The sequence below is a fragment of the Erpetoichthys calabaricus genome, chromosome 3 (assembly GCF_900747795.2).
Source record: "Erpetoichthys calabaricus chromosome 3, fErpCal1.3, whole genome shotgun sequence".
Taxonomy (NCBI): domain Eukaryota; kingdom Metazoa; phylum Chordata; class Cladistia; order Polypteriformes; family Polypteridae; genus Erpetoichthys; species Erpetoichthys calabaricus.
In genome coordinates, this window is record NC_041396.2 from 220,801,223 (window position 1) to 220,873,311 (window position 72,089).

The following is a 72,089-nucleotide window of genomic DNA, read 5'->3' on the forward strand; positions in this document are numbered from 1 at the left end:
CAAAATTGTGGGTAAATCGTTTTATTTCAAGCATATGATGCTCGTTTGAACTCACCTGTGGCAAGAAACAGGTGCTGGCAATATAGCAATCACACCTGAAGCCAGTTAAAATGGAGAAAAGTTGACTCAACCTTTCTGTTGTGTGTCTGAGTGTCCCACACTAAGCATGGAGAACAGAAAGAAGAGCAGAGAATTGTCTGAGGACTTGAGAACAAAAATTGTGGAAAAATATCAACAATCTCAAGGCTACAAGTCCATCTCCAGAGATCTTCATGTTCCTTTGTCCACTGTGCGCAACATAATCAAGAAGTTCACAACACATAGCACTGTAGCTAATCTCCCTGGATGTGGATGGAAGAGAAAACTTCATAAAAGACTGCAACGAAGGATAGTCCGAATGGTGGATAAACAACCCCAATCAACTTCAAAACATATTCAAGCTGTTCTGCAGACTCAGGGTGCAACAGTGTCAGCTCGAACTCTCCCTCGACATCTGAACGAAATGAAACGCTATGGCAAGAGAGCAAGGAGGACCCCACTGCTGACACAGAAACATAAAAAAGCCAGACTGGAGTTTGCCAAAATGTACTTGAGGAAGCCAAAATCCTACTGTGCGAACGTCTTGTGGACAGATGAGACCAAGGTAGAGCTTTTTGGTAAAGCTCATCATTCTACTGTTTACAGAAAACAGAATGAGGCCTACGAAGAAAAGAACACAGTACCTACAGTCAAATATGGTGGAGGTTCTAAGATGTTTTGGGAATGTTTAGCTGCCTCTGGCACTGGATGCCTTGACTGTGTGCAAGGCCTCATGAAATCTGAAGACTACCAAAAGATATTGGGGCGCAATGTAGGGCCCAATGTCAGAAAGCTGGGTCTGCGTCAGAGGTCATGGGTGTTCCAGCAGGACAATGACCCCAAACATACCTCTAAAAGCACCCAGAAATGGTTGAAGACAAAGCGCTAGAGAGTTCTGAAGTGGCCAGCAATGAGTCCAGATCTAAATCTGATTGAACACTTATGGAGAGATCTCAAAATTGCTGTAGGGAGAAGGCGCCGTTCAAATCTGAGAGACCTTGAGCAGTTTGCAAAAGAAGAGTGGTCAGAAATTCCAGTTGAGAGGTGTAACAAGCTTGTTGATGGTTATAGTAAGCGCTTGATTTCAGTTATTTTTCCAAAGGGCATGCAACCAAATATTAAGTTGAGGGTGCCAATAATTTTGTCCAGCTCGATTTTTGAGTTTTGTGTGAAATTATGTCAGATTTGGCATTTTTTCTCTGTATTTTGGGTTGTTCCAATACACATAACGGAAATAAACGTGTATACCAAAACATTTGTAATTGCAAAAATTCCAGGGGTGCCAATAATTTCGGCCATGACTGTAGGTTGATGATGGCAAATTGGTCCTGAGGTCTGTACATGTGGGTGTGTGTTCACTCTGCGATGGACTGGCGTCCTGTCCAGGGATTCCTAACTTGTCCTCAGTGCTTGCTGGAATAGACCTCAGCTTCCCTGTGGCCCTGCCCTGGATATATAAGTTTAGAAAAAGAATGGATGGATGGAAAGTAAGAGCATTTTATTCACATCATCAATCAGACATTTTTGTTTATTAAATATTTTGTCATGATGGTGTGTATGATGTAATTGATGTTTACTCAGACCACCTCTCTGCTGTCTGTATAGCCTGGATATTCAGGACATTCAGTAGTAAGTTTTTTCCATCAAAAAATAGTTATTTCTCCTCTTCCACTCCAGATGAGCTTAGTTTTACTCCACTCTGGTCATGGACTCACCTGACTGAGGAGGTCAAGCTTCATTTATAACCTGACCTGGAAGTTCATCCGGTATGTCAGAAACCTTCCCTAGAAGAACTTATGGGTCAGTGAAGTTGCTGCCCAATGTTAAGATTTGGAGTGTTTTTAAGCCTTTACAAGTAATCATTTATTTATTTGTCTTTTTAAATGTGAAACAATTTTGGAAATCAATGGGTGCTTGTAGAATAGCATGTCCATGGCTCAGTAATTAGTGTCCAATTTTAAATAAATAAATAAATGCATAATTTAATGGCCAACTCAATCTCCGTGGTTGGTGAGGTAATTGGGGCGAGACGCACCTGCACATGAGGGTGCATTCTGACTTGATTGCTTCATCGTCTTTCTGCAGTGCATGATTGAGACACTGCACCAATGGAGGTGTTTAAGAGGGAGCTAGCATGAAGAAAAGGACAAGAAAAGAAAGAAAGGAGGTTAAAGGAGGGAGAGAGTAAGGCAGGAGTGAGTGAGAGCTGGTGTAAGACAGGAGGAAGCAGACGTACGGGAAAGTGAGCCCCAGGAAGCAGCGTGTGGCTAGTGCATAGGAGGGGGCTGAGTGACCATGTAGCAGGAGTGGTTAGTGTGCTCAAGGTGTGCTCTCACTGGGAGGAGCGATCAATCGGCAGCAGTGTGACTGGAGCAGCGCTTGCCGGCTCCCTGTGGAATGCCATGGGAATGGTGGCGGGGACTCAGACCCGGATAAAAGGTTGTCTGTGCCTGTTGGATGGACATCTCTCCATGGTGTTGGGCCCGATCAGGGTAAGATGGAGAGAGGTCAGTTTTAAAAGGAAGGCACCAGGGCTCAGACTCATAAAGGGCAGTTTCCTACCTGTGTTTTTAACCTCCACATGGGCACAGTTCATTTTAAAGGATTATTTATTAAACTTTTTTGCACTGCACTATTTATTTGAACACTGTTTTTTGGATTTTAATCAGAGCACTAGCACTTTGCACCACCCCCTTGCTCTGTTTGTGTGTTGTGTCCTCATCCACTGGCTTATCTCTTGGGTATGTTATTGGCCATAGCGGGTTCAAGGGGCTCCCTTGAGCAGCTGGAAGTGTGGAGCTGACCCACGCCATCACAGTGCCACTATTATGCCATTTTGTCATTTCTATGGTGGTTACTAGAGGGTGAGGCCCCTGTGATTTCATGTGACATCAAGCTTATAAAACATGGTGGTGTGTCAGGCACTTTATCTTGATGTTAGGACAAATTACAGAACTTTGTGTTTATTTTGCTGTTTTTCTTGACTTTTTCGCTCCAGACTTTTGCTTTGTTTCTTAACGGCTGTCATTTTGGCTTGTGGTTTTGATACTTTGATAATTTAAGGCCAACTACCACTAAGAAATAATGTTGCAAAGTATATCCACCAAGGGATACTGACGCTTGTTAATACCTAAAGACCCTCCCAGGTGACATCACTAACAGCAGCTCCTGTGAGAATGAGAACATGACAGCATGAGGTCAACTTAGCATCCAGCAAATAAATAAAACACAACAGTAATGAAAAACAAGACCCTTGATTTTAAAATGTAAATAAAAAGCAATGTCAGAAATTAAATTCTCACACATAAAACCCCAAATATGACAAACCCATATGTATGAAATTAGTTCAATACTACTTTATGGACATTACAGCTGACATGTCCACAACATTGCTATTGCTACAACTGCATTTTTAATGAAGCCCTGTGGGAGTCCAAATCAAAATGATGCCAGAAGTATGCCAGTGTCTTGTGTGTATAATGCTAGGGATAAATAAAAAAGAATAGGAAAGAAGAACTGTAGTCATTTAAACAAGCCAAAATCAAAATCGGGAGTTCGAAACTATGTTTTTGTATAACCCTAAACATGAATCAAGAATTAAAGTTAAGAAGATGTGCCAAGAAAAGACAGTGTTTTGAAATGCTAAAATGTTTGGGGTTATCTGTTTTCATAAAGACCAGGAAATAGCAAAGACCTTTTATCTTGCCACTAAGATGACACCACTCACTGGGCAATTCCAAGTTGTAAGAAAATAAATATGGTGATAAGTCATAATAATATTATTTGAATAATGCCATCAAAACAAGAAACTAACACTGTATTCCAAATCTCCATGATCAAAAACCCACACAAGATGAGAAAAAGGTAAGAAAAAAGTCAAGAAAAGATCAAGAAAAATGAACACATTGACTGACATAGTGACAATAGGTAAATTTGTTCTTGATTTTATTGTAAAATCAGGATGTTATTTTAATATACTAAATAAACACATTTTGTTATTGAACAAAACTCACAATAAAAATGTATTTTCTTTAAAAAAATCTATTCACGTTAACTCATAGTTGGCAGCCAACATCTTAAATGAGAAATGCTATCATAACTGTGTGCTGGAGTAACATATTGCCATGCTAGGCAATAATTCCATTGTCTATCTGTTATACTGATTTCCCATCCAGGAATGGAAATATTAATCACTATTTATCAGCCATTTTCTTTCAGTTCTTGTGTTCGCACTTTAAAAAAAAAAAAACATTTTGTTTTCCTTGAGACCCCACCTTCCTTTTACTTTTCCCAGTCTTTTGAACACACCTTGGCACATCTGAGTCCTAACCTGCACTCAGCTTTGATAATAGCCCATGGCCATGGAGCTGTCATGATGTTGTGTCATTGGAAATACAGAAGGAGTTTTGTATCAACTATAGGTAAAAAGTGCCATAAATAACAAAAGGATGTTTCGCCAGGCGGCACGGTGGCGCAGTGATAGCGCTGCTGCCTCACAGTTAGGAGACCCGGGTTCGCTTCCCGGGTCCACCCTGCGTGGAGTTTGCATGTTCTCCCCGTGTCTGAGTGGGTTTCCTCCCACATTCCAAAGACATGCAGGTTAGGTGGATTGGCGATTCTAAATTGGCCCTAGTGTGTGCTTGGTGTGTGGGTGTGTTTGTGTGTGTCCTGCGGTGGGTTGGCACCCTGCCCGGGATTGGTTCCTGCCTTGTGCCCTGTGTTGGCTGGGATTGGCTCCAGCAGACCCCCGTGACCCTGTGTTCGGATTCAGCGGGTTGGAAAATGGATGGATGGATGGATGTTTCGCCAGTGGAGGTTTAGCAGGCCTTGTATTCATAGTGCTTGAAAGCAGAGCATGCGTCTTTAAACAAGCATTATAGAAATTATAGAAATTTAAAGATGATTTCTGACCCTCATCACAGCAATGCCTATTTCCCACTAGTAAACGTGCCAAGTTATTGTCAAAGGTGTTAAAATGATACCATATCTCAGGATGGCAACATGCCAGAAGAATTTTTTTTCCTCCTTCTTGTTTGTTTCTCTTCTGGTTAATTTCAGGTAAAGTGGAATGAAAACATGAAGTATGACAGAATAGAAGACACCACTGTACCCTATATAATTGTTTGTAGTAATGAAGCATTATACATTGCTGTACTGACCTCAGCATGGCCTTATACTTAAATCTCTATTACAGTATCTAACATGCTTAATCCAGTTCATTTTAAACATGAGAAAACTTTTAAGAAATGCATGTGTATGTGACAAATAAAAGTTGCTGGCTGTGCTTGTTTGACAAGTACTTTAGCCTAATGCCTACAATTTTGGATATACAACTGGAAACAAAATCGGTTTGATCACAGGCTCCTGACTGACTGTGCGAACCTGAGGAAGTCGCTCAAACTGATGGTGTTACAATTCTTAAATAAATCTAAACAACTGTGGTATAAGGGGTAGCACAATGGAGTTTGCATGTTCTCCCCGTGTCTGCATGGTTTTCCTCCAGGTGCTCCAGTTTCATGCAGGTTAGGTGGACTGGCGATCCTAAATTGACCCCTTTGTGTGTGTTTGTCCTGTGATGGAATGGTGGCCTGTCCAGGGTTTGTTCCTTACCTTGTGCCCTATGCTCGCTGGGACTGGCTTCAACAGACCCCCGTGACCCTGTTCAGGACTAAGGGGGGTTAGAAAATGACTGAGTGACTGACTGAATTGTTGTGTAATGGTTAATGGTCCTAGTCTGTATGGAGTTTTTAGGTTATCCCCATGTCTTGTTTTTAACAAAGTCTTCAAAGACATTACATTATGTGTTTCAGCCACTTTATATTAACCTTATATTAGTGAGTGTGGCTGTGCGTGATTAGGCATTACAATGGGATGGCAGCCCATCTTAGATTAACTGGATTAAATGCAGTAATAGACTGATAAATGTATGGTTATAAACAATTGTGCTATGGAAAGTAGTTATATTAAAGTCATATGATTTCTCAATAGTCAAAATAAGGCTCCAAATTATTTTAAATATTGTACTTGGTACATTATAGCCCAAGCATAATATTGACCATTTTGTAAAATACAACAGATTTAAGAAAAGCATGCTTCTCATAAAATGGAAAGCAGTGTATTTTATTAGTTTCAGTTTTGGAATAGTGTTATTGGTTTGTTCTTTTAAATCACTTACGATTAAAGTGCAAGAGTGCTGTTATAAAGAAATAAATATCTTCCATTAGGCTGAATGGAGTCCTACACACTGATTTCTATCAGACTTATCAATAGTTAAGTCTAAGTTACTTTAATAAAGTGTTTTTTATGACAAATAAGCAGACAAGAATGTACAGGTTTAGTGAAATAAAAAATAAATCCTTTGAACAAAAACCACAGATTCCTTTTTTTAAACAATTTGTCTTGCCAAGTGTCAAGTTACAGGATTTTTTTTTTTGTCTTCTGGAGGCTTTGCTGTCAGTATAAAATAGCTGATGTACACAAGGAAGACAGAGATGTCAAACTTGCAGCCAGCAGGTAGTCCTACAGTCACGATGCATTTACTAACAGTCTCTCTGTTTATTTGTTGGTTGAGTTTTTCCAGTGCTTGCCAAACTGCAATAAATTACAAAGGAGCCCAGCAAGCAGGAGACATAATGATTTTAGTAATAATGCCTGCACATCAGGTAGTAAGGAGTACAGAAACGGACGAACCAGGATCAGTGTGGTGTGAGAGGTAAGTTTTCTGTGTCTTCTACAACCTTATTGATAACTCACAGTTTATGTGAAGAGAACTTTAAAGTCTGAGTACAATGCAATGTGAATTTACAAGTCAGAACAGTGAAAACGATGAAGATCAAGATAAAGTTTTAAGTTGTAAGATCCTACTGATAATGACAAATTTCTGTAAGGAAGTACATTATATGTTCAGAGCCAAAATCTATATACTGTATTCCCTGATTTCATTTAAAAAATTTAAAATACTGTGTTGAGGTGGCTAGTCACTACAAGGTACTGAACACTTGTTGCTTTTATTAGTTACCATTTAGAGAATCTGGGATTTGATCTGAGGGGCCACAAATGCTACCTGAAATGCGCAGTCATACTGAACGTCACATTGTTAATGGTTGATATTGTGTGTCAGTTTTTTCAGTCTCTGTACTACATTATTATTCTTTTGTCATTTATCATGTTTTGTTTTTTTTGGGCTGATATTTTAAATTGTGTGTGTCTTAATGGTGAGCATTGCTGGTTCACTTAAATTCCAATCCTGGGACTGTTTGTCTTGAGTTTATGTGTTTTCCTTGCATTTCTGTGTGTTTCCTCAAGGTGTTCCTCTTTCCGCTCACAGATATTCATAGATGTTAATTATCAGCCTAATTTTTAGATGGAGCAATTGTGTGTGCCAGTATTGTTCCTGCTTTGCCCATCATGTTGCCAGTCTAAGCTGGGGCTCTCCATTATGCTGTAAATGAATTTACTGTTATTCACATTGTCACTGTAGTCCAACTAAATTTTAATTCTCATTATAGAATGTGGAATACTTACAAGGTTGGTTGTTTGTAGACCACCCTCATCCTCCTGGACATCCCTAAATATTTGATGAGCATATACAGTACAAACTAAAGAAAAATACAGTACTGTGGTTTGGTTCTGTGTCAGTAACTACTGAAGTCTAAAGTTCCCAGTCACACGAATGTCTCATTCCATCAGAGTAGGTTGTATTAGAAGTAGTGGCACAAAGTGCCACAGCAGAATACAGAGAAGAGAACTAGAAGACAAGTGGGTCAGTAGCCTGTTATAATTATTATCAAGGTTTTAATGCAACTTGACACAATGATTTAATTGTACCAATGACCATTTGACGGGGGTTCCAGTGAACTGAAATGTGAGGATGGTGGTTGTGTGTTAGGGCTTTAAATAATAAAAAAGTTCATTCATACCCAGAGAGTAACTCAGATGGAATCATGCCATGGAAAGCAAAATTAAGGATTCCCTGAAAAGGAAAATTAATTTTATAGTTTTGAAAACTATGCTACATACACTTTGTTGGACACTACCTTATTAAAAATTGTATGCTATAGTGGCCTTTAAATCGGAGGCTTGCCATCTTACATTAAAAAGAACATCAGTCAAATCTATGAAATAATAATAATAATAATGTTACACTGAATCCAAAACAATTAACTAGTGCATTTCTAGTGACCTGCGGTGGGTTGGCACCCTGCCCAGGATTGGTTCCTGCCTTGTGCCCTGTGTTGGCTGGGATTGGCTCCAGCAGACCCCCGTGACCCTGTGTTCGGATTCAGCGGGTTAGAAAATGGATGGATGGATTTCTAGTGACCTATGACTTCATACTTATATGTTTGAATATCTGCTCATTCTGTTGTTCAATGCAGACAAATGAAATGGACTAAATCTTCACTTCAGGACAATAAGGCCAGTAAATTAATTAATTACAGAGGCTTACAGATCCCTTCCCTTAAACTCAATTAACTATGTCTATCCTTTCATTGTCAGTATTTGATTTGTCCAATTCAGGCTTTTGAAGGCCATTGTGTAATCCAGCATCACTGGTCACAATGCAGAAACCAACTCAGGACAAAGTGACCAGTCGATTTCAAAGAGGATGTGAAGACTCTTCACAGACAGGGACTAGTACACAGGTTGTCCTTGCAACCCTGAGGCAGCAGTCCTGACTTCTACACTGCCATGCAACCCTACAGTTACTACACCCTGAAGAATAGTGCTCCTCACTTTCTCTTTTTTCTCTTCATTAGATAACCATGAATACTTTTTTTTTATTATTTAACTGCATTTGACAAGCTGGGTGCACCATTATGTAAACAACGACTCATTTGGATGCAACTTATATTGGAAAAAAGAATGACTGAGAATGAATGGAATGGCTGAACAGTGATATGCTGGAAAACAGTCCTACCTGAAGTATGCCATGAAATTAGGCTATTGGTTTACGTTTAAGTTAAAGTATCTATAAAATAAGTTAAAGTAAAGTTTTAGAAGGTCTCCAGGGTTTTACTGAATTTTCTTTCCACAAGAGATTTAATTTGCAAAAACAAAACATTCTCCAAAAGGAAAACAATACTGTGCAGTCTGTTTTATTATATATAGCACAAGCACGTGGGTGTGTTTGTGTGTGTCCTGCGGTGGGTTGGCACCCTGCCCAGGATTGTTTCCTGCCTTGTGCCCTGTGTTGGCTGGGATTGGCTCCAGCAGACCCCCGTGACCCTGTGTTCGGATTCAGCGGGTTGGAAAATGGATGGATGGATGGATTTTATTGTATATAATTTATAATTGATAAATATTAGTGAAAATTATTACAAAATACTTTACAGTTAATAAAAACAATTATAGTGAAAGAAAAAAATTGTGCCTATAATAAACAGATTGTACTTTAATTATACATACAGCACCCAAAAAACAGAATGTTACAACACTAAATCAAAAAATTATGTCAGAGGTAACAACCACATCATAAATTCAATGAAATTGTGGGTACTAGTGCACTGACTTGTGGAACATTCACAGCAGGAGTCTTGTAATCGAATCAGATAAAAAAGTATAAATGGATGAAACAAACTGAAACAAGCAAAATATATTCAAGAGAGTGCAAAAATTCAGATTTACCATATTGCTAGCAGATAACACCTAGCAAAAGCACGGCAAAATATTATAATGCTTTAGAACTTTTTACATCACAAATTGGTAACAGTAATATTAACAGCTCTGAGTGGACTTAATACTGGCAAAGTAGTAGTTATTGCCCTCCTTCACAGTTCTACATATTGAATTCTAGCTTCTGAGTGAATTTTACACATTATCCACAATGACTTCTTCTAATTAGAACACATTTCTTCCACTATATAAAGACATGCATGTTAAATTCATAGGCTACTCTAAACTAGTAAAGTGTGACTGAAAGTGAATCTGTTCATGAACTTCATTAGAATAAACAGGTACAGAAAATGTAGGGATAAATACATCTATGCTAAAAATGTTGTTCACTGACATACACAATTATTTATATGTTTTATCTATCTATCTATCTATCTATCTATCTATCTATCTATCTATCTATCTATCTATCTATCTATCTATCTATCTATCTATCTATCTATCTATCTAATTGCATTTCTTCTGCCTATCTACTTTTTATGGGCAACTGTAGGTGATTTTTTAAATTAAATATATATAAAAGAGCAACCAATAATGATAAATAGGTATACTATGAAATCCTAGCCGCCTTCTGTATTTCTCTCAGAATTCATAAAGATAAATTTCACTCCAATAAGATAAAGTAGAACGATTTGCTCTTTCACATTTCACTATGACAAATACAGTCAATGGCCTTCAAAATCTTGAACTGGACAAATCAAATACAGACTATGAAAGTATAACGCATTTAAAAGTAAACCTCTAATATACTGTACCTGTAACTGAGCAGTTCCAGCCACGTCTTACTGTCACTTTGAAGCCAGTGATTGTCAGCAGCAGGTCTCTTATTCAGGACCAGAAGTTCTTATGCCTTTTTGTGAGATTGTTGTTTATTTTACCCACTAAAACAACTACTTTGTGTTAAGTTTTACTTTCCCCTTGGGTACATATAAAGTATATCTGTCTATCTATAATGCTAATGGAAGGAGACAACTTAATTCAAGACCATGTTGTGTTTTTTTTTTCTTCCAGGTTTGATGTTCGTGCTTTTGTATGGATACAATCAGTGATCCATGCCATCAATAGAATAAACTCATTACCGACATTATTGCCAGGAGTTAAACTTGGATATGAAATACATGACTCATGTTCTGATGTGTCAATGGCATTAAGAAATGTAATGAAATTTGTTCTAATGAGCAATTCATCTGATTACTGCAGTTCTATGCAATGTGATTATGTAGAAAACAACTCATATGTGAAAATTGTTCTTGGTGATATGTATTCAGAAATTTCTATGGCTATTGCTCGACTACTGAAAGTATTTCTCTTCCCACAGGTAATGTATTTATGTTTGAACTGTGTGTACTTTTTATAATTAATGGCCAAAACTGGTTGTGATTAAAATTAAATCATAATAGACAGTCAATTTAAAATGCCATGTCTTTGGCAAGCAGAGATGGAATGCTTTTATTAGTCAGTGACATTTTGTATTACATCCTGTGACTGATGTTTAAGGCTAAGTTTGTCTGCACTCTACTTACATTGTTATTTAACTAGCATTATCTACAATGGTTTAGTTTTTATTAGACGCTAAATCAAACTGGCTGTTCTCCAAGGTTACATGTGTCTTTGCTAATCTGATACTCCAAAAATATTTTCAAAGGGCGGATCATCTGACAACAGTAGACTTACTTGTTATAAAGAGATGTGTTCCTTATGACAGCATCCTTGACAGGAGTGAAATATTAAAATGTCAGAAGTAAACACTATGTTAATTGGTTGGCAAAGAAGAAAAAGGTTAAGCCAATGCACTAGATGTTCTGATTGAACAAAATTAGGTAAAATGTAAAAATATAGCAAGGGCATCATCTTCACCAAAAAAAAATAGTTCTAGGTCTATGAAAACACATTCCTGGTTATTAAACGCTTTAGTCATTTTCCTCTGATAATGATACTTGATACGTGTTAAAAGCTCAGGAATAAAAGACTATTTTAAGATATGTAATTAATTTTCTCCCTTTGTGGATTTCTATCTATAAATATGCAACCAGTATCACAGACCTTCACTTCATTTTATCTTTCTCTGTATATCTACCCTATATATATAAAATCCTAAGCCTAACCCTAAAAGTGCACGTTATGTGACATTTTTATGTGACTTTTTTATCACGCTTTAAATTGGGCTTATTTTAAAACCTACATATATTTGTTTGGTATCATTCTTTTCAGAATTTATCGAACCTTAATGTGATGTTGTTAGATGTTCAGATTCTTATTCCATTTTTAAATTATAAACTAAAAAATATCAAGAACTCACGTCCCGCGAGATGAGACTTTGTGCCAAGAGATTTAACCACGCCCGGGGCTGGAAATAAAAGACAAAGAGTAGGACAGCTGCTGTACAGGCTTTTTAAATGTTTGAAGTGCTGTGTGAGATGCAGATCACACGGTATGGCAGTAGCAGCAGCAGCAAGCCAGTAGCTGATCGAGCAAAGAGAAGGTAAAAAAAAAAACCTGTATTTATTTCCTATTGTATCACCATTTAAGAGGGGGCTTCAGAGGAGTGACCTCGTCTCCTTGGGGTGCATTCAGCCCCCCTCTTCAAAACGTGAGCGGCAGAGACATGAAGTGGCTGGTGTGTAGCGCAGGCTGGGAGTGGGGTTGGCGAGCAAAGCAAGCAGGAGGCGAACCCCCCAGTATATATATATATACTCAATTGCAGCACTGTTTTTATCTGTGAATTGAGATCTGTTTGTCTATGCATATATATATATATATATATATATATATATATATATATGATATATATATATATATATATATATACTGGTCACAAACGAAGTGTTGGTGCACCTACCAGGTCACCCCTTTTAAAATTTACACAGTCCTTAAACAAAAGCCAGTGCTCAATGGCATGTTCAACAAAGCAAAATGAAAAAAAAGATTAACTAAAAATTTAAAACGAAGGATCTTCAGTCTTTTTCAGGTGCTTCAATTTACAGGTAGCAGCTTCAGTCATCAGTCTGCTGTCTCCCGAGTGAGATGCACCATGCTGGGAGTGTCTCATTTTTATAGCAGAGGGACCGCAGGGGGAAAAGGGAGATGTTATTATCAGTTATTATGCCCCTTCATGTCCTAGAGTGGTAGTGCTTATGTCAGATGCACATGCGTGACAATATATATATATTTCATTATTTACTAAGTGCTCAGGATAATTTTCTTTTTTTAAATTTATATTTCATGGCATCGTTTTCCGATGCTATCCAATCCTGCCTTCATGCCCGATAAATGTAAATAAACTAACAATATGCTCTTTCTACATGACTCACTTTCATTGGTCACACAATGATGTTCAGATATTTTAAAATGTTGCTCTATTTTTATCAAAGTATCCCAAAATTACATCTCAACATTCCACTGTCACCAGCAGGCATTGTCTTCATCTGTCTGTTTTGGTAACAGTCTCATGAGGTGTTATTGTTCTCCAGTCATTGTGAATCACCTTCTTGTTTTTCACAGAGAAGAGAGTAACCGAATTGATTTTTTGACTAAAATACTGCATCTGCAAAAACAATATGATGAATCCTAATGTGCAATCTACAATAACTTCTTCAGTGCACCTGTTTTAATCAACAGTTGAACGACTGACTGCAACCCTTCTGATGTTATGTGAGTTGTGGCCCATTAATGATTTACTTGGGACCAATTCTCACTCTGCATAAATAAATACAAATGCTGCCAACCACCTTTAAATTGTATTTCCTAAAGTAAGCAGTCAGTTACATAAAAAATGTAAATGCACCTAATGAAATTGCTACTCAGAACAAGGCCAATTTTGGTTCAAAGCTTTTCTAGCTTAATGGAAATTATATGTATTTATATTATAATAACCAATTTGGTTACTGATAAGAACAATATTATCATTCTTGGTGAGCTAACTATATCAGCAGTGCAGTGTGAAAATATAGAAACAGAAATTTGCTTGTGTTTTGTGCCAATACTTTCAACGATTTAACATTACATAGTCAGTTATATATTCAAATTCCAAGGTGTTTTCTCATTTCATTAGTATGACTTTATCTCCACATTATTTTGGTAAGCAATGCAAATTGCTTCTGTACAGGTTGTCTCAAAAATGAACACATACTTTGAATGATTATACATCAAAGAGGCATTTAGGATTTATATTTCAAGCTACAGAAGACAAATATAGAATCATTTTAAGTTGTTCTGGCCCAGGCACTCCTGATAGCACAGACCAATGGATTTGCAGAAATTACAAATTTCATTTAGTATTTAGTCACATTCTCTTTCATTTACTGCTGTCAATTGATAGATTGTTGCTGGTTTTAGGGAATAAACCTTATCCTTGACATGACCCCATTAAAAAAAGTCCATTGCTGTGAGGTCTGATAACACAGGGGCTATACAGTGCTACCTCTTCACCCAGTCCATCTTTCACATCATTATGGTAGTCGGGAGGTGCACCATGTTGCTGGAAATAAAACTGCTCTTCATCCCCAAAAATGTGGGATGTGTGGCATAATGGATTCCTGCAGCAAATTCAAATAAACAACACCAGTTACAGTGTTGTCTTATTAAACACTGAATTTATAATTATTCAATGCGTGAATACATTTTCGGGACACCCTGTATTCATAACTGACATGTGTGTTTTAAGTTTAATCAAATGATCTGACAGTCTACCAACCTGTTCAAGGTTTGTTCCCGCCTTGCTCCTTATGTTGCTGGAATATACTAAACAGGATTAAAATGTTCATGTATTGAGTATATAACAGAAGTATCAAAATAACATTTTTCTGAAGTAAATTTCAATTGATGTTAAGTGTTACAGTCACCTTTAACTTGCAGAGGCTGCATATGCTAGTGCAGGTCATAAGGCTTACTGCATACCTTGTTTCTTAATAGTAAATTTCGAATATTAAAAGAAGCGAAATATTTTGATTTTGTTTAGATGCAACAATTAGTAATACAAAACACTATCAGTGTTAAAATATGCTAACGTTCTCTTACTTATTTTTATAGATTAGTCCTGGTTCTACAAATGGAGAACTTAGTGATAAAACAAGATATCCCACCTTTTTCCGTGTGGTTCCAAGTGATGAATATCAAGCAAATGCTTTGGTCAGAATGGTTAAAGCATTTCATTTTGTTAGTGTTGGAGTAATTTCCAGCAACTCTGACTATGGTAAATATGGGCGTAGCAAGTTTATCTCCTTAGCAACAGAGAACAACATTTGTATCCCTTTCACAGAATCTGTATCTGATTCAGAAAATGAACAAACTGAAAGTGAAATACATAACATAGTTGACACTATTAAGAACTCTCATGTAGAAGCAGTTCTGGTGTTTGCTATGGAATCAACTGTGAAAAATATATTTGCTGAAGTCATGAAGCAAAACCTGACTAACAACACCTGGATTGCCAGTGAAGCCTGGTCCACTTCATCACTGATCTCTAGAATGGACAACATAACTACTGTTGGCCAAATATTTGGTTTATCTCTGAAGAAAGGCATACTTCCTGGTTTTCAGGAATACCTTGGAAATATACTTGAAAATCCTGATCCTGACAATTGCTTTTTAGAAGAATATATTGCATTACAGCATTCATGTTTTGGAAAAGGATCTTCAGATTTTCTAAGCAATGCAAAAAAATGCCAATTTCAAAATTACACAAACGACTGCAGTAAGATACAACTTCTGAAAGATTTTCAAGAACCACTTACAAGTCAAATTGACTTTGAAGTAACATACAGCATATACTTAGCTGTAACAGCAATCGCTCAAGCTCTCCATGAACTTCTGAACTGTGATACAGAAGCTTGTGACCAAAATTTCAATTTTGCTCCATGGCAGGTATGTAAAAACCTATCCATTACATTCCACATTCTAAAGTCAACTGAATCAATTACTAATGGAACAGAGTGATTTGTAGAGTTGTAAACAACTAAATATAAGCAAAAGGCAAGAAAACAAATAGGCCGTTGGTGGCGCTAGATCATAAATCAGGCACTTAAGCAGCAATCCTTTTTCTTTGGGTCTAAGAGGGAGCTCTGTCCTTCTGAGAATTCAGGTTATGAGTGAAACTCTTCCTTCCTGGGATGGTCTCTTTTATATGCTTCAGCCTGGAAGGGGCAGGACTTATGGGAGTGATGGGGGCGTGGTCAGTCCATCCCCTAGGCCCTCTTGTCTGAATTTCAGAGGGAATAGACAAAACAGTTAGTAACAGCATTCCCTCTTGCCTCTGGTTGGTACCACATTCCTGGTCAGATACTGCAAGTTAGACCTCAGATGGCCATTGATGACACATTGAATAAAGTTGTTAATTCTAAAGAAGAATAAAAGGATGTTTGAGGCATAAAATATGACTTCCAAACAGATAAATTTCGAGTAGTGTTTAAAATTAAAAAAAAAGCAAATATAAAGTAAAAAAATAATCCAAAGGAAATGTTCTCATACAAGATGAGCATCACTGATTGAAAAAATGTCTGCATTTGTATATTGCATTTGCTGTATGATGAATTTTATTAAAGATGCTTAGTATATTGTAAGATCTTAAAGAGCCTCAGCTAATTTACACTATTCCCCAGTCTACCTCATTTGTGGTGTGATATTTCACTGAAGGAGGCATGGTGATGCAGTGGTTATCACTGCTGTGCTCACGGCAATAGAACCCAGAAGTACAATTTTAGCACAGGTTCTGTTTGAGTGAGTTTTTTCTTAGGAAGTCGCAGTCTTCTTACCATATCCAAAAGATGTTTGTGCTTGGTTAATTTTCTGGATTTCTCTCATGGATGTATGTGCATAGCTTGCAACCCTTACAATTTCAACCTTATGCCCTGTACTCCAAGAACTAACTTTGGCATTCGTGGCCCCTGAACTACATTAAGTGGGTTTGAAAATTGATGGATATTTAATTGAGTTAATCTACTTTTCATTTACAATGTGAGGTTTAACAAGGACACTAGCTGCCATTGTGTTCCATGCATCAAATTATTGATATTAATAATAACTGAACATTCAGAATCAACCTATTTCTATTGTGAAAAGTAATTAATTGAAAACGAAACCCAGTAATCTTACATTTTAATAGATAAATGAGTAAGATAATAAATTCTGTTTTTCCACTAATGGTAGGATCAGAAACAAGCAAGATGGCCTGATCTCAGGTGTTTTTTTTTTCATTAGGAACTGCAAAGAAACGTAAGTGACACATAAAAAAGACTTTTGTGGTAAGGTAGTTGCACCTACTAATGGTGTAACTGGTGGACTGGCGTCACTTAATTGGCACCAGTGAATTTGTGTAGTGAGGAAGCACATCCGGCTCAGGCAGAACCTCCATCTGACAGGAGAGCCTCCTGCAAACAGCACCTAATAGCAGCCCCCAAGGACTCCACCAGGACTGTCCTCCAGAACTACATCTTCCATTTAGCCCTGCGGAAGTCCTAATGGAAGTTATGCCAGAGGGGTGCTGCCACCTACTGGAATGGGGGAATGCATGGCCACAGGACTCAGTCACCCTCATCCATTCATTATATCCTCCCAACTGGAAAAGGGGACACCAACTATCCCACCTGTTTACTGAGTTTTAAGCCTAACCCATTTCTATAAGGGTGTCCTTCCTCACACATTTACAAAGTTCCAAATGAATATGGCTTATCGTTATGAAGTAGGAGTTTTTAAGCATTAAATTCCAATAAAGTACAGCAAAATATCCCCACAAATGGAAAGGTCCTTCAGCCTTCGGCTCAAATCAAAAAGGGGCAAACGAAAACTCTTTTATAGGGTTGAGGGCAGTCCCCTGACTGAGATGGATAGGTGGTCCTGCTTCTTGAGGAACCACCCACAAAATACAAGTAACATAAGAGAACCAGCAGAGATGCATAGAAATGAAACACACAAAACTAATTGAAAACACAGAATGCAAAAAACTAACATAAATAGCACTATTAGCAGTAATAAAAGAACTAGAAATGAACAAAAAGTTATAACAAAGGAAATTAAACTCAAGCCAGGGGAGATAACCTGGCTGAAACATAACTGTTGTGATTTATATACCGTAAATGTTGAAAAGGACAGATATACAATAGGAACATCCTGACAAAAAAGAGATTAAAGGGTAACCTAGAAAGAAATAGACAATAACTTATCAATATGCTAGAAACTAAGCAGCCTAGATAGTTGCAAAAATGCCTGACCCTTCTTATAGAAACAAAGTTAGGCTATGGAGTGCTGAGAGAAGGACCTCTAGGCCAAAAGGAGAGAATATATGGACACAGGCTGGAGTAATAGTCACTGGGTTGCCTCTTTAAGAGGTGAAAGCATTGCCCATGGTCCTCCTAAGTGAATTGAAGGGTCTCGGGGAAGTGACACCGGGAGTGTTTAAAGCTCTATTAAGCCGGTGTTTCTGTTGCAAAAGCAGGGTGTTTCCTGACTTTGAAAGGGATTCTGCATGTAACTGGATGGACCTAAAAGCTGTCACTCTTATTGAGTCTAGAATGGGGCTCAACTAGAGGCAGGAAGAGAGTCTGTTTTAGGGGGAACGATGTAGAAGATAAGATAAGCAGGTAAGCAATCTCAATAAGCACTCAACTCTTATTAAGTCAGGCCAAGTGGAACGACAATATTTGTTGCTTTGCCTTTTTTATTCTATAAGGAGTATTCACTCTTCGTTCTTCTCTCTCATGTGTTAAGTTCTTTAGAACAAATTCCACATTTCCTCTGCAGGGTTTTGGTCATTCTTGCTAGAATGCTCTTTACAATACAATATGTAATTATTACAATATGAAGTTGCTGATTGTCTATTCTGGGAATATTTGATGCAAGTCTTGAACCAACTCTGAATGGGACACCAGTTCATCACTGGGGACATTTACCCACATATCAACTTACACATAAGGGACCAATCTTGAGTTGCAATTTTAATTTAATAACCTTACATGCATGTCTTTGGGTTGTGAGAGGAAACCAGAGGAAACACAGAAAAAGCCATGTAGACTCCACACAGAATGCAAAAGGGATGCAATTTGAACCCTGGCGGCACTGTGGTCAAATTCTGCTCTATTTGTTTTCATCTGGAAAGACAAGTTTCATTATTGCACAATATTCCACTCTGAAGGAAATGGCAAAACAATTCATTAAATATATTATAAAAGTAAAAAAGGGAAAAGTAATTTCTTTAATGCTTTTTAAAAAATTGGTACATAGATACCTGTACTGATTTCAAAATTATAAATTGTCTCTCAGATTTATAACAACATAAAAGTACAAAAGACTAGAACATTCACTGTATTTACTGATGATATTACTAGTTGAAAACATGGAAACTGGTGTTTGGTGCAATGTATTTTTAAGTTCAAATGATCCATCCATGAAATATTATTTTTTCCAGCTCTTGAAAATCTTGAAAAAAGTGAATTTTACAGTTGATGGAAAAATCTATTCTTTTAATGATGAAGGTGACATCAACAGTGGATATGACATAAAGTGGTGGAAAGCAAATGAGAAGGAAATCAAAATAATTGACATTGGAGAATACAGCACATCTGACAACAAAATAAGTCAACACCAACCGTTTGTCAGCATTTACAATAAGGTACTTGTCACTAGATATATTAATCTTGATAAGAAAGTAGTTTGTAAAATGTAAGAATGGCATGATAGTAGATTTTTAAAATTTTCATATGGAGGCAAATCTAGTGTCTTTGGATTTATATTTGGGATAAACAATAAATAATAGTTTAAAATATCAATGCATAATTTAAATTAAATCTTTGTATATCATGTTAATAAGAAATGATGACTTTTACAAGTCAATAATTCTTTCGAAATTCTTAATGATATGTTGTGTTATCCATAATGATTTTAGTATTTGATTTCTTTGATTTTCTTAAAAATCCTTTGTAACAGAGAAGCAGATCAGATGACATACTGAACTGCAAGTCTTAATAACAATAGTGTAAGTGTACAGTATTTGGTGTTGCATAATTTGTCAGCAAAGAAGGCATAAACTTCAAGCTCAGGTGGTTATATTCACTAATTATGGGGCAGGAGGGTAGCAATGTGTTGCATATTAATTAGCTTGGGCAAATAAGAATTTTACTGTACCCTATACACATGACCATTACGACCCTTACACCTATGTAAGTGCCTTGATCTGAACCTGCTGTGTCCATAGCTCAAAGCACTGACTACAGCAGTCTCACAGTGCATTAGTATGACCTTCTAGTTTAATAATTAATGTATTTATAATGTAGCTCATCCTGATGCCATCATTTAGTATAATAATTGCAGAAGTGCACAATATTAAGTAAAAACACATATATGTTGGGTTGTGAAAGGCACTATATTGGAGCACGACCCAGCACAGAGAGACAGGGAGGCATGCGTAAAAATACAACAAATATTTTCTTCAGCTGGGGGACAAGTCTTCCCTGTGCCCCTCAGCCACAACACAGTCCTACAAAGCACAAACAAGTCACAAAAGTGTTCACAAACATACTGGTCTTCACCACCACTCCTCCTGGCAAGCGTTGTCCTCCTCTTCCTGACTCTCGCTCCCGATGGTAGCTGCTGGCTCCCTTTTATAGCCCACCCGGAAGTGCTTCAGGTGATTGATGACCTAGATCCGGCTACACTTCCAGGTGTGGCTGCATCCCCGCCACACAGGCTCAGGAAGCCATGCAGCTCCCCCTAGCGGTGGCCATGGAGCCCAACAGGGCTGAGCTCCGGAGTCTCATATCTGTGGCCCCAATGCAATCCAGGGGGGCTGCCACCAAACGTTTTGGGGGAAGTAGTATGCCACCCATGACTGTTCCCCTGGACCAAGTGTCGAAGGGGCATCCCAGCCAGGCATGGAATCTGGCCGTCCGCCACACTGTATAATGTATATACTGTGTATATACTGTATATACTTCATAATGGTTTAAATTAACACATGTATGTAGATGACAACTAGGAATTGCATTTTATTATAGTACGCAATATTGTAAAAGCTTTGAGACAATTAAGGTATTCAGTTGCTAATTTCAGTTTTTAATGGTATATTTTCGTGTACAGAGTAAGTCTAATATTCTTCGATATCTAATGATGTTTATTTATTTATTTATTTTTCTCATCTAGTCTTCATATATAAACTGCATCAAACAATGTCCTCCAGGTTATTTTAAAAACATGACTGATATCAAATGCTGTTACAAATGTGATAAATGTGGAGCTGGAACATATTCTAAGGGTGGAGGTAAGAAATCTTCATAAAAGTACAGTAGGTGTTCACTTCTTTCATTATAAAAGACCTGTCACAATTTCTTGAAATTTATTGAAACCGAAATTGCATTTAGTATGTGCTGTTTTCATGTGGGGCGGCACGGTGGCACAGTGGGTAGCGCTGCTGCCTTGCAGTTGGGAGACCTGGGGACCTGGGTTCACTTCCCGGGTCCTCCCTGCGTGGAATTTGCATTTTCTCCCCGTGTCTGCGTGGGTTTCCTCCGGGCGCTCCGATTTCCTCCCACAGTCCAAAGACATGCTGGTTAGGTGGATTGGCGATTCTAAATTGGCCCTAGTGTGTGCTTGGTGTGTGGGTGTGTTTGTGTGTGTCCTGCCCGGGATTGGTTCCTGCCTTGTGCCCTGTGTTGGCTGGGATTGGCTCCAGCAGACCCCCGTGACCCTGTGTTCGGATTCAGCGGGTTGGAAAATGGATGGATGGATGGATGTTTTCATGTGAACAAAGTTTTATTATGACCGCATACGGTTGTAGCGGCTTTTTGAATGTAGCACATGAAAACTGGATTTGCCAAAAAGCCCATGGTGTGTCTCTGTGTGTTTTTATTTTCTTCTGTAGCCCTGCTGCAGTCTTTTCCGCTACTGCTGTTAGACCTATGGACAGGATATGTCACCAAAACAGCAAACTTGCAGATGTGAAAAGATCAGACTCGACACACTTAAAAAGGTTTGGGACAGCCACCTATACAGTATATTATCCCTGGCTGCAATGGGTTTGGTTTTAGACAGACGTGTCTCAGGTTGGAGTCCAGGCATGAACTGTTTGAGGTTTGGAAAGATGGTGGTTTTAACTGATAAATCCGGAAGTGATGTAGGGGAACCTGAACCGGAAGTGACGTCTTCAGAGATGAGTCAGACAGGTATTCCCTTGGCTGGTCTGCAGAGATAACAAGAGAAGGTTTAGTGTACCCTGCCATCCCCTGGCCTGGCGCAGAATTACCTTCGTTTGGTCCATACAACGTCCTCCTACTCACACGTGCGTGACACAGGATAACTGTAATTAGTATGATTCAGCCAGGGTTCTTTCCCTTTCTAAATTGTTTTTCCTGTTGATTTAACTTTTTGTTGTTTTGCTAATGTAATTTTGTGTATTTTGTTATTAATACTGTTTTTAGTTTTGGTCTGTCTGTGTGTGATTTGTTTAATATATGCATTATTTTAAGATTATATGTATTAGTTTTCTTGGTTCTTTGCCCTGTCTACTATATGTGGAGTCTAAGGAGAGTCTGCCTGTTATGCAGCTGTGATACTAGTCCAAGAAATATTTAAGTCAAAACTGCTGAAAAATTAGCAGCTTCAATATTGAGTTTATAAGTTTGGATCCTTGTTGTGGTGCTTTTGGTGCTTTGTGTTTCGCTTGATGGCTTTTTGATGCCTGCTTTAACTGTAAGATACAGTTCTTTGGTTTCTGATTCTTTGATTTCATTGCTGTTGGAACCTATTTTTGCTCCTTCTTTGACTTGCCTTGCCTTTTTGTTATTCATATTTCCACAAAACATATTTTTAAAATATTTAGGCACTTTTGTTTTTGTCTGACCTTTGGACCAGAGGTTCTTCTTAAAACTTTTCCCTCTCTGCTAAGGGCCATTTTAAAATTTTAAAAGCTTAAGCATTATTTTGGGCCTGTGCAGGAAGGAAGCCTGCCTTTTGAGTTTGGAGCTAGGCTGTATGGTGTACGGCTTGTTCTGGGAATTCAGACCTATCAGGAAGGAATGCATACCAATTTTTGTGTACTTTTGGAGACCTGCATCCATATTTTAAGGACAGGATCATAACAAAAATCTGTTATTTTAGTTTTTCTTTTCTATTGGCTTTGTTTACTGTCCTCTCTCTCTTTACCATTTATGTCCCCATCTATGCTCCAGGTCTTTGCACACTCGTCTCAATCCTGATGTAGGTGATACACACCTAAATTCACTTGTTACTGACCTTTGATGGCTCATCCAAGTAAAGTTTTTTCTCTATTATATGCCTGTACTCCTAGTTGTTACCGCATTTTTTCCCCTTTAAATAATGTATGTTTGAATAAGCAAAAATATAGATTATTTTTTCATTATATTATTAGGATTTTAAAAATTGTATACACTCAGTGGAGGCTTTACAAGGTGCACTTACTAGAGCACCTTGGACCCCATTTTGCCTTAGGACAGTGTGGTGTGTAGATGCTGACCCATATCAAATCCAATATATGTTGTAAATTAAATGACTATGGAGGACTACTTCAAATAGTTTATTCCATTTCTTACAAAGATGATAGATTGGGTTAATATCTGTGACAAGAAATCTGTGGCAAAGCAGGATATTTAAATAAATAATTGGGTCCCAGAGCATGCAGGCTCCAAAATGGTGCAGGTGTACACATGCTGGCTCTGCTCCAGGGTTGATTGCGGTGCTTGGCTGATTGCACATTCATGTGCAAATGCAAGCAGGTTAGTCAGGTGCCTCATTCACACCTCAGAATAAGCGGAGGACAGCACCTTCACCAATTCGAAATTATAAAAGAAGCCTGCATGGTAGAAAGGGGAATCTGATCTAAAAACAAGGAAGAGATCAGATCAATAACAAAGAGCATCAGACTAGATCAAAAACGAGAAGGATCATCAGATCAGATGAAATCAAAGAGATAGAGTGAGATAGAGAGAGAGAACGGAGGTTGAGGGATGAAAAGAGAGGCAGGATGGTGAGGAACATGTGTCATGAAGAATGGAGGCAGGTGGTTGGGAGTATGCCCCTGGGAAGTGAGTAGCAGGCCTGCGTTCGTGTGTGGGGCTAGAGAAGGGGCACTCCTTAGAGCAACGAAGGGGAATAGGAGCAGCCCTGTTATGCAGCATCTTCCTTACAGATGCCAGCTAGCTGAGGGAGACATGATTTCAGTTCCGTGGGGTGTCCTACAGGTGCCAACAGACTGGCAGTAGGAACCCGACCAGCACTTTAGTGGATGACTACATCCGTCGGTGTGCGTCTCCTCATGCTACAACATGTCACTGAGGAAATGCCAGATTTCAGAGAAAGGCATTTGGGCTTGTGACTGTTTTAACAGAGAAAACTGCCTGGGGTTTTAACCTCGTTTTTAGTGGATGACTTATTGCACATTTCAATCTGCACGTTTTCACATTTTAATTGTTTATTTATTGATTAATGGACTATTTGATGCACTGCACTTTTAAACACTATTTGGTTTTGTTTGGATTTTATTGAAAGCCCTTGGCACGTCTGTACCAACCCTTTGCTGACTATGCGTGCATTCCTTTGCCCAGGTCACATCAGTTTATGACTTTTGACAGTTCTAGGTTCAAGAACCTCTTGTAAGCAATTGGGAAGCATGGAGGTAACCCGGACTATAATAATATCTAGTCACATGAAACTCCACAATGTTAATGTGAGTTTACTAGTATGTTCCTGAAACCTTTTTAGGTCTTTTTTAGCCTTGTGAAAAGCCCATTGGCTGATAGTTACGCTGATGCCATGAACATATGGTGGATCTGGCTCTGAGGCTAAGGATCCGCACTGGTATCTGGAAGGTTGCCAGTTCAAATCCTGTTACTACCAGAAGGAACCCTACTCTGCTGGGCCCTTGATCAAGGCCCTTAATGTGAAAATTGCTCTGGGGCTCTGTATAATGGCTGAACCTGTGCTCGGAGACCCCCAAAGATCATGTGAAAAAATTATTTCCCATCAGGGATTAATATAGTATATCAAATCAAAAAATCAAAATAAGCACTTGAATAGCAATATGTTCTGATAGCCTGTGCCATTTATGTCTAAATTGTGCCACAAAAATATGACTCAAGGCCACCACCAGTCTGCATTGTTGAAAAGCTTTAGACCAGATCTATGAACTTCAGCATGTTTTTCCATATTCTGGTCCTCTTATCAGCATGATTCAGAAGGAATATTTTAAGCTTATGCTTGTTCACTGTGCCTCTGTGACATGCTGTTCACACGTCTTTGTTCTACGAAACATATTTCTGAAATGTGGACATCTCACTCAGCATTCAAAAACTAAAGCCATGCCTAGCTGCACCTAGTTAGTCACAGTAAACATGTTGTGCAGGTGCATTTAGGTGGACACTCTGAGTGTGAACTGAAAGAACAGCCATGATAAAAGCAGATATTCTTGAGAGACTTAACAAAGTAAACTTACTGTTTTATCAGTTTGATAAATACAAAAAGAGATTCAAAATACTATCAGTTAAGAAATCGCTTGCATAATAACACACTTAGACTGTAAGGCTTTTCAGGAGGCAAAAGACACAATGCTAGAGCACAACCCCAAAGATTTACACCCTTTTTATTTCCTGCCACTTTTCTCATATAACACCCCCACTGCCCCTTCTCAAATGTGGGGCTGTCAAATAAAACAAAAAGATTTCTAGATATTCAATTCTTGATTAAGAGTTCATGAAAAGAGTTGCAATTATGTTTCATTTTTATTTTATTTTGCTTTATTCTTTGGTTGTTCCCAAGTTCTTTTGATTCTTAGAGATTTTGATTTATGCAGAATTCCGTGCTCTCATTCCTCTTTTGTTTTGGTTTCTTCTAGACATGGTTATTTATCTATATTACTAACCGAGAGTGGTAAACTGGATATGGATGCAGGGACCTGCCCGTGGACGCAGGAGACATAGTGCGCAGGCGCCACACAAAGCCCCCCTCCCCAGAGTGAAACAGGAGAGATTACGAACGTGCGCAGGCGCCACACAAAGCCCCCCACCCCAGAGCGAAACGGGAGAGACTACGAACCGTCTGACATGCCGCAAGCAGGATAAAGCGAGGTCAGAAATAAAAGACAGAGTAGGAAACAAAGTAAAACGTCATAAAGAGGTTAAAGAACGGGGCCAAACACATGGAGAGCAGGTTACAGATGATGAAAACTGGAATGCAACAGCTTCAAAAAAACCTAGGCACGAAACACATGCACAGCGAGATACACAATATAAAAGCAGAAAAAACGACAGTTAAACATCCACACCACACAGCGGAGGCAGACCCGGAAGGTGCAGGCGCCTACATCGCACGTCGGAAGGCGCGGGAAAGTACGAAAGGCAAAGGCGCTTACACAGCATGGTAAAACCCGACATAATATGAAATGCGCAGGCGTTGCCGCCATATTGTGAGTGGCACTACTGTGTAGTGAAAGCACAGGTATCGCCGCCATATTGTGCGTGGCACTACTGCGGAGTGAAGTTAGGAATAATGTGCTGCTTGGGATCGTACAAAACGCCGAACGCAACCCACCGTCTGAAACTGCGGAGGCAAAGCAGGCACGGATTCAAACCGAATGAGCTCGACTGACGGATATACGCCTACAACGTGCGTCTCAAACCGCAGAGGCAGGGCAAGCACGGATTCAAAACAACGCAAGCTCCTACAACGCGCGTCTGAAACTACGGGTGCCCAGCGGGCACGGGTTCAAAATGCCAGGGGTAGGCGAGCGAAGCGAGCAGGGGGCGAAGCCCCCTTGTTTTTTATGCCTGGTTTTCTGTGTGTGCCTGTACTTTGTTGCTCCATTGCCTTGATATGACAGCCCATTGCTGGGGAGAACATTCCTTAAAGTTGTGAATCACCATGTGTTTACTGGTATATAAGATTGTGGATATTCATAAAATGACAAATAGAAGTTTGTGGTTTACTTTTCTCAGCTATTGATCTGCTGGGTGCACATCTTTCAACCTTGACTTTTTGTTTAGTGTTTAGGGCTTGCTAAGTAATTTCTGACTAAATAAAGAAGTATTTAGGAACATATACTGACCTAGAGATTGTCTAGTGATTAGGAACATCTTGCATGGTTTAGTCTTCTCAGTTATAACACTTTTCTTTTGATTTCTGACAAATGTGTTCCTCTCCTGACCTTCACATCTCAAAATATCAGAACAAAAAGAAAGACAAGGTGCCTGAGACCTGTCACCCTTTCAGACAATATTTCATCCTAAATACAGTAGAATGTACATGAATACAAAAATCTGAAATTGTTAATTTCACCAACATGGAGCACAGGATTTCCTATAGGTGGCTCCAATATAAGTAACAAGCTGGTTAAGTTTGCAGATGATGCCAAGATAGGTGGAGGAAGAGGAGGAGGAGGATTGGCAGATAATCTGGAATCTGTTAAATCATTACAGAGGGACTTGAACAGCATACAGGCTTGGGCAGATTTGTGGCAGATGAAGTTTAATGTCAGTAAATATAAAGCATTACACATAGGAAGTAAAAATGTTAGGTTTGAATTAGGAGGTCTGAAAATCAACAGTACATCTTATGAGAAGAATTTAGGAGTAATAGTGAACTTGACACTATAAACTTCCACAGTGTTCAGAAACCATTAAGAAGGCAAGCAGAATGTTAGGTTATATAGCACGATATGTGGAGTTCAAGTCCAAGGAGGTTATGCTCAAGCTGTATAACTCACTGATGAGGCCTCATCTTGAGTACTGTGTGCAGTTTTGGACTCCAAGCTATAAAAAGTACACAGCAGCACTGGAAAAAGTCCAGAAAAGAGCAGCTCGACTGAATAAAAAGCTTCAGAGGATAAATTATGAAGAAAGATTAAAAGAAGATTAAGAGGTGACATGACTGAAGTGTTTAAAATTATGAAGGCATTAGTTCAGTGGATTGAGACTTTTATTTTAAAATGAGTTCATCAAGAACAAGGGAACACAGTTGGAAAATTGTTAAGGGGAAATTTTGCACAAACATTAGAATGTTTTCTTTACACAGACAACCAAAGACACTTGGAATACAGGTAAGCAGGTAAGCTACCACATAGACAGTAAGACTTAAGGACTTTCATAACTAGACTTGATATTTTTTAGAATAATTAAGTGGATAGAACTGTCGAGCTTTGTTAAGCTGAATGGCCTGTTCTCATCTAGATTGCTCTAATGTTCTAATGGCTTGAAAGAAAGCATTAAATGACTCTACAGATCAGCATTAGTTACTAGGGCAACTCTGTAATGCTCCATCTTTGTTATAATTATATAACAAAGATTCTAAATGAACCGAACACAATGGTGACCAACTCTGGACAATGGCAAATGTTGTGAAAAATGTACATGAAAGAAAGAAAATAAAATTCTTATGTCACGTAAGTCACATGTTTGTTATCAATTTGAATAATCACAACATAATCACAAATTACATACTGTATATTTTTTGCTAAAATATCTTTAATACTTACATCCAAAAAAACTCAGCACACATTATAAACAGGAAAGGCATTTCAAAAGCACAGTATTACGAGAATGTGAAGATCCACTTCTCCTCCTCATTCATTGATCAAAAATCTTGTCTTCAAGTCAAAAACAAAGTATTATGGGAATGTTCCTTTCCTGTTTATATGGGCAGAATATTCCTTTAAACACAAAGACCTCCAAATCTTCAGATTTTGGAAGGTTAAATGCCACAAATCAATTCTTGCAGTCAGCTGTAACATTCTTCTGTGTTGTAACTGACAGAAGCCACATTTATCAGAGCATGTTTTTCAAAGCAAATCTTCATTCTTTACTAGACATTTATGGAGCATTACAGGTTGGAGTATCATTGTTGTTTCAGGAGTCTAATATAATAACCTTCTATACTGTATTGTTAAGAAGGATGAGACTAAGGATGAGTATAGGAGTCATGAGGAGAACTATGTTTCTTGGTGCAAAGAGAATTGCATGCACCGTTACTTCAAAACCAAGGAACCAGTTATTGACTTTCATCGTACTAAAGAACTTCTATGTCAGGTCACTATACAGGGAGTGGATGTAGAGGTGGTGCACTCCTATAAGTACTTGGGATCCATGTCAATGACAGGTTGCACTGGTCTTGGAGAACATAGGAGAACTATATAAGAAAGAGCAGAGCAAGCTCTTCTTCCTTAGCAAACTGCATTCTTTAAGGTGGGAAGTGACATCCTTCATATATTCTACAACTCTGTTATGCATTGCAATTTTCTACACTGTGGTGTGCCATTATGAACAATGCTGCACATCCTCTTTTTGTCACACTAATACTGAGTACTTTCAGCCAATTAATTATTTAGCAGAAGTGAGTCAGGAAACACTACTAGCATTCTGGTTTTCCTCCCACAACTCCAAAAATATGCCAGTTATGATAATTAGCCATTTTCAAACTAACATCTAGTATCCTCTCCATGGGCGTCATGTATAAACGGTGCATACACACAAAAATGCTGCACACGCCCGTTTCCACACACACTTTGAGATGTATAAAAAGTAAACTTGGTGTAAAGCCATGCATACATAATTTTCGGCTCAGTTTTGCAAACTGGCAGCACAGAGCATCAAAGCAGTACTACTGTTTCTGTGTGCTTTCCCTTTCTGTTTCGAATTTGCATTCATGACAATGGCTTTATCAAATCAGACAGAGAGCGCGCAGAAGAGAATGCATATTTATAGATTATGATGACTGGCTTCTCTGTTGATTTCGATTTCCAAGAGCTATCCTCTTGTAGCTGCGTGCTGAACTGGTGCCAGCTTTACAAATGCAGACTTTTAGGAATTGTGCTCTACATGATACTTTGCAAGTTCTGTCCATTCTCAGGTTTTTAGCCAAGGAACTTTTCATCATGAACCAATCAGGTATTTCACAAACGTCACCATGTTGCACCATGCCAGCTTTATGGGATGGTATTATCTGCTTGTTATCCAGAAATATAACATTTGCTTAAACTGTGATTGTACAAACTGCACACACATTGCTGTTGCAACAGCACTGGACATCAGCCAGGGATGATTCACCAAAAGAATGAGCTGGCATTGCATCCTCAATAACAGGAATGTCTATAAAACTGGCAACTCCGCAAAGTCACAGATACTCTTTCTGACTAGTGTGGCAAAGGGCAAGCAGTCCTTTTAAGGACAGTGAGTCACCTCAATCAGCCTTATAAAGAGCAAAGAATCTTCCATTGAGGCACTCGGTGCTGATGCCACACTATAAAGGCACCTTCTGAGAATGAATTTGCTTATAAATAGAAAGCATTTGCACTCTGTTAACGCTAGAATCCACGAAGCCTACAAAAAAACTCGTAACTCCTGCTCGCCTTAAATTCCTTCACACCTCTCCACCAGTATCTTTTGTTTTGTAAATGTGTCGATCAGCACAAGCAGTCTGCTGAACCTCCCGCCTTGACAGAGCTCAACTTGGGCAAAAACTTTTTCCATGTTATGCTAATAATAAGGACGTGAAGTGTATAATGTGTGAAGATTTTAGTCCAAATACCAAATAAATACGTGCGCTTTTATTCAAGAATATGATGAAAATAAAAAAAAAAAATCATTCAATTTACATGTTGTCAATGAGTTACAAACCCAAGCTCAAATGTCATTCAACAGAGATCTAATACATATTCTTGGATGGTGCAGAGGTAAGAACTGCTGCCTTATAACCAAAAGGTTGCCGGTTCGAGTCTCAGCGCTCTGTGTTTTGAGTAGTGAGCTGCAATTATTATTACTATAATATGATAAAAACATGCATTTGATTTCAGTCTGTAACACCCTGTGTAAATTTTGACTACTTTTTATTGTTATTCAGTTTTATTTTCTCTGTGACATTCACGTGGTAGTACAAACTTGTCTCTCCCTCTCTGAGTTGATGGCATTGATCTCCATTCTTTTCACAAGAGCAGCAATGACCACAGTGGGTGCTGTGGTTGATACCTGCTCAGAATTATTTGTTGTACTGGCAATCAAAGATTCAATGTCCCGTGACCGCTATCAGAATGGACAAAGGCAAACTGTAATAACAGACAGCTTCTTCACAGCGTTTTCACTGGCTAATAGACTGCTGCACAGCAACACAACTCTGCTTGGCGCTATAAGTAAAATGGAACTTCCATCTGCAACTAAAGTCACTTTAGTCACTTTGCCACACTAGTGTTTAGATCTAAAATTGCCATGCTAATGGTTTATGTGCTCAAAAAGAAGAACATTGGCCACATCTCTTACAGCATCCACTATTGCATTTGGTGACTCTGGTTTTTGAGGCAGAGGTGTGTGAGCAGCAAGCGCCCAAAGATATGCTGTGCACAGCAGCACCATCACCACCTAGAGTTGCGTCCTCGGCACAGGTGTTAGCTTTTGTAATATTGTCTGAAACAGAATAAACAGACGGTGGGCTGCTATTTGCCCTTTCACAGAGACTTTGATATCTGTCCACTTCTTTTTATTTCGGGCACAGTGCGACCTTCTGAAATTGAACTTTCGAGTGTCTCCGCCACACTGTATCATTTAATCAGTTTCCTTTTGTTGCTTATACCACTGCTTAAGTCAACAAAGAATATGTTTTTCCTTGCCTCCACTTCTCATTTACTGAATTCTTCTTTTTTCACATACTTTTGCCATTGTTTTTTAACAAAACACTGAATGGATGGGGCTATTTATATTGATTTGCATATTCAAATATGCAAAATTCTAGAAGAAGTTGCGATGGGGTTGTAGGCTGGTGCATGTGTGTTAAATTTCACGTTCACTGGGTTTTATAAAGGGGAAGTGCATGGAATTTGGAACTGGAAATGTGTGTTGTGACAGACGGCCAGGGACCCTGCCCTGGTGGGATGCCTGGATGAAGGACAGACCAGGAGAGCGGCACTATTCTTCCCTGGGCGCCTGGACAGTCCTTGGACCCTGAAGGACAGCGCTTCCACTACACCAGGAAGTGATGCCGGACCAGGGATGGTGTACACCCGGAGTGCTTCCGGGTGCAAGGGTAGCACTTCTGCCACACTGGGGAGTGCTGCCGAAAGTTCGTCATTGTCCACCTGGAGCACATCCGGGGCAAGATAAAAGGGGCCGCCTCACTCCATTCGGGGAGCCGGAATCGGGTGGAAGAGGACAGAGCTTGTGAGAGGGGAGTGGAGGCGGCTGAAGGAACAAGAACTGAGCAAAATCTGTAAATAGTGTAAATAAAATGTGTGTGTTTGGACATTCTGGTATTGTGTCTGTCTGTGGCCGGGCTATCTTTTACAGCGTACACAGAAAAAAATCCAGATCTATTTTCAGTTTTGTCTGGACGTCATGTTTTAGTGTGAATTCTATGCTTGGCATTATACATGAGGCCCCAGGTCTGTCTCATGTTTTATATCTAGTTCAGCTGAAGCAGCCACTGACCCTCATGAACCTGAATTTGATAAAGTGAATTTGAAAATGGTATATAAAAGGACTTACAGGTAAATCTGTTAAACTGCTAAATAAAAAGTATTGCTGTACCTAACTGAAATGAAATGTGTTCTAACATACACTTCTACTTTTAGAAATCTAGTACAAGTTACTTTTTAATATAACTTTATACAAAAAAAGTAGGAAAAAGCAGATTTAAAAGATGAAAATATATAAATAATTCAAATGTTAACTGTTTATTCTTAACTTCACAAATCAATACATCTACATATAGATTTCCACCCTTTAACATGTATTTACTAAATATTTTCTCTTTTGTTTTTCAGATGCTACTGAGTGTTCATTTTGTGAAAGTTACCAGAATTCTGAAAGTGGCAGCAGCTCCTGCTATAACAAGACCATTGAGTTTTTTGCTTGGAATGATGAACTCTCCATTACGCTCTTGGTGTTCTGTGCTTTTGGTATTATTATCATATTTGCTTTGGTGGTCATCTTCACAGTGTTTCTGAGAACCCCAGCTGTGAAATGTGCTGGGGGTAAACATTGCTACGCAATGCTTTTTTCACTTCTCATAAGTAATGTGGATGCAATGCTCTTTATTGGAGAGCCCCTAGACATTTTGTGCAAAATACGTCAACCTTTATTTGGCTTAAGTTTTGTTCTCTGCCTTTGTTGCATTTTAATCAATTTATTACAGATTTCAGTAGCTTTCCAAAACACTCCGATAAAATCAACATTCAAATCTTACTTAGTGTTTCCTGTGTGCCTTTTACCTCAAATAATTGTTTGTACACTCTGGTTAGTTTTAGCTCCCCCTCAGAAGCAAAAAACAGACAATGGGAATCAGATTATACTTGGATGCAGTGAAGGGTCTCCTGTGGCCTTTTGGTTCATGTTGGCCTATGTGGCTTTTCTCGCACTTGTTTGCTTTGTGATAACTTATAAAGGAAGGCATTTGCCAGATGCTTACAAGAACTGCAAGTTTATTACCATCGCTATGATTATATACATAATTGTCTGGATTTCTTTCATTCCTGCTCATGTAAATACAGTCAACAAATTCCTTCCTGCAGTTGAAATGATTGCCATTTTGGCCTCAAATTATGCAATTTTGTGTTGCCATTTCTTTCCTAAGTGTTACATCATTTTTTTTCAAGCAGATCTAAACACAGAGGATGCTTATAAAAAGATCATTCGAGAGTACGTTGAAAGAACGCAAAAAAAAAGCATCAAGACTTGAGAATGGGCCATGATGTAATGCACTTTGATTTTGTTATTGTTGTATATGGAACATTTAAAGCTATTATGTCAGTATTTGAATTTGTGATAATAAAATTCTCTTAAAATGATATGAGATTTCTTCTGTAGTTTCTTCTTTATTAAATGATGTCACATGATAGGATTTGCACGCAGTTTATAAGTCAAGCTAAGTAATAAGTAAATAAAGAACAACAACTACATAGAAAATGAAAAAGTTTCAGTATCTCAGAAGTAATTATTGAAGACATGTTGTTAAAGATATGATTATTGGAATAATATTTAATACACTTCACTTCCAGTCATGTAATATGTTTGACTATATTTTTTTTCAGTTTACAATTACACTTATATATAAGAATATGTTTTGTGCTTTGAACAGAATTTAAAACTAATTATTATTGTACTACGGGTAGCAATGTGCAAAGGGTGTGTTCTGTTTCCCAATGTGAAATTTGACTTGCCATATCTTGAGTGGGGAAGTCACAACGAAACAGCATTGGAATCATATGCAGTATAGCCTATGGGTATATAGTGAATGCTTGACACTTAGGAGGATTTGGGCATGAGTAGCACAAAGTCCCAAAAGTCCGCAGGGAAGCACTTTTGAGTAGTGGATACAATAGATATGGCTTCTTGCCTGACCCTGAAAAGGAATCCCAGAAGTGCAACAAATTCCTGTTGGTATTGTATGTAGAAGAAGAAGAACAGGACAAAAGAACAGGCCAGTTACGAAGATGAGGGATAGCCGTTGAACTAATGAGAAAGATTTATAAATCCTGTCAGTAATTCATACATGTTGTGCTGCACCCCAGAAAGTGTTGGTACCTATCTTACAAAAAATGTTAATTTGATGCGTTTCAGCCCCTGTGCCAAAATAACCCTGTCTGGAAAAGTTATGAATTGATCCACAAGTGGGGATTGGTGGACTGGTTTGATTTGTTTAGCGTCTCTCTTTGTTACTCTTCTTTCTTTAATTGGTTTTCAATCACCTCTGTGGTGCTAAATCAATAAAAGTTTATGTAATATGTTATATTATGAATTGTTTCCTAAAATACAGAAATAATTGCAGTAAGAAATGCAAATACAGTATTTAACATAGTTTGTATATAAATAATCCACTAGTCTTTGTTCTACTAAAGATTCATTGCTTGAACTACTTTTTACCAAAGAACGTTATTTCAACCAAACAACATGAGCAAAAATTGAGCAAGATATGAGATGGCACCCTCTAGGCCACTTTAGATTCACCAGTTAACCCTGTTGCCCAGTCGCTGTTGCCCCTTTCAACTCAACAGACAGACACACTGAACACAGGGTAAAATCTCCAACCAGACTTTTAATTATTAGTCTTCTTTTCGTAATGCCCTGAAGCACCTCCGCCACCATACACAGACAAAGCAATAATAATAATAATCACTATAACGCACACAAATCTCTCCTCCACTCCTCCCAGCAAGATCTGTCCTACTACCTCCCAACTCCGGCTCGCCTGCTGGGTCTCCAACAGTCCTTTATATAGTCCTTGACACAGAAGTGCTTCTCCTCTTCCATTCACATGACTTGCAAGCACTTCCGGGTCAGATGGAGAACTTGCTTTGTTCTTCAGCCTGGAAGTATTTCAGGGCTTCCATCCCTGTGACTCGATAGTACTTCCGGGCTATGGAAAAAATAAGACTCCCCAGGTCCCCCGTCAGAGTTTCCCGGAGGCACCTATGGTATCCAGCAGGGCTGAGAAGCCGAACTCCATATCCCATGGTGCCCTGCGGGAATCCGGGGCACTGCTATGCTGCAGGGAACTTATCATCTGGCGTCTTGTGGGAGGCAGTGTCCCACAGTAGCTGCCTTTCCCCATCCTTCTCTTCTTTGGGCGTCCTAGCTGGGTTGAGCAGCCGGCCGTCTGCCACATTCCATACTAGGAATGAGGTTTAAATGAACACATTGTGTAGTGAGACACTTAAAAATGATGCCCCAGCGCTTTTCTAACCTTCTTCCTATTTTAATTGTTAATGGACCAAAGCATTCCACTCTCGTTGACCAATAACGTAGTTTTTGTAGGCATAGATGTGCATTTGGAAGATAGGCCATCTTGGGAATGACAGGCTGACCACGCCACTTGCAAAATTCAAAACACTGTCGTTGGTGACCTCTGATGGCCTGTCTTCCCCAAAGTATCTAGTAAGTTCTCCAGATTTCAGCAAATACTCACTCTGGCCCAGGATGAAGTAAACGTTCATCATAATCACAAATCAGAATTTTAGTTATACAGTAGTATGATCAGGTGATAGCACAATAGGATGTATTTCATCCTCCCCTAATTCTGATGCAGCTTTGCAGAGGCGACCTCCAATCCAGATTAAATTCAATGTTTTATTATATTGAGGAGATAGATTGTATAAATTGGTAGCTTTTGCACTGTATCACCTTCATTTGACACTTTTACTTCTGGAAAACTTTCTCATTGGGCTCTCTGCAAAACAGCAACTTCAACTTTAATTTATTCACTTTTGAATAGGGACACTGCAGCCACCCTATCTACAGATAAATGGCTGGCCTGAATCAGATCTTCCCATTTTGTATACAGAGAAGGATTAGGCAATGTTTTATCAGCTACTGATGTCAAACAACAGAACAAGGATTTCTTTATTTCCTTAGACCTGGTATTAATGGGCTTAGGGGTTTCCAGCTAATAATCTGATGACAGGAGAAGAAAAGAAGGACTCTGACTCCACCTGCTCATTTAAGTTAATGACAATAAGGTCTCTAGTAATGTCATCAGCAGGATTCTCCGCAGATTCAAAATATCTCCATTCTGCAGAACTTGTGAGTTCCTGAATCTCTGCAATATGTGTTCCCACAAACACTTTGTAATGACAGGACTCGGAGTTAAGCCAGTTGAATACCGTAGTTGAGTCATTCAACACAACTGTATTTCTAATAGAAACTGAGAGTTCTGTATGCAGCAACTTTGCAAGCTGTGCACCTGTTAATGCAGTACAGAGATCCATACATGGCACTGACAGATGTCTCTTAGGTGCTACCTGTGATCTTGCCATTAAAAAGGACACCTGTAAGTTCCCTTGAGCACCTTCTACCAAGAGGTATGCAACAGAGCCGTATGCTTGCTGAGAAGCATCACAGAACACATGAAAGTCCATGACAGCTTTGGCTAAGTTCATACTCAAAGTAAAACAGTGTGGAAGAACAATCTTGGGTATGTGCAGCAATTCATTCTCCCATTCATTCCATGCTTGAAGAAGGTCGTTGGTAATAGGTTCATCCCAATCTCGTTCCTTTTTCCAAAAGACCTGAACAAGGATTTTAGCTCAAGTGGTGAAGGGAATGAGATATCCTATTGGGTCATATTGACTGGAGAGAACCCTGTTGATAATTTTCATGGTGGGCTGATCATAAGGAACAGATTTGAATTTGTATCCCAGTGTGTCTGAAGAACAATCCCAACATAATCCTAAGGTTGATTCTTCTGGGTATGTGTTGTTAAGAGCAAGCCAGAGCTCACATGATTCTAACCTTGTGTCTCAGGGCAAGTGAGTGATCACATCTGGTATGTTACTGGCCTACTGCCTGATATCAAACCCACCTTCTGCCAGAAGCAGCCAACACTGACCAATAAACTGCTTATCTTGGAGAGGAGACTAAAATGATGGAGGCAGTTATCAACATAGAATGCCTTAAGTACAGAGTCCACAACTGCTTCATTCCCTTCAGCATTTTCCCTGACGTGCTTCTGCAGAACAAAAATCACAAAGCTCGGGCTGCAGGTTGTGCCGAAAGGTAAGATGCGCCTTATACAGTATGTCTGAAGAACGACTTACATCCAGCTCTCTCCAGAGGAACCGTAATACTGGCTGATCTTCTGGAATAAGTCTAATCTGATGAAACATGGCACAAATGTCTCCACTGACAGCTCCTGGGTATTCTTGGAACCTCAGAAGAACTCCAAGTGTTGGGTTCAGAGATGGACCTGGGAGCAGACTATTGTTGAATGATTTATTCTGGTAGACAAATGAACAATTAAATACCAGTTTGGCATTATTATTGTGGTGAACAAGGTGGTGAGGGGTATACCAAGAATTGAATACCAAGAGTCCAAAAGCTTGTTAACCTCTTCATTATATTCACTAGCTCTCTCAGGAACTGCTGTTAGCCGTCGTTCAGTACTTATCAAAAGTCTCATTACTGCTGAAGGAAATTCATGAAGGAGGGGAATGGTTTTCTTCCATAACAGAGATGTGGCATACCTCTGTACTCCATTAACTTTAACATGGGTGGTTTTAGTTTCAAGTATCTCCATAGCTTCTTTGTCTTATTTAGACCTAGTCACATCTTTATCCTGACGGAATTGAAGGGCGTCTAGTTGGCACAGTCTCATGATGATGTAGGTCATGAATAGGCTGTTGAATTAAACTGTGCAAACATGAAACCTCACCATAAGGCTGCTAGAGGAATTCATCAGGGCCTTGTAAAGTTCATCCCAATTGGGTACATACAGCAACTGGTCCCCTTGGGGGTCCCTGATGCACTGACGTAATGGGCGTAATTAGGTGCGGATGGTCAGACCCAATTAGAACCATTGGTTGAATTTTTGTATATAACTTAAGGGGAATTCCCCTAAGGTGCTTATACTTTCTTTGAAGGGATTCTAGAGGGCTAAATCTGCTAAATTAAGCTGGTCAGCAGTAAATGTGCTGCTGATACTGTACTGTTTTCTAGGATTACTGGTCACCGATATTGCAAATTCCACTGTTGCACTCTTTAATTGTACAACATCCTGACAGATGGTTCTCAGTTCTAAAAGCTCCGTTCTTCCATCAAGAACAGTTGTCTTACAGCTGCTGGTAATATAATTATGCGTTCAAATCCATCATCTAGTACAGCATAAATATTAAGGATCTTCTTGCCATTAAACAGTATTACCTGGACAACCTTTAGCATAACCTTACTGGAGCGATGGCTCTGATCAATATACAGCATACTGGAGGAGGCAATGATTGTAAGAATACTTTGATTGCTAACTTGTGCTACATCATAGAGAACCTGAAGATGTTGTTCCTTACAGGTAGAACATGGTTTCTTCAGTGTTCATTTGTCTAGTTTGTGCCCTCTGCCACATTTCCAATATTGTTCTTTGACCATTACCCATTCCATCTGATGGGCAGTGTCCAATTTGGTAAACTCTGAGCAAGCATTTAAATAATCCTCTTGATTATTACAACAAGGACAGAATAGTTTGAACAGCTCTCTCTTGATTGGCTTTGGAGGTATGCTGTCAGGTCCCTGTTGTATCTGTCGGGCATTCCTTTCACTGCTGAGATAAACTGAAGAGACCTTGACAGGTGGTGTTTTAGCAGGCTTTGTTTCACATCATTCAGCTGCATGGGATGAAGCCTGATATAAGTTTGTTGCCATCCGTGCCACTTTTGGTACCTGTGCTCTCCTTTCCAGCCAGTCAGCAAAGTCAACGAGCGGATAAGTTTGGGTACTTACACTCTCTATGATGTCTCATGTTACACAATGTTTTGCAAAGGCATCTCTATAATTTGGTGGCAATTTTGTAACCAGCCTATACACATGGGATCCACACTGAAGCTCAATGTCAGCAGCACCACCTAATGAGCTCATAAAACCTGCTAGAGAACTGTCTGATAGTGCAAAGCCCTCTTACCTTTAGCATTCCCTAAACTTATTGCAGGAGCATTCAAAATGGCACCCAGTTCTGTTTGAATTAATTGCAATGGTTGACCATTTCTCTGTTGTAGGGCATGCATAGCAATGGTATAAGGTTTAAGATCATGCAAATATATCTTAACAACCTGCAGTGCAGAGGGGAACTTAAGGTGATCAAGCAATACCTGATATTTGTAGTTTTCTGTAAGGTGAGGATGAGGTCCCAGAAAGCTGACTAATCCCTTTTTCAATAAGATAAAGTCAGTTTCTTTACCTGAGCTGAATGTAGGGAGATTGGGTTTTGGAATGCCAAATGATGACACAATGGCCATTTGCATTAAGCTTTGAAAATTAGGATCCAGTACACGCTGATTAAAAGCCTTAAGTTGTCCTTGTACTTGTGGAAGCTCAGATACCTGTTGTGGATACTGTGTGGAGGGCAGAGGCACATAGGACTGTTCTAGATGAGGTATAGAGTTGTCAGGTTTCTGTAATTGTGGTCATTGGGTTGAGGCTGAAGGAAGTTTATAGTAAGACTCAAATTATGGCTGTAGAAACTTGTTTGCAAGGAGTCTGCATGTTTCAAAGTCTTCACAATTTTGCAGGCCTTGCGGACACTGCATTTGTAAAATATGTCCTGTAGTGAAGGGAGAGGCACCCCAATAATGTTCTCTGCTGTCTTCACTATCCTTTGCAGGCACTTACAGTCGGATATGTTGCAGTTGCCATACCAGACAGTGATGCAGCTGGTCAGAACACTCTCAATGGTGCCTCTGTAGAACATGGTGAGGATGGAAGGGGGAAGACTTGCTCGCTTCAGTCGCCTCAGGAAGTGTAGTCTCTGCTGGGCTTTCTTGATTAGTGATGAGGTGTTATGTGTCCACGTAAGTTCCTCAGTTATGTGCACACCGAGGAACTTGGTACTCCTAACAGTCTCCACATCTAAACCGTTGATGCTGAGTGGGATGTGGGCAGGACGTGATTTTCTGAAGTCCACGATTATCTCTTTTGTCGACATTGAGAGATAGATTGTTGTCTTCACACCATGCGGACAGCCGTTCCACCTCCTCTCTGTATGCTGTTTCATCATCCCTGCTTATCAGTCCCAGCACCATCGTATCATCCGCAAACTTGATGATGTGGTTGGTGTTGTGCGTGGCTGTGCAGTCATGAGTCAGCAGGGTGAACAGCAGTGGACTAAGCACACAGCCCTGCGGTGCTCCAGTGCTCAGTGTGATGATGTTGGAAGTGTTGTAGCCCATCCAAACTGACTGGGGCCTCTCTGTCAAGAAGTCCAGGATCCAATTGCAGAGGGTGGTGTTCAGGCCCAACCTGCTCAGTTTTACAACCAGCTTTGGAGAGATGATTGTGTTGAAGGCAGAGCTAAAGTCTGTGAATAGCATCCTGACATATTTGTCTTTTTTATCCAGATGTGTCAGGGAGAGGTGAAGGGCAAAGCATATGGCAACCTCAGTTGACCTGTTTGAGCGGTATACAAACTGAAGAGGGTCAAGGGAGGCAGGGAGATTAATCTTTATGTTTGACACGACTAACCTTTCGAAGCACTTCATGATGATTGGCGTGAGTGCAACTGGTCGGTAGTCATTCAAGCAAGTCAATGATGACTTCTTCGGCACTATTATGATGGTGGTCGACTTGAAGCATGCTGGGACAGACGACTGGCTCAGAGATGTGTTGAAGATGTCTGTGAGGACACCAGCCAGTTCACTGGTACATTCTTTGAGCACACGACCTGGTATGTTGTCAGGTCCTGGATTGACTCTGGATAGAATCCTCTTCACGTCAGTTATGGAGAGACAGAGTACCTGGTTAGTGGAGGGAGGTGTTGTTTTTCTCACAGGCTCTTTGTTCTGCACCTCAAACCGTGCAAAGTTGTTCAGCTCATCTGGTAGGGAAGCAACACCATTGCTGCTGTGTGGGTTGGGCTTGTAGTTTGTAATTGTCTGCCACATACAACGTGTGTCTCTGGTGCTGCTGAAGTGTTTGTTGATCCTCTGCGCGTATGCCCACTTAGCTCTCCTTATAGTGCGAGACAGGTTGGCTCTGGCCACCCCGAGGGCGGCCTTGTCTCCAGATCTGAAGGATGCATTTCTGATCTTGAGCAGCTTTTGCACTTCTCTCGTCATCCAGGGCTTTTGGTTGGCTCTGGTAACATCTTTGGTAACAGTAACATCCTCTATACATTTGGAGATGTAGCCTGAGATGTACCCTGAGGGCAGCCAGTGCCAACCTGTCTCACACTATAAGGATAGCTAAGTGGGCATACACACAGAGGATCAACAAACACTTCAGCAGCACCACAGACACACGTCGTATGTGACAGAGTCTCTGTACTCATGTAGATTGATGGAGTCACCATCCATAGCAGCCTCCCTGAAAATGTCCTAGTCTGTCAATTCGCAGCAGTCTTGGAGAGCTGAAACAGCACCAACCTGCCACACTCTGATGTTCTTGCAGGCTGGTTTAGTGCGCTTCAGCAAGGACTTGTATGCAGAAACCATAAACATGCTGATATGGTCGGAATAGCCGAGGTGGGGGTGGGGTAGGGCCTTGTAGGCGTCAGGAGCACTCGTGTAAACATTGTCCAGACAGCTTCCCCCTCTAGTAGCAAAGTCCACATTCTGGAAGAATTTTGGGAGAACTGACTTCAAGTTGGCACGATCGAAGTCTCCAGCAATAGTGAAAAATGCCTCAGGGTGCGTCGCTTGCAGTTTGCTGATGATCTCGAAATCCCCCCCTCCACCCGCGGGTCTTACCGAACAAAGGAGCATCTCTGTCCGCTCGAAAGATGGCCAGTTCGTCTAGCTGGATGGCTGAGTCTGTAATGCTTTCCTGGAGCCATGTCTCAGTGAAAATAAAGATGCAACAGTCTCTCACTTCCCACTGCTTGGCCCGCTGCAACTTTATGTAATCCAGCTTGTTGTCCAGTGATCGGACGTTCGCGAGCAAAATGGACGGTATCGCAGGTCTGATGGGGTTAGTTTTTAGCCTTGTGCTAACACATTTCCCTCATTTCTTCCTGCAATTGCTGCGCTTGCGTTTCCGCCAGCTCAGCTTCTCAGGCTGCTGAAATAAGCAAAGGCTGTGGAGCGCCTCTGTCACCTCGCTAGATATTTCGTCGCAGTTTCTTCGGAAATCGAGCAGGATTTGCCACTCGTAAATGTATGTCTACGTACCACTATCAGTTAAATCTACTTCTTTTCTTATACTAGTTGACAAAGACGAACAGAGATAAACATTTAACACCACAGACTCAGAGCTCTGTAAGCCGCAGCCTGCACAGGCGGCGCTATTTTTCAGCGATCAGAAACCTTGTGATAACTCTTCAACTGACTCACGGAGAGGGGCAGCTAACTGTGAATGAGGATTTCTGGGTTCAAGTAAAGGCAAACTGGAGCTAAGCTAAATGCGAGATTGTAGTGGTGGGCAGTTCATAGGTGGAAAGGTCCCTTCTTGTTGATTGATTGACTGTCCTTTTGGAGATAATGTCCTGATAGAAGAAATTGCTTCAGAATCCATCATGTCCTGAAGCGCCTCCATCTGCAGGCGGAGATCCCTCCATCATTCCTGCATACATTGCCATTGAGTATCCTCTGATTCCCTAAATCCATCTGTTCCATAATCATTCCTGGGATTATAATAGAGTATGCAGTCATCCAGATGTCCTGGGACAAGGCAGGATTGGCTTGTTAGTGTTCTCCCATGTCTTTCTGGATGCTGCCATGGATGCCGGTACAGGAAAATTCCGGCTCAAATAACCACTTTTTTAAACATCACTTGTGTCAAACTGGTGTGTATGTGGCACCAAATCCTAATCCCTGAAAAGAAATATGAAGCAGACGAGAATTAACGTAGAATTACTCAATTAACAGCAGAACGTTGCAAAGGCTTTGTAGACCACAGAATGCTAAAAACAGGTAATACCCAAAAAGATCAGTAGATGGCAGCAGAAATTAACAGAATACTATGACTTGCTGTCGTTGGCAAAGGCACTGAATAGAAGTTATAAATGCGTTAGCCAAGGGTGGTCCTAGCCTGTTTGGTGCCCTGGGCGAACACCCCCTCATAATAACTTATATATAAATTGGAAGAAATAGAACTTTAAATATAAAACAAGCACACACAGAAGTCAAAATAAGACATACATATAACAATTATATTAAATAAGTATAAAAGGCAGATACAATTAAAATAAGGCATTCCTAAATTGCACAATTAACATGGTTGCACTTCGCACAACACACACTGAAATAATTGTCATCTAAATCAGGATCGTTCTTGCCTTCCTTGATGCAAAGTCATCAATAATGTCATCATATGAAATCTGGTCAGCAATTGGATGATTGATGCTGATGATGGCAAGGCCAGTGAGGCGTTCCTGAGACATAGTCGGCCTCAGATATGTCTTCACAAGTTTCAGCTTTGAAAAGCTCCTCTCTGCTGAAGCCACAGTTACAGGTACAGTAACTGCAATTCTCAGAGCAGTCCACAAATTTGGGTATATTTCTGAGAGTTCACTGTCATGCACAAAGTTCAGCAGCTCAAGAGAGGTCATAGATTTTAATGGTAAGTCGGGCAAATTCTTAATCTCCTGTGCAGGCTCTCTGACATCCAAGTCTGATTGGTCCTGAAAAAGCAAAGTAGCACTGAGGGCCTTATACTGTTCAGTGAGGTCATCATTTGAGAGATTTGGAAAATGTGTCAGTACTCCAAATTTCTCTCCCACATTTTCCAAGGGTGCTCCAAAATATTTCAGAAGTGCCCCTGAATAGAAACCCAATATAAAACTCTGATACATGCATGCATCATTTTCATAATTAAAACAAACATATAATTTTGCCCAATTTATCAAATATTCAGAATTATATGTATAACAAGCATTTTATTGAATAGGCTATCACAACATCAGTGTTTGGAAGTAATGCATTACTCTGTAATTACAGTAAGATAACTTTCCTAAATAATGTAGCCTAATAGTGTAAGGGATTTTTTTTTTGCTAAGTCAGCTGGACTACAACATAATACTATCGTCCAGTTTTAGCGTAGCATAGTATGCAAACGGCTAACAAACAGCCATTATAATTCGTCATACATTGAGAATAGGAGACAAATCAACAATATATCTCTTCCAATTAATGGCTAATTAATATTATGCTGAACACGGTCCAAAAGATTCAATAAGCCACATCAGTGTCTACTGTCTGTCTACTGTTTACTATCATAGCCAAGTGGCTAACAAACGTAAACAGAAGTTTTCCCTATCCCTACTAATTAATGTTATCTTGTTTCACGATACATGTCATGCATAATACCTGCCATTATCCAACGACACATCTGCTTACCTTAATCTTTTGCTCGTTTCTCCTCCTCTTCTTTTCTCTTTTTTCTAAACTGAGCACCTGATGGCTTTGACCTTTTCTTGTCCATCTTCCATCAGTGTTAATTTTGCTCTCCAGTATCAACACCCATCCCCCAACCCGAGAATCACCACAATGTAAACTAATAAACCTACATCTTAGTGCGCAGATTCGGTTTGTATAGGGGTTTTTTTCTGCAATTTCGCACAACCCAGGAAAAATTAATTGTGACATAATGGGCTTGGATTGACAATTTTATGAATGAAATGTGCTTTATTAGGAAGCCCCCCACCCCCTCCCCTTTCGACAGGTTGTGTGTGAGACTTCAGCACAGCAACAGCAGCAAGCAGGCGCACCAAGGGCCCTCGCGCTCACTTCCCGCATATATGGGTGTGATAGAATTTAGAAAACACATCGGTGCAAATTACAAGTCTATATCATAATGTCTGGTGCTTTTGTGTTTGTTTGTTTGTTTTTATTTTCTTTTATTTTGCGAGCTGGTTATTATATGCCGCTCCAGACAGCCAGAGAATCCCCCGCCGCCCTGCCCCTCTCTCCTCTCTGTGCGGCAAGCAGCAAGCAGCAGGCGCACCTCGCAAATGGAGGGTGCCCTTAATCCCCGCAAATAGGCAATAGAAAACCGATCGGTGCCCATGCAGTCCCAAAAATGTGCTGGCATGATGTCGGGGCAGCATGGGGGCATGCAAAAAAAAAAAAAAATTTAATTTTTGCCAATGCCCATGATGCCGACCCCATCACAATGCCGCCCTGGGCAACAGCCCATGTCGCCCATATCAAAAACCGCCACAGCTAATGCCGTTAGCACTGTACAGACATAAACAAGTCATTACTTAAACAGCCATTACCAATTCTGTTTTCTAGAAGCTCCCATATATTAATAAAGAAACGACAACGTTAAACTAAAACACTTTGGCATAAAGGGTTTCCTGAACACGTCAGTAAAACATCATTACAAGCTTTATCATTACTTGCAGAAAAATTGTTATATTTCTAATAAAATTAACAACAAAGCATATAACTTACGCAGACATCAAACAGATACACACAAAGTCAACAAACAACCGAACAAATGCGGCAATGTGCAGACTCCTGGCAGTACAGAGTTTCTGCATATATACTGTACAGAAATAATGGTATGGGTGGTGGGAAAGCAGTCCTTTGTGTTTTATTGAGGTAGTAAGTACTTTAGTTATCTTATCAAGTATACAACTATTTGTATTTTTAGTAAGAGCTCAGAAGACTATCTATTGTTTTCATTTTTCTAAGTTCATTTTCAATGCAATGTGCCAAATTTGTCACATTTTTGACCACATCTCATGAGCAATAACCTGCAGTCAGATCTTTGTTATGACATCACCTGCGTGTCTCATGACTATTAAGAACTAATTTCCTCTGGGCAGCATCAGAATTCCCATTAATACACACAATTTTTGGTTTTGAAAATTTGACATCTTTACTTGAATTTTTTGTTTTGATTACTATTTAAACAATCAGGGTTGAAAGGTTGGTTTTGTTCTTATTAATTATAAAAAGCCATTCTAGTTTATCTTTGTTCAATGTTCTTCTTTATTGTTTTTTTAGATAGATAGATAGATAGAGGGCGGCACGGTGGCGCAGTGGGTAGCGCTGCTGCCTCGCAGTTGGGAGATCTGGGGACCTGGGTTCGATTCCCGGGTCCTCCCTGTGTGGAGTTTGCATGTTCTCCCCGTGTCTGCGTGGGTTTCCTCCGGGCGCTCCGGTTTCCTCCCACAGTCCAAAGACATGCAGGTTAGGTGGATTGGCGATTCTAAATTGGCCCTAGTGTGTGCTTGGTGTGTGGGTGTGTTTGTGTGTGTCCTGCGGTGGGTTGGCACCCTGCCCTGGATTGTTTCCTGCCTTGTGCCCTGTGTTGGCTGGGATTGGCTCCAGCAGACCCCCGTGACCCTGTGTTCAGATTCAGCGGGTTGGAAAATGGATAGATAGATAGATAGATAGATAGATAGATAGATAGATAGATAGATAGATAGATAGATAGATAGATAGATAGAACTTTATTTGTTCCCAGGGTAGTAGTGTATTGTACCATGTTAGCCATTATGGATGCAATGAGAAGTCAAGCAAAATGACACATTTTATTGGCTAACTAAAAAGATGACAACATGAAAATAAATAAATATATAGGTAGATAAATAAATCTATATATACACACACACTATGGTGTATATAAGCACACCAGAATGCCTACAAAGGAAGAAAATATAAAAAGAATAAAAACTTCTCAATTGGCTGTCACAGTCACGGTGAGGCATTATGCAGACATATTGCTGCTGGTATTAAGAACCCCCATTAGTGTTTCCTGACACACTTCTGCTGAATAATTTGTTGTCAGAGAGAGGATGTGCAGCACTGTTCATAACAGCACTCAGTTTTCTTTTAATTCTATCCTTTGCTACTACCTCCAAAGTATCCAGAGTGTGTTTAAGAATTCAGCCTGTCCTATTAATTAGCTTGTTGATTTGGTGGGCCTCTCTTGAATTTATATTACCAGCCCAGTATAGCACAACGTAGAAGATCACACTGACCATCACATAGTATTAGAAGATTTGAAGGATGTCACTTCTCATAATAAAGGAGAACAGTTTCCTAAAAAAGAGCTTGTTTTGCCTTTTCTTTAATACAGTAGTTCCTCTGTGTTCTGACACCAGTCCAACCTGTCATTGAGGTGGACCATGAAGTACTTGTAGGAATGGACCACCTCTAGAATTAACTAACTGAATATTAACTGGACATAGAGGCTCTTTGGTGCAGCAAAAGTCATTAACTGGTCCCTTGGTTTTGCTGATGTTATGATGCAGACAATTCTCTTTGCACCAAGGTAAAAAAGTTCTCCATCTGACCCCAATCATCTGTAATATCATACTTATCAATTACACCCCATAAGTACAGAATCATCTGAGAATTTCTGCAAGATACATGATTTGTAAGTGTACAGAATGAAGAGAAAAGGAGACAGTTCTTTGTGGTATCGGAAACATAGTTCTTGAGTTTTGCAAACTGCAGTCTGCCTGACAAATAGTCTATTATCCAGGACACCATAGGCTCATCCAGCTGCATATCTTTGAGCTTACTCCTTAACAGAGATGGCTGGATGTTATTGAAGGCACTAGAGAAATCAAAAACATAACCTCCACAGTGCTGCCAGAATTTTCCAAATGAGAACAAACCTTGTAGAGAAGATGAATAATTGCATCCACTCCAATCTTTGTCTCATAGGCAAACTGCAATGGGTTCAGGTGGTCTACCACAATAGGACTCATATAGTCCAGAACTCATCTCAAAGGTCTTCATGAGACGTAAGTGCCGCTGGTCTGCAGTTGTGAGATGAAGAGGCATCTGCCTTCTTTGGAACAGGAACAATGCAGGGTGTTTTCCACAGCAGTGGCACTACAGTGGAGACTTAGGGAGTTACTGAACAGGTGACAGAGGGCACCACAAACTTGGTCAGCATAGGCCTTAAGAACCTGAGGACTGACTACATCTGGCCTTGCAGCTTTTCCTGCGTGTAGCTTCCTCAGTTGTCTCCTTACTTGGTGTTCAGTTATGGACAGCCCATTCTAATGGTCAGAGGTATACTCATCACTACTCATTCCAGCTGACATAGTCGGAGTTGTTGATGTAGTAGGGATGGTGTGGGGTGACTGGTCATTGGAAGGAGGTGGAAGTGGGAGATAAAATCTATTAAAAAATTGGTTAGGGGCATTATCTTTGTCCACATTCTGTTCTAGCACCCTAATTCCAGGATTGATTAAATCCGGCAATTATGCCCAGTCCATTCCAGACATCATTCATGCTATTCTGAGTGAATTTGTTTTCTATTTTAGTTTTGTAAACTTCCCTTTCTTCACTCACCTTTTTCTTCAGCACTCACTCAGAGTCACCAGATTTGAATGCTCTGTTTAAATCGATTTCTCCTGCAAAAAAACAAAATTACTTACATAGGTTATATGACACTATTTACTTAGTAAAATATTTGAATTGTCTTTAAATAGCTTTGTGTTTCTGGAATTGCAGTTTACCGTAACTGCAAGACAGCCTGAAAAACAGGATGAATGTGTTTCACTGCCTTAAGCTATGCAAAGTATGCCAATTGGAAGCCTTCAGTATGTGTTTTACCCCAATGATTTATGAATATTTCTTTCTGAAAAAGGTAAAAGGATAATGAGCAAAGCATTTCAGATGAATTTAAGATATTTAAAAAGTTTAATTCTGGGATGTCATCTAAACAAAACAAATCATGGAATTTAACAAATGAAAGCAAAGCATTAGCCATTGCAACTAAAGACCAAGAAGAAAAATTCTCAATGTATTCTGTTACTTCCAGAAAAGGCTGAATGACAACCAAAGAAGATTGTTGATGCTCCAAGCAAGTCAGATGATCTTGCAAAAGTGCTATAATGTTACTACAGAATCATATACTCAATACTATTTTTGAGTCTTGCTTGGGGGACACACTGGACTGATACAGGAACAATGACAGAAAAGGAAAATAGACAATGAGATGGCTTGCGTAAACCACATTAATTAAAGAGGTACAAGGTATCTCTGTGGCAAAAACAGTAAAAACATAAAAGGACAGAGGATACATAAAGTAAACTCAATTGTGGTAAAGTGGAGGGACAGTCACATTAGCAACTCCTGAACTGACAAGGGTATTCCAAGCAGGAAGCACTCCACAGCTTTGGAGATCACCTAGTACCCATGCCTTGTAAAGAATGCCAACAACTAGATAAAAACCTTTGCAAAATGTTGAAGGTATCTCATAATACTTAATAAAAAAGAATACACTTACAACAGCAAAATAATGTTTTGGTTCAATACTGTGAAAGGGTGACAGTGTATTAACAAAAGAAAAATAAAACTGAGAGATTAGACAATTAAGAATAGATATAAAAACCTTAAAAATGTAAGACAGATATAAGGCAGTGGAATGACAGGGAATAGGAAAATTTACAACAGGCAGAATGAGAAGATCAGAGAATATAAAAAAGCAAATAGCAGAAAGCAGAAAAAGAGAGACAGATTACAGAGGCCATTAATGATCCATTAAGATTTGCTAAAGCACTTCTAAGAGAAGCCAGGTAAGGAAAAGTGGTATATTCAAAACAAAAAGTGGAAGAATATATTAAAGAGATAGGAAGGAAAGTGTGAGAAAATCCAAAGAATTTGTAAGGTAGAAGTGCCAAATAAAGAACTAAACATCAGTTGATTGTCCTGGAAAGATGTCATAGAGGTGGTGAAAAAGGTGTCCCAGGCCAAAGTGCGATCTTTTATAAGATACACACCAACTGCCCAAAGCTGTTTTGAATCTGCGGAGGCTATTTCAAACAATATGGATAAAAAGGGGCTAATCCCATTAAGCTAGAAGAATGTTGCTAAATGCTGAAGAACAATTGCTCTTCATCCATCTGCCAATCCATAATCATCTCCCTACTTAGCGTGATGGAGAATTTTATCTTCTCAGTACCAGCCACATGAGTGATCACCATTAGAATGGAAAACAAGCATATGGCTACTTCCATAGAGAATGGGAGGAATACCAGTGGCTATCTATCTATCTATCTATCTATCTATCTATCTATCTATCTATCTATCTATCTATCTATCTATCTATCTATCTATCTATCTATCTATCTATCTATCTATCTGATAGATAGCACGATCCTGCAAGCCAACATTTGTGTACAACTACCTTCATGTGCAAGAAAGCACATACAAGTTTTCTCAAAGCAGTAGAGGACATGGCAAGTTAAATGAGAATTAAGTTTAAACCAAGCATCCCAAGAACTCGAGATATATGATGGTAAGCAAAGGCAGAAAGACCAATACTGTAGATTCTGATTTCTGATCCGAGGTAAGCCACTTTAACAAAAATTCCAATAAATGGATAACCGTTTCATAAAACATTCCCTGACAAGGAGAATTTAAATCCACTGTAAAATCTGTTAAGAGCAAACAGAAAAAAAAGGTAGCATAACTGTGACTATCTGCAGAAAGACATGGTCTGCCAAAAATATGAGAAGGGCACTAGTTATTAAAGGTCTCAAAAGGCAGTTGCATTTCTTAAGAAATTAGTTTGTAACTTAACTGGTAGAGAGAAAGAGAGAAGGAAGATGGGAAAGATAAATCGGGGTGAAAGTATTCTGGTGGAGAAATATACAATGTAAGGAAATGGATGTGCCTTCATGTACAACAGGGTCATAACTGGTCTGCTGTAGCAAGAAGCAGAGATGATGATGGGGCTGATGCTCAATTCGCAGGTAACAACCACTGGGGTGGTGATGAGTGAAAGTTCAGGAGTCAGAATTCGATGGCCATGTCTGCACTGCAGATGGGGTTCAAGGAAGGCATGAGGATGACTGAGGGGAACTGCAGACTTGTAAAATGAAAGTGAAGTTAGAGTGAGGAACAAATAGATGAAGTGAGCATGAGTCTCTAGTGTATTTGTCAGGTGAGCAGCAATGTTACAAATGGGTGTCATCCACAGACTATGGGCAATGGAGTTTGCTGGATATGTTACAGCTCCTGGAATTACCTGAAGTAATTTCCCACTGAAGCCTCATCCCTTCCTCCCAGCTGAAATAAAAGAGAAAGCCACCCAGCAGTATGCATCATCTGACCATAGAAAAGCAATAATTTTTGCATTTATTATTAACATCTGTTTGTGTGAATATACATTAAATGGAGATCACCTGGTTGTAGTTCCAAACCCTTTTCTGTTGTTGGTGTTGCTCTTATTTTAAACTTTTTTCTTATCATTATTATTTTAGTTGTAAGAGCCACTTTCCTGGTTCTATAAGATTCATGAATATTTATTAGATGACAATGCATAATCTACGGGAGGTTTCTACTGTATAACCCCTGTAAACAGAATTGTATTGGTATATTCTTGCCATTTCTAACAGCTTTGAGTAAACATTATTCTTCAGTTAGTTAGTGACAGCCTTGCCATGAGTAAGGTGTGGAAGGCATATGGTTTTAAACCGTGCCTGGGCACATGCCTACGTGCCAACCGGCCCACGGGCCTTTTGAGTGTGTGAAGTAAATATGTAAACAAATAGTACTTAATTTATGTGCTGTGCCGTACTGTATGTTTAAAGCGTACAGAAGAAGAAGCTAAGAATATTTAAGTATATAAGAAGTTAAGAATCTTTAAGTAAAGAAGAAGAAGTAAAGAACTTTTAAGTACAAAAATAACTAGTTTCTCAAGAAAAGCTAAGTTTAGAGAAGATACATTTTTCCTTTTTTTTTGCCTTTTACTCTACGTGTGTAACTATTTTTTCTTTTATTCTTGTGTGGATTATTTTCTTTTAACTTTCACTAAATATTTTTTAAAATGAACTTTTGGACTGAGAGACTTCTTTAGACACGCGTTTTACCCGTGCTTGATCTCACCTTTCGATTCGGCATCTACATTAGTAGTGAGACTTTATAAAAAAAAAGGTTTAAAATAAATAAGTAAATAATAGGTCATTACTTTAACCTGTGTCTTGTGTTGCCAAAGTCTGTCTGTGTCCCAGGGCATGAGTATTTCTTGTAACAAGTCTGGTTTCAACATAGCTGAACAGATCAGTGCTATACCTCAGAAGTGCATTATATTGATGGATAGAAGCCTCTATTGCTGGTGAACAGGGGTTAAGTATGAAGAAGATGGTGTGAGTCAGCAGAAGTGCTTAGCGTAGTGGGAGAACATGGCAGAAAATGAAGCAGAGCTGAGGAAATGACCTGAGAGCAGAGTCAACATGGTGATGCAAGTTTTCATTACAACTGTAAACACAGGTTTAGCAGGTTTTTGTGCAATATTTTCTAAACATTATTTCTTTCTGACAAGCTGAGTGTCTGCTTAACACATTGCAGACAGGTTTAATAGCTAGATAGTTATGAAAGATTATGCATTCTGCTAAATATCAGGTGAGGAATGCTCTAACGTCCATAAGTTTTTGACACAGCTTTTTGACAGAATGGCCAAAGTGATTCCACACCAAAAAGTCTCAAACTCTTTTGACTAAATTTACTCCAAGATGTTTTAGTTACATGACTTCCAAAAAGGTTTTCAGCATACGTCATACTTACTCATTGTTTGCTGGATTTTCCCACTGTTTTAGAACAGACACAATAATTACTAATGCCTAAGGTGCAAAAATCCAGTTTTGCAAGTAGGGAGTTTTTGCAGGTAGCTGTTCAAGTGAAGAATTAATAGCACAATGCTACTGGCGGCTAGGCCTTAAGGAGATTACTTTTCTTAACACTAGAAAGTGGGAAAACCCCAGCAGTTACTGTTCTCCACTCTCCGGTCTTCAGTGTTGTCATTCTTTTATTGTTTTTACTGTAATCAAGGAGTTCAATAACAACCCTGGAGAACTGCAACTTTAATTGAAAGCAATCTTTTATTCAGGTTCTCTTTCCCAGTTGTAACTCTATACTTTGTATAAATGTAGTCTTTATTGGCCTGTTTCTGTACTTGAATTCTATATATCTTTAAAAAGTGTAACTTAGAAAATGCATATGTTGATGCAATTATTTTAAAGAAGTGCATTGTGTGGACACTTGGGGGGTATTTTTCATACATGGATTACTCGTTTAGCCGAATGTAATTGTTGACGATTTGGCCTGATCCTGGATCTGTCGGTTTTTCAAAACTCTTGCTGGAAGTGTTGTCATAGCAACACATCCTAATCCTGAAACCTACACGGAGCAGGTTTGTTCTATGTAAACAAGGATTAGCTCACACACTTAATCAGTGTCCGTGCATGGAATTCATTCAGTCATGACTTCGCCGTACATGAATGAGCAACCATTTGATATCGGTACGCAAATTATAAAAAGAGAATTTCATATAGAGGGTTTTGCGTGATCGGCAAGATCCTTTATTGCTCCCAGAGGAAATTCTTTTCGAAAGATACCGCTTTAGCCGAGGGGGAATATTGTACCTTAAAAATTTATTAGGACCTTATATTCGAAGTCCAACGCGGTGAAGTCGGGCTCTCACAACCACACAGACTGTAGGCATTGCTTTGAGGTTTTTTGCAAGCGGCACTTTTTTTATATACTGTAGGCGATGCGGAAAATCTATCTAAAAGAGCAGTTTGCCAGGCAATTCGTAAAGTCTGTTTGGCTCTGAAAGATTTACTTCGGGGTTCCTGGACACCTGCGTGTGCAGACAAAAGAGGCGTTTCATGCCATTGCAGGTAGGTAATACACAGGTAAAAACACCCACAGCTCCATAAAGAATCTCACAATCAGCCTAACATTCTCATTACCCAGGATTTCCAAATGTGATTGGGGCACATGGGACTGATCAGAGTGGAGTTTGATCAAACATTATTTGGAAAATGTACCTCTTCTCCTGATGAATAATCAGACACAATGTCTTCATCAAATATTTGACCTTCGTCAATATCTCGTTGGTCAGACACAGGTTCTAGGGATATGACATTCCCTGCAACTGACCCAACAAAAAAAAGAGGGCTATATGGAACATACCTATGGCACACATTGAGGACAAAATATATGCAGTGACCATCCTTTATCTGAAATGAAGTGACCACTGCATCCTGCCACTGGTTCTGAGGAGGAGCTTCCCCGTGGAAGCCCTTAGAAACAGGGCGATGGGCATTTTGCTGGAGAGCCAACTCTTCTGCAGGGGTTAGGTCTGGACCTCGTGGACCTCCACCTGTTTTTTGCTTGTCTGCCTTCTTATTAGCTTTAAAATTAATGTTCTTTACATTATATATGATTCTTTATGTCATCAATTCTTTAAATAGTTATATACCAATATTTACTAGTTTGAAGTATATTCTTGTACTTCACTTTAACCTGTTCCCGTGTTCTCCTTGTGCTCATGTTTGATCTGGAATTATGACATATTAAATAATAATTAATCTGGCACATAGGAAATGAAACGCTGCTTCAGTAAGTACAATGCACACGCATTTAATTTGTCAGCCACTCTTTGCCAGCCGTCTTTTCTGGTTTGGGCTGCTTTTGCAGTGTTACCCCTTGTGCATATTAAATCTTGAAATTCTTCATGTCCTTCGAATGAAAGGCCTTGCTCCGCTTGTGTGAAAAAAAAATGCGCTAGTTCTTTCGTCATTTTGTTACAGCCTATCAAAGACTTGCTGATCATGTTTTCTAGACTCAATATATATGGGCTTTTCAATCAGCGCGGGCGCGCGCATTCATCTTGTATGATTAAATCTAGGTAGACTAATCTAATACACGGCTGCGTTTGAAAAACCGACTTATCCCAGATGAGTTTCACTGACACTGACATACGGAAAATATCCCCCAGGAGTGCAAGTCATATTTTAAACATTTTACCACAAGGTATTATTAACTACTTTATTTATTTATTTATTTTTAATTTTATTGATTTTATTGTAATCATTCCATACAAATAGATCAATTTTTACAAAAAAAAAATAGAATTGAAAACAAATCAACCCCCACCCCTGAGAAAGAGAGCATAGTTAATGGACTAAAACTTAAAAATACAAATAAATGGAGAAGAAAAAGAAATGGGGAGAGAATCTACTTCCTCAGTGTTTAAAGAGCTTATTCTAAAATATTATTGATTAGATCCTGCCAGGTTTTGAAAAAGTTCTGCACAGATCCTCTAAGTGAGAATTTGATTTTTTCCAATTTCAAATAGTATAAAACATCAGTTACCCACTGACTTAAAAGAGGAGAGTTAGGATTCTTCCAGTTTAGCAAAATAAGTCTGAGTGCCAATAGCGTAGTGAAGGCAATCACAGTTTGTTTGTCCTTCTCCACTTTAAGCCCTCTGGAAGTACACCAAACACAGCTGTTAGTGGATTAGAAGGGATTGTGACATCAAGGCTGTCTGAAAGGCACTTAAAATTTTTGTCCAGAATGATGTTAATTTGGTGCAGGCCCAAAACATGTGACCCAGTGAGGCTGGAGCTTGATTGCAGCATTCACAGGTTGGATCTTGCTCTGGAAACATTTTGGACAATTTCAAGCGTGACAGATTTGCTCGATATATAATTTTGAGTTGAATAATTGTATGATTTGCGCATTTGGAGCTCGAATGAATTCTCTGCATTGCTACCTTCCACTCGTTTTCTGATATGTTGAGTGAGAGATCCTTTTCTCATTGTCCTCTTGGATCGTTGAAAGGGAGGGACTGTAAAATATTTTTACATATTGCAGAAATGCTGTCTGAGTCCTTGAGACTGAGCAATATTTTTTCCAGCATAGAGGAAGGTGAGAGATGAGGAAAATCGGGCAGGTTATGTTTGACAAAGTTTCTAATTTGAAGATAGTGAAAGAAATGTGTTGCTGGAAGATTAAATTTGGAATGCAATTGTTCATAGGATGCAAAGATGTGGTCTATATAAAGATCTCTAAGCAATTTAATCCCAAATGTTTTCCAGATATTAAAAACTGCATGTTTGCTATGGTTGAAAAAGGTGGTTCTCATGCAGAGGTGCCACAGATAAAAGATTCTCCATCTTAAAATGCTTTCTACATTGGTTCCATATTCTGAGTGAGTGAAGCACAATTGGGTTATTAGTATATTGCCGATAACTTGCATTTATTGGGGCACAAAGCAGGGAATATAGAGAAGTACTGCAGGATTTTCTTTCTATTGCAGACCTGTGTATGCTCATCTATTTGTGTCTAGATTTTTATAGCTTGTATGCTTGCTGCTCAGTAGTAAAACTGAAAGTTAGGTAGAGCCATGCCACCTTCTGTCTTAGGTCTTTGTAGAGTTGCTCTTTGGATACGTTGATGTTTTAGGTTCCAAATAAATAAGGTTATAGTTGAATCTAATTGCTTAGAGAATGATTTATTGTTGTATATTAGAATGTTTTGAAATAAAAAGAGAAGCTTAGGAAGGATATTCATCTTAACAATGTTAATTCATCCAGCTAAAGTGAGATGGAGGGTTGACCATCTATGAAAGTCTTGCTTAATTTTTTCCTTACGGACGGCGAAATTTTGTTGATAAAGAGATTTATTTTTACTTGTGATGTTTACCTCTAGGCATTTAAACTGATCTGCAATAATAAAAGGGAAAGAACACACTTTTTAATTCTGAGACCAGAGATCTTTTGAAATTCTGTAAGTGCTGTTAAGACTGCAGGTACAGTATTTTGTGGGTTTGATATATGCAAAACTATATCCTCTGCATATAGAGAAATTTTCTGTTCCAGTCCTTCTCTGATAATCCCCTTTATATGATAAGCATTTCAACAGTGAACTGCCAGAGGTTCAATGGCGATTGCAAATAGCAGTGGTGACAAGGGGCATCCTTGTCTGGTACCACGTTCTAGTTTAAAGTAGTCAGAGCAAATGTTGTTAATACAAACTGAAGCTTCTGGATTGGCATACAGTAGTTTTATCCATGTACAAATATTCGGTCCAAACCCAAATTTCTCTAATATAGTGAAAAGGTAGTTCCATTCAATCATATCAAATGTTTTTTCTGCATCCAACGATAATAATACCTCTGGGGTGTTTGTCTTTGCAGGTGAATATATTTCATTAAACAGGCGTCGGAGATTAGAAGGTAAGTGTCGGCCTTTAATAAATCCAGGTTGATCTTGTGATATTACTGAAGGCAGCACTTTCTCCATCCTTCTAGCTAGGACTTTGAAGAGTATCTTATCATTATTCAGAAGTGAAATTGGTCTGTATGATGCACATTGTAATAAGTCCTTGTTTTGTTTAGGAAAGACGGTGATTAATGCTTGGCGAAAAGTTTGAGGTAGAATTTGATTGTCTCTAGCTTCTGTAAATGTTGTTAATAATAGGGGAGCTAGCTGAGTGGAGAATTTCTTATAAAATTCGACAGGGTAGCCATCAGGGCCTGCTGCTTTCCCACTCTGAAGTGACTTTATAGCACCTAGTAATTCTGATAGCGCCAGAGGTTTATCCAATTCCTCTGAAATAAAAGTATCTATTTGTGGTATCTGTAATGTATCCAGAAATGCATTAGATTGTGTGTTGTCTTCTTTGAATTCAGTAGAATATAAGGATTTATAGTAGTCTCTAAATGTGTGCATTATATTTTCATGGTCAATGATTTTTATCTCAGTTCGTGTTATGATTGCTGGGATTGTATTGCGAACTTTTTGCTTGTGGATTTGTTGAGCTAAGAGCTTATTAGCTTTCTCTCCGTGTTCATAGTAATGATGTCTTGACTTAAAAATGAGTTGTTCAGTTTCTTTGGTTGTTAAGAGGTTGAGCTCTGAATGCAGAGCCCATCTTTTCCTATGAAGAGCTTCACTTGGACACCTGGCATGTTCTTGATCTATTCTACTAATTTCGCTGGTTAGCTATGATACCTTCTTGGTTTCTAATTTATTTCTGTGGGAAAGATATGAAATAATCTGTCCTCTTAAGAAGGTCTTTAGAGTTTCCCAGAGAATTCCTGCAGAGACCTCTGAGGATGTATTTATCTCTAGGAAGAAACTGATTTGTTTTGATTTAAATTCTGTACAGTTCTCATCTGCTAATAGAAATGGGTTAAGACGCCATCTGCGTGAGTATGAGATGAGTATGTGGGGCATAATGATTTCAGCTCCAAGGTCAGAGGGGCATGGTCAGAAATAACAATAGCGTCGTACTTGCAAGATTTAATCGCAGGCAAGAAATTATTATCTATAAAGAAATAATCAATTCTTGAGTAGCAATGATGCACTGGTGAGTAGAAGGAATATGTTCTTGAGTTTGGGTTTAGAAACCTCCAGGGGTCTGATAAGTTGTGGTCAGTTAAAAACTGTGTAATTGTCTTTGCAGTGTTAGATGTCATCCCCCCTGTGACAGGCAACCTATCTAAGAGTGGATTTAAAACACAATTAAAGTACCCAGCCATTATAATTTTATGAGTGTTCACATTGGGAATAGATGCAAATACATTTTGCATGAATTCCCTATCATCGACATTGGGTGCATAAACATTTATCAAAATCACTTTACAGTTAAATAAGTTGCCCATGACAATCACATATTTCCCTTCAGGATCAGATACTACATCTGATGCTACAAATGTGACTGTTATATGTATAAGAATTTCCAAACCTCTACTTTTCTTTATAAAGCTTGAATGGAACATTTGGTCAGTCCAGTCTTTTTGCAGCCGGAACTGATCTTGCTTAATAAGTGGGTCTCCTGTAAAAATACTATTTTTGCATTTAGACTTGTTAGGTGAGAGAATACTTTCTTTCTTTTTAATTTGTAATCCAGGCCTTTAACATTCCAGCTCACAAAGTTAACTGTCCCATCATGGAGACATTGATTCTGAATTTTTGATATCATTTTGTAGTCTTAACTGGAAGTGAGACAGCTTTAACCTTAATTTCCAAGTTATTGCCATGCAACCTACTGTTACATTGGAAGTTATAATTAGAAGGATTAAAAGGATAGATTAGATATAGCTTGCTCTCTTTCTCTCCCTCCCTTATCCCCCCACCCCATTTTGCATCCCCATGTGAGGCTGGACCCCACTTCACAAAGTCCCAGTCCTCTGACATACCTAGAGACCGAGCACGTCCAAAACAAAACAAGCTCCCCAGCAGCGGCATTTGCGGATTAAAAAGTAGAGATATCTATTGCCAAATACTATAAGCATAAAATATAATCATCAACAGTCTTAAAATATTGTTTTCAAAATTGGCCCTGGATAAGCATAGTAAACCCTAATTCAATAATAACAATAATAATAAACCAAGGGTATGATGTTAAACAGTCTCCTTTAGAATACTGTAGTTAAAAACAAAAAAAAAGAAAAAAAAAAAGAACTACTTTAATTTCTTCCACACATATGCGTGTAATTGTAATTAAAACATAAACAAAAAGTGGCCGAGAAGAAAAAAGGATGTATAATTATAAAACTTGTATCACTGCAAGCAGATCAGACAGCAGGTAGTATGTTCTTGCCGTACCTTGACAGGATGTGACTCACTTTCGTATTTCAAAAAAACGTCGGGATCAGCTTTCTTAACTCCTTTTCTGCTTCCTCCTTGGAAGAAAAGATTTGATATTCGTCTTGAATATCCACTTTCAGTTTGGCAGAATACAAGAGGTTGTATCTGATTTCGGCTTTCCATAACCGCTGTTTAATGTTGTAAAAAGCTGAACGTTTAGCAGTTGTTGAGGGTGAGAAATCAGGGAAAATACGAATGTGGTTATTTTCAAATATAATCTCTTGTTTCTGTCTGAGAAGTGCCATTACATTAACCTTAAATTGTAATCTCTCGAAGCGGACAATTAAAGTCCTAGGTTTAGAGGTATTTGATCCACGTATGCGATAAGCTGCCGCTATCTCGGTATCTGATTTAAAGTCCTCTCCAATTATTTTTGAGAATAATTCAGCTCTGAATTTCACTGGGTTTGGACTTTCACGATTCTCAGGTAGACCTTCGATTCTAATATTATGCCTTCTGATCCATCTTCCAGAGCCGCAAGTCTGTCTCTGAGTTTTTTGCATTCAGAATTCGCAGCTGTAGCTTTTCCATCGCCGTTAGATGGCAATTGTTCTGCTGTTTCAATTCGAGCCGTGAATGTCTGCTTAACATCTTCCAGCTGATCTGCAAGTTCTCTCAGTTTAGACGCATTTTCCTGAATGTGTTCATCAGTTTTTTTTAGCATATCTTTAAAGACTGCATCAAAACAATTACTGTATATATACGTTTTCCAAGTCTTTATATTCCTGCCGCATCTCTTGCAGCTCCAGCCACAGCTTCTCGTTTGTCTTGAGCAAGCCACTTATTTCTTTCTTCATATTTCTCTGAATGTCTTTCTTGAGCTCACTTATGGCCGTGGCCAATGTTACGATCATTTTCTTCAGTTCGGACAAATCGTTTCAGCTTTCTTGCTCCGCGGGTGAAGTAGATGAATGCCTGGACTGCAAGGCCATCTCTAGTTTCAAGTGATCTTCTGGAATCAGCGAGCTATCGTGACCTACATCACTTGCACCTTCGCTCCCATTTTTGCTCTCGACTGGAGATGATGCAGTGGAACGGAATACTGGGAAGTCTACGCTTTCACCAGCCTGTTCCAGGTCAGTCTCTGAAAGGCCGTACCTTGTACTTGCACTTGGGCCAGACGCCTGTCTAGACTTGGGTGTAGTTTTAGGTTTCTTTTCTGTTTCTTTCTGACCCCCTTTCTTGTTACTTATGTTTATATACTGTAGTAGAAATTCCTTTGGTTGGGTAAATACAGGATACCTCAGGGATAAAAAGAAATAAGAGAAAAAATAAAGCCAATGCAATGGAGCTCCACTTCAGACATCCCTCTCCCGTAATGAACGAGACTACTTTAACTACAAGGGGTCATCTGAGAGTTGAGATAACATGGAAGCAACACATGAAAGTGAAGTGTTTTTGGAGTGTACCATGTTTTAGTATTTTACAGTTTTACAACATGATCAGTGTATTTTCATACTACTTTTGTGCAATTTTCAGGCATAGTGGTCACTACTTTTCACTTTAAAACATTTGAAACATTTCAGACTGTCACCTCTTTCTGATTTCAACAATCACTGTATATATGTGGATGAGTAAAGTACACAGAGTATGGTCGTGTTCATTGTTCCAGGATCATTATATATATATATATAGTTCAATTTTCTTTTGCTCTTAACTCCTTTTTGTTTTGATATGGTGACAAAAGTACTATGAACTAACCAGATAAGCTCTATGGAGTGAATTGACCCATTACATTTGTAAAATCTGTTATTTTCTTACAAATGTAGCAATATATCTGCAGAGATTTAAGTGACATTCAGGTTGCTCAATCTTTATAAAGTAAATAATAATAATACAAATCAAACATATTTTGTAGCTACAAAATGTGCCAATGAGTCATCTGGACTTTAGCAGCAACATATAGGCAAAAAGAAAGGAAGCAGTATGTGGTGCAAAAAAATCCTGACAGACCCTAACGCTAGCTTGAAAAGTACTTAAAAAGTGAAGACCTTGTAGTCTACAGTGATACTGCAAGCTTAGTGTAAGTTCCTGCCTAAACTGTCTAGCTCCTAACAAGCAAAACTGTTAAGGATAAACAAATGTTTAAATGCTTTATTGCTGTTTCTGTTGTCTTTGTGTTATTATTTTTATATTTTTATGTTATTTCTGTATGTTTTGTTTATTATTATTATATCTTTAAATTAACTAATAGTCCATGTTCCTTGATGGTGGACTCCCAAGGGGCAGGACCACTCTAATATCACCACTTCTTAGCCCTCTGACAGGCTATTTGACTTTTGTTATTTGTTGGAGTTTTGTGAGTATTACTTTATATATTGCTAACCCTGTTTGAATTTATTAGTTTTTGAGAATTTCTTTCTTGTCTTCTAGAATTCTGTTTATTAGACGGTGTATTGGGAGTTTGTTTTCTTTAGCCAACTCTTGTATGTCTCTGTATGCTCTTTTGTGTTTTTCTTTGTATTTTTGTATTTTCTGCAAATCAATCTTTGCTGTACTAACTTTATTAAACTGTCTACTTGCCAGTAAAAAAAGGTTTGAATAAATCAATCATTCTGTGGTAGCGTTAAAGATTACATAATTTAGCATTCTGATTTTTAGAGGCTTTTTAAGGTTTCATTTTCAGTAAACAGTAAAAAAGATCAAAATTATTACCTTTTCTGAGCATTTCTGGTTTGAAGCACTTCTCTTTCTTCTGTCCTATGATGTGGTTTGAAGGATGCTGCTGCCCTCTAGTGAACAGAATACTGGACAATCAATTGATGTTTTGAATACTTTGAAAAATGGAAATTTGGAGGAAACAATTTATATTTGTCTTTGTGAAACAGAGTAACCTAATCCATAAACTACAATGGAAGGCATAATGTAAAAAAAAAAACTAATACAAAAATAAACTAATACAAAAATTGAAAGGTCTGAAATGGGAGCGGATTTTACATTTTAACAGATAAAGTTAACTTGTTTGATTATAGAACTAAAATTGGAATAAGATGCAGTCTTATACATTATATCACTATGTATAAGTTATTGATTATATTGTCAAGTTAATGGCAAACGTAAGGACATGACAATATATGTATAAAAAACAAATGACACAGAGGAGGCCAAATTATATAAAAAAGTGTATTTATTATACTAAAGTAAAACACAAAACTGAGTGGGTACTAAAACAATAACAGAAGACAAAGCAATAAACCTATATGCCTCTCTGGGTCTAACTAAACAAGAGCTTACCCTGTAATCCTGGTAGGGGGGCTGACCCATTACCTCAGTTATTCTTCCTGTTAGTGATTTTGCCCTCTCTATTTTTTTGGCCTTTGTTTTTCAAGCCAGGTGAGCCGTTTGTCAACACCAAACTGCCCATCTCCAAGCTCACCTTTTTTGTGGGTTTTGAGTCAAAAATGTCTCAGCTAGAAATGATCTTTGTAGCCCTAAAGATCCAGAAAACTCTGATCCCTATCTCACTCTTAAAATGCCAGACCATTCCAAGATCATCTGCTCTTCAGACAACAGGTAGCAGAAAGCCATACATAAAAGGAGTGTTGGTGAACAGTCAACACTGGTTCAGATGTTTTACTAATAAGCAACAAAACAATATGATGAGGGAAATGTAATAACATTATTTATCTTGATTTTCACAGGGAAATTGACAAGGTCCGACATGAGAGATTGGGGATCAAAATTTAAGAAGTGGGAATTCACAGTACTGTGAATAGATAGGTGTAGAATTCACTAAAACAAAGAAAACAAAGGGTTATGGTGAGAAACACCCTATCAGTATTAGGTGATGTTAAATGTATAAATTAGGTGATGTTAAATGTGGAATTGCAGATGATCTAGTATCAATCAAATTATTACAGAGGGATTTAGACAAAATACAGGCTTGGGCACATTTGTGGCAGATGAAATTTATTAAAAGTAAATGAGTAATCCATGGTAGCAGTAAAAATGTTAGATTTGAATACACAATGGGGGGGGGGGGGGGTCTGACACTTTTCAAGTACACGTTATAATAAGGATTTAGGAGTTGTAGTGGACTCGTCACTAACTAAAACAAGGCAGTGTATGGAAGTGATCAAGAAGGCTAACAGAATGTTATTTTATATTGCGATGTATAGAGTACAAAAAAGGGAGTTTGTACTTAAGCTTTATAATAACTAGTGAGGCCTCACCTTGAGTATTGTGTGGAGTTTTGGTCTCCACCTACAAAATGGACATAGCAGTCCAGAGAGGAGCAACCAAGCAGATTCCAGGGCTGCAAGGTTATGAGAAAGAATGAAGGAGTTGAGCCTCTTCAGTTTAAGCAAATGGGGATTAAGAGAGGTTATGACTGAAGTGTTTAAAATTATGAAAGAAATTAGTATAGTGAATCCAGGGTAATACAGTAAAATGAGTTCAACAAGCACAGGCATACAGTTTAAAACTTTATGAGTAAATTTTACACAAATGTTAGGAAGTTTTTATTCACACAGAGATCTACAGACAAATAGAATAATTTACCAAGTGTTGCTATAGACAATAGGACTTTAGACAACTTCGGAACTCCAACTTGATGTTTCTGTGGAGGAATTACGTGGACAAGATTGGTGAGCTTTATTGAGTGAATAGCCTATTCTCATCAAAATTGTTTTCATGCTGCTGTTATCCTTCACCGTATTTCCCTCCACAGTTCACAACATATATTTGTTTCTACAGAGAAGTTATGTCCTACATTCCAAATATCACATTGGGACATAATGCCCCCTGTTTACAGTTTTGTAGTTGCATTAGGACACTCTACAACCCAGATCCAGTCGTACATTGCTTCATATGTACTATAGTTTGGTTGCTACTGTACTCTCATTTTCAAAAACTTTAAATGATTCTATATCTATAATGGAGCTATATTTTAGAATAATAAAAGAAAAAATAGTGTTTAAAAAAGGAGAACAAAATGAAGCTATATTGAACAAGTTCAGAGGCTAGAATAAAGTATGAGAGAAAGCATGCCATCTGAATAAATGAACAATGAGACTACAACATTAGTCAGAATTATTCATTGGAAATACTTTTTGAACACCATTTGCCTTTGCAATAAAAGATATGTTCAGTTGGTGGCAGTGTAACCCTGAAAATCAGCATCTTATGGAGTATTCTTGTCCCTACTTTAAAAACCCTGCAATTACCAAAATCTATGTTCTGTTAAAGAGTAGTGATCATTACTGTCTTTAACTATGTGTAATTTACAAAGCTATTTGGGATATTAGTGATATTGACTGGTTTTTCAATGGAAGTGTGGGAATGTTTTAGGTATTGGCAATATATAAATGACAATAACACAACTACTTCTACAATAATTTTACAATTTACATGAATTACTTATTAATGTGTGTTCTTTGTTTTAAATGAATCTAATAGATTACGGCATACACTCGCTCTGCAAGATGTCAAAATTATATTTGTTCTATTGATTTTCAACATTCTTAGTCTATTATATAAAGCAGTAATTAATCCCTGGTGTCAGTCCTTTCTGGGGCACATATTCTCACACACGTTTACATACACTTATTCTAGAACGTGTCTGTGCCTGTCCTATGATTTGGACTCACTGTACCATTGCACACACCATTGTTATATTGTGACGTGCACGCAGACCTGCCGTGCTACATGTCCTGCTTCAACAGCAACTTCTCAGCCCCATCGTGCAGCATTGCGTCAGTCAGCCACAGAAGGCTCATCACCACCGACCCTGCAAACCCGTTGCGCAAGGAGTCCATTGGCCACAGAAGGCTCATCACCACAAACAGCAAGTTTGCTCACAGCCCTACCGACCGATCGCCAACCCGTGGGGTACTTTAATTCGGCCAATGATCTGGCCCACTTTCTTTTTGTCCCCTTTCCTCTAGGACGATCCAATCCCAGTTGTGGATCCGCAGCCTGGGGACCAACCTGATGAGGAGGATTATCAATACCTTAACTGAAGGAGGGAGCCGAGGCAGAATGACTAATGAAGTCACTGATTGTTTGCTGTGTTTGTGTGTCATGGAGTGGTAGATCCTGCTTCAATAAACACACTTGCTGTTTGAAGTGTTTTTTAATAAAGCTTGTCGTTCTGAAGACTAAGACTTCTTCTTCTTTCGGCTGCTCCTGTTAGGGGTTGCCACAGTGGATCATCGTCTTCCAAAGTTCTGAAGACTAAGACTGAGCCTCGTTTTTCGGGTGCAGGACAGTGACTCACGCGACACAACATCTATCAGATATAACAAGTTTAATAAAGTGTAGAAAAACATGTCAGGACAAAAAAAAACAAACTTTAAAGCCTATCAATAAAAATGGGATACATCTGTTATGTACCCAATGTCCATAACCTTGGCATCTTCCATTTCCCAGGACATCTTTCATCATAACCTGGGGTGAATTGGACAATGAGGATGAAAACAACAAGGTTAGTGTAAAAGTGTGTAGTTTCCTGTTATCCACAAACACACTTCTTACACCTCTGTTCTTAATCGTGATCCTTCCTGTCTTCTGTAACACTCCGGCCCTTTTAATTCCTTCTAGTGGAGTGTCAATGGGGAATGGCTGTGTTGATCCTGCTGGTACATGAATGAGCAGTCAATTTCCCCATCAAATCCCCCTCAGCTGCACAGTTTTCTACCAGCACACCTACACCCACAAAACCTAAGCAGCACCATTTTAAAAATCACACACTGCCATAAATTCCTGATGCACTTCATCACAACGTCTCTTTTGTTCCTACTCCCATCCTTAAAACTGTTCTTAAAATTTTTAGATTATGCACATCTTTTTATCTAGCAATTATAACAAATCATAAATTGAAGGGATGCTGGCATTGCAACCCTCCTACCCAAAATGATATCAAGAAGGCCAAAATGTACAAAATTCAAATATTTAGAACAAAATAACCACAAGGGAGAGGTGAAAAAGAAAGAAGCAAAAAGTATTAAATGAACAGAAAAAAGGGACAATTCTGCTGTCTTCCTGGGCCTGCTGCATAGATTCCCATTCCGTCTGCCTGGTAAGGTGGCTTTTCATCTTGTCCATTTCAGCACCTCATCCAAACACCCCTGTTTGCTTTTTTTCCCCTTTCTCAGATCTTGGCTTTTATTTCTTCCATCAATAGAGCTTTTACCCCAGCTCATGTGCAGACTTTGGGCACTACTTGGTATTAAATCCTGCTCCAATTTAACTTTCAGCTGAGTCAGTTTATCACTTCTAGATTTCAGCTAATTCTAATGACTTGTGGTGTATTGGCACCCCAAATTTATTTTTGACATGTATCCTGCGTGGCCTTCCCACTGTGTGGTGTTATGCAGGTCCTACTATCCCAGCCTGAGATTCCTCTTATCAATGTGTAGCATCAGTCTATTTCTTCAAAGAGTGAGGTTTACCTAGAATCTGCCAGGCTGCCAGTCCTCTAGTGCTCTGGGGAATGTTGCAAATTTCCATTCAGACTGCATTTCCCCCTCCCCCTTTTTATTTCCCAGATGTCCTGTAACTAAAGCTATCTGAGGACACTGGCTATAATGATAATGCTTACTGCTCTTGCACGAGTCTTTTTCCCTGTGCTGGCATTACATCATACAGATTTTCATACCTGTTTTTCAGCCTTTACTCAAGACCATGTTAGGCTCTGCCCCTGCCTATTCTCTTCCTTTCTTGTTTATAGTCCTGTTGTCCAGGAAATAAAAGCTGCTTATGGTAAAGCTTGTGCCTACGAACAATGCTTTTGATTGCAGTTCTTGTCAGCATATATGTTACTGGTATTTCAAGTGTAGCCATATTAATATTAATTCAAGTTTAAACAAGGAAACTGGAATTCTGAAAAAAACCATTATTTAATCAAATAATAATGCCATAATGTACCATAAGCACATCTTGACTGTGTTCAGTTCTGGTGCAAGAATCAATACTTATTTTCATCTGAATGTACATTACTAAGCCATAGACATACATCAGTTAGCTTGTTAACACATCATGTATTATATTTCAAAAGGCAGTCTGGAAAAAAACAAAGGCAAACACTAATTGAATAAATTGTGTATAAAATAACGGGTATCTCCTCTTATTTATCCACTGTATATTCAACTTAGTAAAAACAAAGTGAAAATGAACCTAGACATGATGCTCTATATGGAGGTAGACTTGGTTGAAAGAGAGGAGGCGAGTAAGAAAAAGTACATAGGAGAGACATTGTAAGGGACTGATTTACGGGAACACTGGATGAAGTGATGAAGATGCTTAAGAGAAGGAAAACGGAGGAGAGCAGTTGGTGCAAGACCACTGGTATAAAGGAAAGAAGAAATGTCAAAATGTAACTGCAGGAGAACATTGTTCAAAATGCATATTTGTATCACTAGGATGGCTTTCGATATATCATTAACTAGCAAAATACCCGCGCTTCGCAGCGGAGAAGTAGTGTGTTAAAGAGGTTATGTAAACATATATATACATAAACATATATACATATATATATATACATATACACATCCACATATATATATATACATATATCAACATATATATACACATACAGACACATATATACATATACATATTTGTATATCTACATATATATACACATATATACATATACATACATATCTATCTACATACATACACATATATCTATCTATATATATATATATATATATATATACACATACATACATACATATCTATCTATATATATATATATATATATATATAGCTGATTACCCAGTGGATTCGCTCACTGAGTGCAAGAGAAAAAAATAAAATGTATGTATAAAATAAGTTTAATTGCCAAATTTATTTTTCCACAAATAAAGGGCACTTACAATAACATAGAAATCAATATAAACAACATTAACATCATTATCATATGAGAATATGAAGTAATATATAAGAAGCACATTGCATATAAATATAAATTATTAAACAGTAAAATGTTCTTCTATAATACGCTACCGTGGCTATTCGTTTGTCTGTCCAGGATTTTAAATCACCTGTAGCTCGCAAACCGTTTCACCTATTGACTTGAAATTTGGTACACATATACTACGTCACGTCTACTATTCACTTTCCCACACATATGAACAAATATATATATATATATATATATATATACACATACATATACACACACATACACATATATACATATACATACATAGTGCGTTGCAACACGGGCTGCGATTGTTACATGGGAGGGAGAGGACAAATCACAGCTTCCCGCTTTCTAATCGGGCTTGTGATTGCTGCTTTGACGGATGCCCAGATCCCACAGTATTTCCCCTTAGGAGAGGCGTTAGGCAAGTGTAATTGAATAGCGGTGCTGCAAGTTATTGCTCTTTTTATCTTTATTTTATTTTATTGTAGAGTCAACTCACAGCTGCGCGCACCAGTGCGTGCGTGGCGGATGCGTACGGCTGACGTTTTCATTGTCTACCACCTCCGCTAATCATTCTTGAGGCAGATTGAAGACTTAAGTGCCAGCTTAACTGAAAAATTAAAGAAAACATACTAAGTTTTAAAAAAAATCAGTTTTAACGGGAAAAGATGCCGACGAAAGAAGAGAAGCAGCGGGACGCTAGGGTGAAGAGCTGCTCATTAAGCAGCAAGCGCATCAACCTCTGAGCAAACGAATGGTAAACGTACAGAGAAAGAGGATAAATACTATGAATGGTCATGTCAAGTATATTCACTCCACGTTATCGTGCAGTGCGCTGTTACTGGTATTTTGATAAAAGAATCCGAATAACATATAAGAAGCGTATAAATTATTAAACAGTAAAACATTAACATTTAAGAAGTAAAGATACATTGAGTACTACTGTAGTGCTTTCGGGTATAGTACATTTTTTGTTTGCCCATTACATGCATAAATGTATACATTTTTTGGTGTACCTACCCAAGAACACGCGACATGACCCGGCAGTTAAAAATTTATCGCTCCAGCAATTTTAACTGTTACAAAGTCATCTAATATGGTATTGCAAACGGCAGCGGGAGCGTTTCTATAAACTCAATTTAAACTTACTGTTTACACCGTGCTTTGAAGATGCATAGTATGCGACACGTGTTTCGCCGTAATTGTGGGCTCATTAGGAGTACACAGTCACTGCACTCCCTTACTGGAATCGATCCTCGGACGTAGAGGCGAAGCCCCTAACGTTGTGCTACGGCGTGTGGTTCGTTCATTTGACAGCATGTAGATCGGGGTAATTACATTGCAGGCATTCGTAGTCTGATTCACAATCTGATTGTATGGGTGGTTACCTACCAGGTAACGCTTGTGGTTGGTGAGCAAGTCGGCTAACTTCTGCTACGGTGCCCTCTTTCAGTTGCGAGAAGCAGATCATACAATGGTTGAAATAGTTTAATATATATAGCAAAATCACCGCGCTTCGCAGGGGCGAATATGGTATTGCAAACGGCAGCGTTTCTATAAACTTAATTTGAAGTTACGGTTTATACCGTGCTTTGTTTCATATTCTTTTCCTACTTTATCAATTGTGTAATGTGTTTTTTGAACAGGTTTGATTCATGGAAGTGATCACTCCTGCTGCGTTCAGTCACTTAACGTGAGCCGCTCTCTTGTGTGATGTTGCGATGTCCACGGGTTTATTTAATGTTAGCTAAGACCCGGCAGTTAAAAGTTTTTCGCTACAGCAATTTTAACTCTGTTACAAAGTGATGCAAACTCTCGTTTATACCTCGTGTCTTCTCATTAAACTTGTATCTCGCGAATATGGCATTGCAAACGGCAGCGGGAGCGTTTCTATAAAGTTAATTTAAGGTTAGGTTTATACCGTGCTTTTTTATACCTCGTGTCTTCTCATTAAACTTGTATCTCGCGAATATGGTATTGCAAACGGCAGCGGGAGCGTTTCTATAAAGTTAATTTAGACTTACGGTTTACACCGTGCTTTTTTATACCTCATGTCTTATGAAGATGCTTGTATGCGTCACTCACTCGCTTCTTATTGTTTCGCTGCCTTGTCAATTGTGTAATGAGTGTTTTCTTCAGCGCTCTTTGGGGCTCCTCCTTCTTTTCTACGTACTGAGTTCACAGTCAGTTCACGTGATTACGTGGGAGGCGTGATGACGCGACACGCAACTCAGTCTCCTACGGCCATCTTGCTGCCTTCCATTACAGTATATGGACAAAAAAGAGGTTCCAGTTATGACCATTACGCATATAATTTTGAAATGAAACCTGCCTAACTTTTGTAAGTAAGCTGTAAGGAATGAGCCTGCCAAATTTCAGCCTTCCACCTACACGGGAAGTTGGACAATTAGTGATGAGTGAGTCAGTCAGTCAGTGAGTGAGTGAGTCAGTCAGTCAGTCAGTGAGGGCTTTGCCTTTTATTATTATAGATTAGAAAATATAACAAATAAGAAAAGAAAAATCAACTTTATTCTTATTTTTGAATGTTTTCACTAGTGAAGAAGTCAACAAAATACCAGTTTGTATATAGAATATTTTGTCATACTTTATTTATTTTTTGTAAAGCATTTTATTGAATTTATAAAAATCAAACAACATTCCATACAAGCAAGTCAAATTTTACAAGACTAGGTTCAAGTCAAGTCAACCCCCACCTATGAGAAAGAGAGCTAGGCCAACATAGTGAAATGTTAATAGTAGAAAAAAGTAATTTTGTCATAATTTAGATTAAAAATACTTCAAATTAATAAATTGCCAGCACCAGATCATATGATGCTTGCTGCTAATTGCCACTTAGCTTTGGTTGTGCTTGCATCCTTTCCAACTTTTGTTCACCACTCTTGTTAGCTAAACTTTATCAAAATGACACAGGATTCTGCTTACCTTGGTACATTTGAATATGACTACATTACAAAGAAGATCCCGCTGCTCCCTTAGCAGTCTGGATAAAATGGTTCCCCAACCTGAAGGCAGCACAGGCATAAATGCCGTCTCACCCTTCTTGCTTTCTGTTGTTGAAGAGATAAAAAAAAATGTTGGGGAACATGTGAAGTCTTTATATGGTATCATCAGACAGAATCACACCGAGCACTGGGCTGCTATGAACACCTTATGGGCTGACTTCAAGATGCTACAGAAAGATGTCATCTCCATTAAAACAATGACTGACCACCATACTATGAAAATTGCTGGTGTCAATAAAAAGGTGGGGCTGTTGTCAAACTCATCAAGATGGAAGATCATTAGCAGCATGACAACCTTAGACTAGTCCGCATGAGGATTGGCAGGGAAGGAAGCAATATGCTGGCTTTCCTTTGTCAGTTCCAGACAAATATTTTCCCTGATCTTCCTCTTCAGCCAGTTGTAGAGAGATCACACAGGATGTATAGCGCATGGAATAACACATCTATCCCACCCACTATTATAACATGGTTTATACTGTAAATTAACAAGACTGCTTGACAGTTACTCAAGAGCCAAAGAATTTCAGGACCTTTTCTTTGAGGTACATAAAAATTAATTCTATCATGATTTCAGTGCAAAAATTGCCACTGCTAGATGAACAGTTAATACACCGACTTGAAAGGCAAATTAATTAAGAGACACTACTTTTCAGTCTTATCTGAATATCTCAAGCTCACTATTAGTGGTCAGCATATATTCTATA

The 72,089-nt window shown here is 38.8% G+C and overlaps 1 protein-coding gene across 1 annotated transcript; it reads left to right on the forward strand.

Annotated features, from left to right (window-relative positions):
- Window positions 1-6,571: 6,571 nt before the first annotated feature.
- Window positions 6,572-33,477, forward strand: LOC114648662 (G-protein coupled receptor family C group 6 member A-like). Its single transcript, XM_028797820.2, has 6 exons — window positions 6,572-6,790; window positions 10,762-11,068; window positions 14,779-15,612; window positions 19,148-19,351; window positions 20,878-20,995; window positions 32,483-33,477. The coding sequence occupies exons 1-6, from the start codon at window positions 6,609-6,611 to the stop codon at window positions 33,394-33,396; spliced, it is 2,559 nt and encodes an 852-aa protein (XP_028653653.1). The 5' UTR covers window positions 6,572-6,608; the 3' UTR covers window positions 33,397-33,477.
- The last annotated feature ends 38,612 nt before the right edge of the window (window positions 33,478-72,089 follow it).

Bases quoted from the DNA above. Each gene is read 5' to 3' on its own strand.
- LOC114648662 (XM_028797820.2), top strand. From the start codon at position 6,609: ATGCATTTACTAACAGTCTCTCTGTTTATTTGTTGGTTGAGTTTTTCC. The intron at 11,069-14,778 runs GTAATGTATTTA...TTATTTTTATAG, and splicing joins AAGTATTTCTCTTCCCACAG to ATTAGTCCTGGTTCTACAAA. The intron at 20,996-32,482 runs GTAAGAAATCTT...TTTGTTTTTCAG, and splicing joins AACATATTCTAAGGGTGGAG to ATGCTACTGAGTGTTCATTT.